General features: G+C 37.8%; 1 protein-coding gene and 1 pseudogene across 1 annotated transcript; one reads left to right on the forward strand and one right to left on the reverse strand.

Moving 5' to 3' along the window:
* Window positions 1-3,098: 3,098 nt before the first annotated feature.
* Window positions 3,099-5,276, reverse strand: LOC140679437 (uncharacterized). Its single transcript, XM_072914859.1, has 4 exons — window positions 5,212-5,276; window positions 4,828-5,021; window positions 4,672-4,781; window positions 3,099-3,674 (listed from the first exon to the last, which is right to left on the reverse strand). Exons 1-4 carry the CDS (start codon window positions 5,274-5,276, stop codon window positions 3,099-3,101), a joined length of 945 nt encoding a protein of 314 aa, XP_072770960.1.
* A 24,533-nt stretch (window positions 5,277-29,809) lies between these two features.
* Window positions 29,810-59,386, forward strand: LOC133615757 (mortality factor 4-like protein 1; annotated as a pseudogene).
* The last annotated feature ends 1,562 nt before the right edge of the window (window positions 59,387-60,948 follow it).

A 60,948-nucleotide genomic window follows, 5' to 3' on the forward strand; every position in this document is an offset into this window, starting at 1 on the left:
ATAGAGAAGTTTCATCAGCGCAAAAATGAAGACTAAAGTGGTGAACTTGTCATTTGCACTTTAATTTTTTGACAGTTTATTTTAAAATATATTTATTATTAATTTATTGTGTTTATTTTAGCACAGAATAATTGTGTGTAAATAACATTTTTGTCAGTTTTTTCTGAGTGCCTTTTTTTGCAGTATATTTGGCTAGTACTTCTTTTTCTAATCAGCATGACCTAAGCCTACGGTTTTTGTGTTAAATAAACAATAATCTTTGTGATTAAAACATAGTTTTATACCATTTTAAAAAGGTTGTAAACTGTAAGTAGCTTATGTATAATCATTGAATATGATTCAATGAAGAGTAAGATTACTAAATCACTGTTAATATTTGAGTGGGCCCCACAGTAGTGGAAAAGTTTGGCCCCGAGGTCTATAACAGTGATTCTCAAACTTTATTCATCAAGTACCACCTCAGAAAACAATTGGCTCTCCAAGTCTAAGTCTAATAATGACCAACATTAAAACACAGTGTACAAACCCCGTTTCCATATGAGTTGGGAAATTGTGTTGGATGTAAATACAAACGGAATACAATGTTTTGCAAATCATTTTCAACCCATATTCAATTGAATGCACTACAAAGACAAGATATTTGATGTTCAAACTCATAAACTTTATTTTCTTTTTGCAAATAATAATTAACTTAGAATTTCATGGCTGCAACACGTGCCAGAGTAGTTGGGAAAGGGCATGTTCACCACTGTGTTACATCACCTTTTCTTTTAACAACACTCAATAAACGATTGGGAACTGAGGAAACTAATTGTTGAAGCTTTGAAAGTGGAATTCTTTCCCATTCTTGTTTTATGTAGAGCTTCAGTCCATCAACAGTCCGGGGTCTCCGCTGTCGTATTTTACGCTTCATAATGCGCCACACATTTTTGATGGGAGACAGGTCTGGACTGCAGGCGGGCCAGGAAAGTACCCGCACTCTTTTTTTTACGAAGCCACGCTGTTGTAACACGTGCTGAATGTGGCTTGGCATTGTCTTGCTGAAATAAGCAGGGGCGTCCATGAAAAAGACGGCGCTTAGATGGCAGCATATGTTGTTCCAAAACCTGTATGTACCTTTCAGCATTAATGGTGCCTTCACAGATGTGTAAGTTACCCATGCCTTGGGCACTAATGCACCCCCATACCATCACAGATGCTGGCTTTTCAATTTTGCGTCAATAACAGTCTGGATGGTTCGCGTCCCCTTTGGTCCGGATGACACGATATCGACTATTTCCAAAAACAATTTGAAATGTGGACTCGTCAGACCACAGAACACTTTTCCACTTTGCATGAATCCATCTTAGATGATCTCGGGCCCAGAGAAGCTGGCAGGGTTTCTGTATGTTGTTGATAAATGGCTTTCGCTTTGCATAGTAGAGCTTTAACTTGCACTTACAGATGTAGCGACCAACTGTATTTAGTGACAGTGGTTTTCTGAAGTGTTCCTGAGCCCATGTGGTGATATCCTTTAGAGATTGATGTCGGTTATTGATACAGTGCCGTCAGAGGGATTGAAGGTCACGGTCATTCATTGTTGGTTTCCGGCCATGCCGCTTACGTGGAGTGATTTCTCCAGATTCTCTGAACCTTTTGATGATATTATGGACCGTAGATGTTGAAATCAATAAATTTCTTGCAATTGCACTTTGAGAAACGTTGTTCTTAAACTGTTTGACTATTTGCTCACGCAGTTGTGGACAAAAGGGTGTACCTCGCCCCATCCTTTCTTGTGAAAGACTGAGCATTTTTTAGGAAGCTGTTTTTATACCCAATCATGTCTTTGTAGCATATTCAACTGAATATGGGTTGAAAATGATTTGCAAATCATTGTATTCCGTTTATATTTACATCTAACACAATTTCCCAACTCATATGGAAACAGGGTTTGTAGTAGGTCTAAGTATTCATTAAAAACATGGCAGATATTTTATCTATCAATTATATTTAATAATGTTGGTCCCTGTAACATTACACATAGATTAAACATCTGTATGGGCTGAAATCAAATCAGAATCGTTAAGCCGGTACTGGTAGGGATGGTATATACTGTAGACCCCCCAATCAGAGTGATTTCTATGATGCTCTTGAGGAGTGCTTAGCTGGGGGTGGACAACATGGAAAAAATTTGAACCGGAGACTTGAACACAGATATGCAACGTGGCAGCAAATGCTGTAACCTCACCCAACATGACCAACAAGGGTGTGAGATTCCACTCAATAAACCATAGGTGTCATTCTCAGTTCAGACCGGCCTAACATAAAAATAGTGGGGTCACGGTCTGCCGTCTTAGCGACCACTATCTAACCTTCTGCACCCGGAAAATAGGTAAGCCCAAAGCCAACGGACACACAACAACTCAATCCAGATCCCTAAAAACATACTCAGGTGAAAATTTCAACCTCAAACTGGGTGAGTGGGCCTGGTCCACTGTGACGATGCATGGGGTTGCTTTAAAACAGGCAGGGTGAAAGCCCGCTCCGAACCATGGATGAATCCGGACCTATTAGCTGCCATCAAAGACGGAGACAAAAAAATACTCTGAATCAATCAATCAATCAATCTTTATTTATATAGCCCTAAATCACAAGTGTCTCAAAGGGCTGCACAAGCCACAACGACATCCTCGGTACAAAGCCCACATACGGGCAAGGAAAAACTCACCCCAGTGGGACGTCGATGTGAATGACTATGAGAAACCTTGGAGAGGACCGCATATGTGGGTAACCCCCCCCCCCTCTAGGGGAGACCGAAAGCAATGGATGTCGAGTGGGTCTGACATAATATTGTGAGAGTCCAGTCCATAGTGGATCCAACATAATAGTAAGAGTCCAGTCCATAGTGGGGCCAGCAGGACACCATCCCGAGCGGAGACGGGTCAGCAGCGCAGAGATGTTCCCAGCCGATGCACAGGCGAGCGGTCCACCCCGGGTCCCGACTCTGGACAGCCAGCACTTCATCCATGGCCACCGGACCTGTGCCCCCCCCCCTCAAGGAAAAGGGGAGCAGAGGAGAAAAGAAAAGAAACGGCAGATCAACTGGTCTAACAGGGGGGCTATTTAAAGGCTAGAGTATACAAATGAGTTTTAAGCTGGGACTTAAATGCTTCTACTGAGGTAGCATCTCTAATTGTTACCGGGAGGGCATTCCATAGTACTGGAGCCCGAATAGAAAACGCTCTATAGCCCGCAGACTTTTTTTGGGCTCTGGGAATCACTAATAAGCCGGAGTTCTTTGAACGCAGATTTCTTGCCGGGACATATGGTACAATACAATCGACAAGATAGGACGGAGCTAGACCGTGTAGTATTTTATACGTAAGTAGTAAAACCTTAAAGTCACATCTTAAGTGCACAGGAAGCCAGTGCAGCTGAGCCAGTATAGGCGTAATATGATCAAACTTTCTTGTTCTTGTCAAAAGTCTAGCAGCCGCATTTTGTACCAACTGTAATTTTTTAATGCTAGACATAGGGAGACCCGAAAATAATACGTTACAGTAGTCGAGACGAGACGTAACGAACGCATGAATAATGATCTCAGCGTCGCTAGTGGATAAAATAGAACGAATTTTAGCGATATTACGGAGATGAAAGAAGGCCGTAAGTGCAGAACTGAGCCCAATAATAATAACCTAACATCACATCTTGCAACACTCAAAAGGGAATACAAAAAAGAAGAAATCATTCTAAAAACCTGACTGAATCCTTAAAACGACATTAACGACCAAATTGAGGAAAACATGTGGAAAATTCTCAACAACCAGCTTCCTGGCTGCAGCCAGAAACTCAAAACCAGACTCCCGAACCTCAGCCTCAAGGCTCAAGCCTACTACCTAAAACGAGGCGTACGCAATAATGATTTCAAATTAGAAATGGTCTCAACTGACGAGGGTGCCTAATAAATTGAGCGCGCTCCACCAAAACGAGGCCACTGGCCTTGACGAGATCCCATCAAGATTTCTCAGGGACGTCACCATTGTCCCGATCATCGCCCACATAATAAACCTCTCCATTGATCAAGGCCAAGGACCAAAAGATTTTACCAGCAACCCCCCTTTTCAAAAAGGAAATTAGAACCTGGCGACTATTGGCCTGTTTCTATTCTCAGTTCCATTTCTAAAGTAATGGAAACAATTGTTTATGAACAGGTGGATAGTTCTTTTCTACAAATAAACTCATGTACCAATTCCAATCCGGCTTCAGAACCAACCAGTCCACAGACACATGCCTATCAAACATCAGGTGGAGGCGGTATGGTCATGCTGGACCTTCAGAAGGACCTTTGACACCGTAAAGCAGTCAGTAAGATGGATACGCTTAAAGCAGGGGTGTCAAACCTACGGCCCGAGGGCCGGGTCAGGCCCGCGAACAGGTTTTATCCGGCCCACAAGATGAGTTTGCTAAGTATAAAAATTAACCTGAAATTTTTTAATGAAAGAAACTGCTGTTCTAAACATGTCCACTGGATGTCGCAATAGCAATTTTTTGTATCTTTGTAGATGATGCTACATATGTACAAAATAAACCACATGATGTTAGTACACCATCGAGGAAAATGATCAAACTACATAAATAACATCCTGTAATTTGATTTTGATATATTTTTTTAATCTTGATAGTGTTATGTACATGAGGGGTGGAAGGAGACGACACCTCGAAGAAGCTCAGGTTACCAGGTTTATTGCAACCTTTGATGATTGTGTGGGAGGTGTATGCTACTCTATGTGTTGGTTGCAGGACTAAGTGTGACATTAACCATGTAAATAATACAAGAGGATGTTGTACGTGCGTGATGGATGAAATCTTTGTCAGTCCAAGAGGGCGAGGCACAAAGGAAGTCCGGGGACAGGCAGGAGGTCGAGGGCAGGAGAGAAGTGACAACGTCCGTGTCCAGGCAAGGGTCGAAGATCGAGGGAGGCAGTCCAAAATCCGGATGGAGGTCGAGGTACAGAGCTCGAGCACACGGAACAAGGCGGGTACTGCGAGGAAGACAAGGGACATGAGTCAACAAGACAAAAGGACACGGAGAACAAGGACGAGGACAACAAGAAGGAAGCCAGAGACGTAATGTTTACTACAGAGAGTTAGCGACGTTCCGGCGTATGTTCCAAAGAGTGATTGGTCTTTATGCTGTCCTCCTGATTGCTGCCAGGTGCGCGGATTGCTGACAGTCTGCAGCTGCGGCGAAGCGTGGGCTCGAAGCGCTCGGCGCGTGCGGGGGCGTGTCCTGGCATGCTGCCAGACAGAGTGTTGGATCTTGCTGCGGGAGGATTGTGGGTTCGAGGCCGCGCCGTGACAGATAGATTGAAAATTAACACCAATGAGTTGACTGATATATAATGACAAATAAAGATAGAATACTATTAACATTATGATACAAGGTTGAGAACTTGTTGAATTAGGTCCTGACGTTGAGCAACTCAAACCTAACGTTGGAACAACATGCTTTTTCACGACATTTAATCAATGTTGGGTTCAGACGTTGATTTGACCGTTGAATTTTGGTCATTTTCCAACCAATATTTTCCAACACAAATACAACGTTGAAACAACATGCTTTTAGACAATGTTGATTCAATGTCAGGCTGTGACGTCGATTTAGTTATGTTTCAATAACTGTCATACTGAGTGATACAGTTATACTATCATAGTGAGTAAAACCTAATTTTTGTATTAGCAAACCTTACAAAAACACCTGATTCTAGTAAATCTCACAAAGATATATTATTTCAGGCAAGAATTGGTAGCATTGAGTACCAGTATTGATCCCTCGATCTGAGTATGGGATTTTACTGCCATCTCTTGTTTACTTTTAATACTGTGTGGCGTAAAAAGAGTAAAACATCAACACAGTATTTGTTTTTGTTGAAATCCTGTGCTTTTAGAGGTTAAGGTGACAAAGAACATTTAAAACATTGGTAACAAATTCCGAAAATTACAGGTTGATTCAATGTCATTGAAAAAAAATAAGCCTCAAAAGATTGCAACTTTTTCCGCAACTTTCTCAAAAAGCTCATGTGAAGTCAGCCATTTTAGATTGCTACAATCACAAAAGAAGCCCGCCAAAGCCTTTCCTCTGTCGACCTTCCTCCTGAAGAACTGGAACTGAAAAATTGATTAATACCAGTGTTGAGAGTGCATCTCATTAATCATTTGTGTAATATGAACATTAATATGCATGGAAGAACAGATTGTGTTAGTCGTCCAATGACGATGACGATCCGACGGCTGTTTTTTTCTTTCATGTTTTCCAGGTGGAAGACCTCCAAACTGATGCAGAAATGAAGCGATAACGACATTTAATCAATGTTGGGTTCTGACGTTGATTTGACCATTGAATTTTGGTCATTTTCCAACCAATATTTTACTACACAAATACAACATTGAAACAACATGCTTTTTGACAACGTTAATTCGATGTCAGGTTCTGACTTTGATTTGACCATTGAATTTTGGTCATTTTCCAACCAACATTTTCCAACACAAATACAACGTTGAAACAACATACTTTTTGACAATGTTATTTCAATGTCAGGCTGTGACGTCGATTTGACCATTGAAATTTGGTAATTTTCCAACCAATATTTTACAACTCAAATACAACATTGAAACAACATACTTTTTAACGACGTTAATTCAATGTCAAGCTGTGAAATCGATTTGACCATTGAAATTTGGTCATTTTCCAACCAATATTTTCCAACACAAATATAACGTTGAAACAACATACTTTTTGACAATGTTATTTCAATGTCAGGCTGTGACGTCGATTTGACCATTGAAATTTGGTAATTTTCTAACCAATATTTTACAACACAAATACAACATTGAAACAACATACTTTTTGACAACGTCAATTCAATGTCAGGTTCTGACGTTGATTTGACCATTGAAATTTGGTTATTTTCCAACCAATATTTTACAACACAAATACAACGTTGAAACAACATGCTTTTTGACCAGATTTAATCAATGTTGGGTTCTGACATTGATTCGACCATTGAATTTTGGTTATTTTCCAACCAATATTTTCCAACACAATTACAACGTTGGAACAACATACTTTTTGACAACGTTAATTCGATGTCAGGCTGTGAAATCGATTGGACCATTGAAATGTGGTAATTTTCTAACCAACATTTTACAACTCAAATACAACATTGAAACAACATACTTTTTGACAATGTCAATTCAATGTTGGGTTCTGACGTTGATTTGACCATTGAATTTTGGTTATTTTCCAACCAATATTTTACAACTCAAATACAACGTTTAAACAACATGCTTTTTGACAACATTTAATCAATGTTGGGTTCTGACATTGATTTGACCATTGAATTTTGTTTATTTCCCAACCAATATTTTACAACTCAAATACAACGTTGAAACAACATGCTTTTTGATGACATTTAATCAATGTTGGGTTCTGACATTGATTTGACCATTGAATTTTGGTTATTTTCCAACCAATATTTTCCAACACAAATACAACGTTGAAACAACATACTTTTTGACGACGTTAATTCAATGTCAGGCTGTGAAATCGATTTGACCATTGAAATGTGGTCATTTTCTAACCAATATTTTACAACTCAAATACAACATTGAAACAACATACTTTTTGACAATGTCAATTCAATGTTGGGTTCTAACGTTGATTTGACCATTGAATTTTGGTTATTTTCCAACCAATATTTTCCAACACAAATACAACGTTGAAACAACATACTTTTTGACAATGTTAACTCGATGTCAAGCTGTGAAATCGATTTGACCATTGAAATTTGATAATTTTCCAACCAATATTTTCCAACTGAAATACAAAATTGAAACAATATACTTTTTGACAACGTCAATTCAATGTCGGGTTCTGACGTTGATTTGACCATTGAATTTTGGTTATTTTCCAACCAATATTTTACAACTCAAATACAACGTTGAAACAACATGCTTTTTGACCACATTTAATCAATGTTGGGTTCTGACATTGATTCGACCATTGAATTTTGGTTATTTTCCAACCAATATTTTCCAACACAATTACAACGTTGGAACAACATACTTTTTGACAACGTTAATTCGATGTCAGGCTGTGAAATCGATTGGACCATTGAAATGTGGTAATTTTCTAACCAACATTTTACAACTCAAATACAACATTGAAACAACATACTTTTTGACAATGTCAATTCAATGTTGGGTTCTGACGTTGATTTGACCATTGAATTTTGGTTATTTTCCAACCAATATTTTACAACTCAAATACAACGTTTAAACAACATGCTTTTTGACAACATTTAATCAATGTTGGGTTCTGACATTGATTTGACCATTGAATTTTGGTTATTTTCCAACCAATATTTTCCAACACAAATACAACGTTGAAACATGCTTTTTGACGACATTTAATCAATGTCAGGTTCTGACGTTGATTTGACCATTGAATTTTGGTTATTTTCCAACCAATATTTTACAACTCAAATACAACGTTGAAACAACATGCTTTTTGACCACTTTTAATCAATGTTGGGTTCTGACATTGATTTGACCATTGAATTTTGGTTATTTTCCAACCAATATTTTCCAACACAAATACACTGTTGAAACAACATACTTTTTGACGACGTTAATTCAATGTCAGGCTGTGAAATCGATTTGACCATTGAAATTTGGTCATTTTCTAACCAATATTTTCCAACACAAATACACTATTGAAACAATATACTTTTTGACAACGTCAATTCAATGTCAGGTTCTGACGTTGATTTGACCATTGAATTTTGGTTATTTCCCTACCAATATTTTACAACTCAAATACAACGTTGAAACAACATGCTTTTTGACATTTAATGAATGTTGGGTTCTGATGTTGATTTGACCATTTAATTTTGGTTATTTTCCAACCAATATTTTCCAACACAAATACAACGTTGAAACAACATGCTTTTTGATGACATTTAATCAATGTTGGGTTCTGACATTGATTTGACCATTGAATTTTGGTTATTTTCCAACCAATATTTTCCAACACAAATACAACGTTGAAACAACATACTTTTTGACAACGTTAATTTGATGTCATGCTGTGAAATCGAGTTGACCATTGAAATTTGGTCATTTTCCAACCAATATTTTCCAACAGGAAATACAAAATTGAAACAATACACTTTTTGACAACGTCAATTCAATGTTGGGTTCTGACGTTGATTTGACCATTGAATTTTGGTTATTTTCCAACCAATATTTTCCAACACAAATACAACGTTGAAACAACATGCTTTTTGACGACATTTAGTGAATGTCAGGTTCTGACGTTGATTTGACCATTGAATTTTGGTTATTTCCCAACCAATATTTTACAACTCAAATACAACGTTGAAACAACATGCTTTTTGACAACATTTAATCAATGTTGGGTTCTGACGTTGATTTGACCATTTAATTTTGATTATTTTCCAACCAATATTTTCCAACTCAAATACAACGTTGAAACAACATGCTTTTTGACGACATTTAATCAATGTCAGGTTTTGACGTTGCTTTGACCATTGAATTTTGGTTATTTTCGAACCAATATTTTCCAACACAAATACAACTCTGAAACAACATACTTTTTGACAACGTTAATTCAATGTCAGGCTGTGAAATTGATTGGACCATTGAAATGTGGTCATTTTCTAACCAATATTTTACAACTCAAATACAACATTGAAACAACATACTTTTTGACAATGTCAATTCAATGTTGGGTTCTGACGTCGATTTGACCATTGAAATTTGGTAATTTTCCAACCAATATTTTACAACTCAAATACAACATTGAAACAACATACTTTTTAACGACGTTAATTCAATGTCAGGCTGTGAAATCGATTTGACCATTGAAATTTGGTCATTTTCTAAGCAATATTTTACAACACAAATACACTATTGAAACAATATACTTTTTGACAACGTCAATTCAATGTTGGGTTCTGCCGTTGATTTGACCATTGAATTTTGGTTATTTTCCAACCAATATTTTACAACTCAAATACAACGTTGAAACAACATGCTTTTTGACCACTTTTAATCAATGTTGGGTTCTGACATTGATTTGACCATTGAATTTTGGTTATTTTCCAACCAATATTTTCCAACACAAATACAATGTTGAAACAACATACTTTTTGACGACGTTAATTCAATGTCAGGCTGTGAAATCGATTTGACCATTGAAATTTGGTCATTTTCTAACCAATATTTTCCAACACAAATACACTATTGAAACAATATACTTTTTGACAACGTCAATTCAATGTCAGGTTCTGACGTTGATTTGACCATTGAATTTTGGTTATTTCCCTACCAATATTTTACAACTCAAATACAACGTTGAAACAACATGCTTTTTGACATTTAATGAATGTTGGGTTCTGATGTTGATTTGACCATTTAATTTTGGTTATTTTCCAACCAATATTTTCCAACACAAATACAACGTTGAAACAACATACTTTTTGACAATGTTAACTCGATGTCAAGCTGTGAAATCGATTTGACCATTGAAATTTGATAATTTTCCAACCAATATTTTCCAACTGAAATACAAAATTGAAACAATATACTTTTTGACAACGTCAATTCAATGTCGGGTTCTGACGTTGATTTGACCATTGAATTTTGGTTATTTTCCAACCAATATTTTACAACTCAAATACAACGTTGAAACAACATGCTTTTTGACCACATTTAATCAATGTTGGGTTCTGACATTGATTCGACCATTGAATTTTGGTTATTTTCCAACCAAAATTTTCCAACACAATTACAACGTTGGAACAACATACTTTTTGACAACGTTAATTCGATGTCAGGCTGTGAAATCGATTGGACCATTGAAATGTGGTAATTTTCTAACCAACATTTTACAACTCAAATACAACATTGAAACAACATACTTTTTGACAATGTCAATTCAATGTTGGGTTCTGACGTTGATTTGACCATTGAATTTTGGTTATTTTCCAACCAATATTTTACAACTCAAATACAACGTTTAAACAACATGCTTTTTGACAACATTTAATCAATGTTGGGTTCTGACATTGATTTGACCATTGAATTTTGGTTATTTTCCAACCAATATTTTCCAACACAAATACAACGTTGAAACATGCTTTTTGACGACATTTAATCAATGTCAGGTTCTGACGTTGATTTGACCATTGAATTTTGGTTATTTTCCAACCAATATTTTACAACTCAAATACAACGTTGAAACAACATGCTTTTTGACCACTTTTAATCAATGTTGGGTTCTGACATTGATTTGACCATTGAATTTTGGTTATTTTCCAACCAATATTTTCCAACACAAATACAATGTTGAAACAACATACTTTTTGACGACGTTAATTCAATGTCAGGCTGTGAAATCGATTTGACCATTGAAATTTGGTCATTTTCTAACCAATATTTTCCAACACAAATACACTATTGAAACAATATACTTTTTGACAACGTCAATTCAATGTCAGGTTCTGACGTTGATTTGACCATTGAATTTTGGTTATTTCCCTACCAATATTTTACAACTCAAATACAACGTTGAAACAACATGCTTTTTGACATTTAATGAATGTTGGGTTCTGATGTTGATTTGACCATTTAATTTTGGTTATTTTCCAACCAATATTTTCCAACACAAATACAACGTTGAAACAACATGCTTTTTGATGACATTTAATCAATGTTGGGTTCTGACATTGATTTGACCATTGAATTTTGGTTATTTTCCAACCAATATTTTCCAACACAAATACAACGTTGAAACAACATACTTTTTGACAACGTTAATTTGATGTCATGCTGTGAAATCGATTTGACCATTGAAATTTGGTAATTTTCCAACCAATATTTTCCAACAGGAAATACAAAATTGAAACAATACACTTTTTGACAACGTCAATTCAATGTTGGGTTTTGACGTTGATTTGACCATTGAATTTTGGTTATTTTCAAACCAATATTTTCCAACACAAATACAACGTTGAAACAACATGCTTTTTGACGACATTTAGTGAATGTCAGGTTCTGACGTTGATTTGACCATTGAATTTTGGTTATTTCCCAACCAATATTTTACAACTCAAATACAACGTTGAAACAACATGCTTTTTGACAACATTTAATCAATGTTGGGTTCTGACGTTGATTTGACCATTTAATTTTGATTATTTTCCAACCAATATTTTCCAACTCAAATACAACGTTGAAACAACATACTTTTTGACAATGTTAACTCGATGTCAAGCTGTGAAATCGATTTGACCATTGAAATTTGATAATTTTCTAACCAATATTTTACAACTCAAATACAACATTGAAACAACATACTTTTTGACAATGTCAATTCAATGTTGGGTTCTGACGTCGATTTGACCATTGAAATTTGGTAATTTTCCAACCAATATTTTACAACTCAAATACAACATTGAAACAACATACTTTTTAACGACGTTAATTCAATGTCAGGCTGTGAAATCGATTTTACCATTGAAATTTGGTCATTTTCTAAGCAATATTTTACAACACAAATACACTATTGAAACAATATACTTTTTGACAACGTCAATTCAATGTTGGGTTCTGCCGTTGATTTGACCATTGAATTTTGGTTATTTTCCAACCAATATTTTACAACTCAAATACAACGTTGAAACAACATGCTTTTTGACCACTTTTAATCAATGTTGGGTTCTGACATTGATTTGACCATTGAATTTTGGTTATTTTCCAACCAATATTTTCCAACACAAATACAATGTTGAAACAACATACTTTTTGACGACGTTAATTCAATGTCAGGCTGTGAAATCGATTTGACCATTGAAATTTGGTCATTTTCTAACCAATATTTTCCAACACAAATACACTATTGAAACAATATACTTTTTGACAACGTCAATTCAATGTCAGGTTCTGACGTTGATTTGACCATTGAATTTTGGTTATTTCCCTACCAATATTTTACAACTCAAATACAACGTTGAAACAACATGCTTTTTGACATTTAATGAATGTTGGGTTCTGATGTTGATTTGACCATTTAATTTTGGTTATTTTCCAACCAATATTTTCCAACACAAATACAACGTTGAAACAACATACTTTTTGACAATGTTAACTCGATGTCAAGCTGTGAAATCGATTTGACCATTGAAATTTGATAATTTTCCAACCAATATTTTCCAACTGAAATACAAAATTGAAACAATATACTTTTTGACAACGTCAATTCAATGTCGGGTTCTGACGTTGATTTGACCATTGAATTTTGGTTATTTTCCAACCAATATTTTACAACTCAAATACAACGTTGAAACAACATGCTTTTTGACCACATTTAATCAATGTTGGGTTCTGACATTGATTCGACCATTGAATTTTGGTTATTTTCCAACCAAAATTTTCCAACACAATTACAACGTTGGAACAACATACTTTTTGACAACGTTAATTCGATGTCAGGCTGTGAAATCGATTGGACCATTGAAATGTGGTAATTTTCTAACCAACATTTTACAACTCAAATACAACATTGAAACAACATACTTTTTGACAATGTCAATTCAATGTTGGGTTCTGACGTTGATTTGACCATTGAATTTTGGTTATTTTCCAACCAATATTTTACAACTCAAATACAACGTTTAAACAACATGCTTTTTGACAACATTTAATCAATGTTGGGTTCTGACATTGATTTGACCATTGAATTTTGGTTATTTTCCAACCAATATTTTCCAACACAAATACAACGTTGAAACATGCTTTTTGACGACATTTAATCAATGTCAGGTTCTGACGTTGATTTGACCATTGAATTTTGGTTATTTTCCAACCAATATTTTACAACTCAAATACAACGTTGAAACAACATGCTTTTTGACCACTTTTAATCAATGTTGGGTTCTGACATTGATTTGACCATTGAATTTTGGTTATTTTCCAACCAATATTTTCCAACACAAATACAATGTTGAAACAACATACTTTTTGACGACGTTAATTCAATGTCAGGCTGTGAAATCGATTTGACCATTGAAATTTGGTCATTTTCTAACCAATATTTTCCAACACAAATACACTATTGAAACAATATACTTTTTGACAACGTCAATTCAATGTCAGGTTCTGACGTTGATTTGACCATTGAATTTTGGTTATTTCCCTACCAATATTTTACAACTCAAATACAACGTTGAAACAACATGCTTTTTGACATTTAATGAATGTTGGGTTCTGATGTTGATTTGACCATTTAATTTTGGTTATTTTCCAACCAATATTTTCCAACACAAATACAACGTTGAAACAACATGCTTTTTGATGACATTTAATCAATGTTGGGTTCTGACATTGATTTGACCATTGAATTTTGGTTATTTTCCAACCAATATTTTCCAACACAAATACAACGTTGAAACAACATACTTTTTGACAACGTTAATTTGATGTCATGCTGTGAAATCGATTTGACCATTGAAATTTGGTAATTTTCCAACCAATATTTTCCAACAGGAAATACAAAATTGAAACAATACACTTTTTGACAACGTCAATTCAATGTTGGGTTCTGACGTTGATTTGACCATTGAATTTTGGTTATTTTCCAACCAATATTTTCCAACACAAATACAACGTTGAAACAACATGCTTTTTGACGACATTTAGTGAATGTCAGGTTCTGACGTTGATTTGACCATTGAATTTTGGTTATTTCCCAACCAATATTTTACAACTCAAATACAACGTTGAAACAACATGCTTTTTGACAACATTTAATCAATGTTGGGTTCTGACGTTGATTTGACCATTTAATTTTGATTATTTTCCAACCAATATTTTCCAACTCAAATACAACGTTGAAACAACATGCTTTTTGACGACATTTAATCAATGTCAGGTTTTGACGTTGCTTTGACCATTGAATTTTGGTTATTTTCGAACCAATATTTTCCAACACAAATACAACTCTGAAACAACATACTTTTTGACAATGTCAATTCAATGTTGGGTTCTGACGTCGATTTGACCATTGAAATTTGGTAATTTTCCAACCAATATTTTACAACTCAAATACAACATTGAAACAACATACTTTTTAACGACGTTAATTCAATGTCAGGCTGTGAAATCGATTTGACCATTGAAATTTGGTCATTTTCTAAGCAATATTTTACAACACAAATACACTATTGAAACAATATACTTTTTGACAACGTCAATTCAATGTTGGGTTCTGCCGTTGATTTGACCATTGAATTTTGGTTATTTTCCAACCAATATTTTACAACTCAAATACAACGTTGAAACAACATGCTTTTTGACCACTTTTAATCAATGTTGGGTTCTGACATTGATTTGACCATTGAATTTTGGTTATTTTCCAACCAATATTTTCCAACACAAATACAATGTTGAAACAACATACTTTTTGACGACGTTAATTCAATGTCAGGCTGTGAAATCGATTTGACCATTGAAATTTGGTCATTTTCTAACCAATATTTTCCAACACAAATACACTATTGAAACAATATACTTTTTGACAACGTCAATTCAATGTCAGGTTCTGACGTTGATTTGACCATTGAATTTTGGTTATTTCCCTACCAATATTTTACAACTCAAATACAACGTTGAAACAACATGCTTTTTGACATTTAATGAATGTTGGGTTCTGATGTTGATTTGACCATTTAATTTTGGTTATTTTCCAACCAATATTTTCCAACACAAATACAACGTTGAAACAACATGCTTTTTGATGACATTTAATCAATGTCGGGTTCTGACATTGATTTGACCATTGAATTTTGGTTATTTTCCAACCAATATTTTCCAACACAAATACAACGTTGAAACAACATACTTTTTGACAACGTTAATTTGATGTCATGCTGTGAAATCGATTTGACCATTGAAATTTGGTAATTTTCCAACCAATATTTTCCAACAGGTAATACAAAATTGAAACAATATACTTTTTGACAACGTCAATTCAATGTTGGGTTCTGACGTTGATTTGACCATTGAATTTTGGTTATTTTCCAACCAATATTTTCTAACACAAATACAACGTTGAAACAACATGCTTTTTGACGACATTTAGTGAATGTCAGGTTCTGACGTTGATTTGACCAATGAATTTTGGTTATTTCCCAACCAATATTTTACAACTCAAATACAACGTTGAAACAACATGCTTTTTGACAACATTTAATCAATGTTGGGTTCTGACGTTGATTTGACCATTTAATTTTGATTATTTTCCAACCAATATTTTCCAACTCAAATACAACGTTGAAACAACATGCTTTTTGATGACATTTAATCAATGTCAGGTTTTGACGTTGCTTTGACCATTGAATTTTGGTTATTTTCGAACCAATATTTTCCAACACAAATACAACTCTGAAACAACATGCTTTTTGACGACCTTTAATCAATGTTGGGTTCTGACGTTGATTTGACCATTTAAAATTTGGTCATCTTCCAACCAATATTTTCCAACACAAATACAACATTGAAACAACATACCTTTTGACAACGTTGATTCAATGTCAGGCTGTGACGTCGCTTTGACCATGGAAATTTGGTCATTTCCCAACCAACAACTTGAATCCAACGTCAGCGTTGTCTCCATTTACAAATACAACTATTTTGTAACGTTTTTTCAAAAGTCAGTTTTAAAGGACATGTATGTATAATCAACGTTGTATCAATGTCTCGTGCCTGATGGGTATGTACTGTACTGTGTAAACTGTACCGATTCATATACTGTATTTACTTCTCTCAAAATCTGCTAATAAAAGCTTCAATCAATCAAAAACACAAAAAAACACCGTGTTTGAATCAAGAAAATAAAACACTAGTTTATTCAAGTGATTCTTTGACGTACCGCGAGATGGAGCCTATGTACCACAGTTTGAGAATATCTGGTTTATACTAAGCATTCATTTTCTTTGTGTCGTATCAGTAACAGCTATTTCCACAAATGACTAATATATTTTGTTTAGATAAGTCAGTATATTTCTGACCTACATTGGACTGCTTTCTATGGGTGTTGTAAACGTGTGAATGCGGCTCCAGCATAATTTCATCTTCTCATGAACAGCACAATCAATTTAACGAGGATGACGCACACCTTGACAATGGGCCAATCAATCACACACACCACCCCTGTGCAAGCAAGTCGTGTTGTGTATTGTTGCCTACACCATTTTTTTTGTTGGGGAAGGGGGGAAACATTCTCAAAACCTGTAGGTTAATATTGTTCATGAATAGAATCGGTTGTTCCAGCCATATGTCTTATAGTAGTGTAATAAATATGTAGTAGATCCTGATCACTGGTGTGATATCCTTCCTTCCTAAGACCTAATTTAATGCACATTTTTTGGACAGCTGACATTAAATACTGGAAAGGATGACAACATGAAATGTATTTGCGGCCCAGTCCATCCGGGGTCGGGTCGTAGTGGCAGCAGGCTACGAGTAGACAAACCTAGACCAACGTGTCCATGTCTTCTGTTCTGGCAAAATGAATATTTGAGTAAAAACAACAATTGTAGTCTATGTGCCTTATGTTGTATAGCTTCGCCTTAACGGCCCGAGCCCGTTCTGTGTCTAGATGAGATAAGACACTCTTTTAGCTCCCTGCTAAATTCCTCGGCCCCTTTGCACAGCATAGAACAAAGACCGTTGTGATGCTGAATATCACTAGGTTATATTGTTACTCTCCAAATGGGTTTATTTTGGGATTGATGCTGTATTACTGCCTTTCCTAATACAAAACCCAAAACCAGTGAAGTTTGTCATGTCTGTGTTGATCATGTTTTTGTTTGGCCATGTGCTGTTTGTTTTTTGGATGCTTTTTAGTTCCTGATTGTTCACTCCCTTGTTTTGTTTCCATGGTTACCCATTAGTTTCACCTGTTCCACGTTTGGACTCACACACCTGTCACCAATCATGTCACTGTTATTTAAGCCTATCTTTTTCTGTTGGTCGGCCTGGCGACATTATCTGCTGTTACCCTTGTCACTCATGCGTTAATTCCATAATTTCCATGCTTGTTCCAAGTAAGTTTTTGTTTATTCATGTCACGTTTAGCAGTTCTTTAGTTTCATGTCCTTAGTCTACGTTAAGTGTAAGTTTTTGTTTCATAGTCAAGTTTGTACCTCCGCCTTGTGCGCACCTTTAGTTTGTTCTTTTTGTTATAGTAAAAATAAATATGTCCTCACCTTCACGCCATGTCCGCTCCAACTTTTATTGCATCTCGGGAAAACAAAACCTCCATAGTCCACGTCATGACAAAGTTGGCACGTTGTGTAATTTGCAAATAAAAACAGAATACAATGATTTGCAAATCCTTTTCAACTTATATTCAATTGAATAGACTGCAAAGACAAGATATTTAATGTTCAAACTAAGAAACGTAATATTTTTTTGCAAATAATCATTAACTTAGAATTTAATGGCAGCAACACATTGCAAAAAAGTTGGCACAGGGGCATTTTTCCCACTGTGTTACATGGCCTTTCCTTTTAACAACACTCAGTAAACGTTTGGGAACTGAGGAGACCAATTTTTGAAGCTTTTCAGGTGGAAATCTTTCCCATTCTTGCTTGATGTACAGCTTAAGTTGTTCAACAGTCCGGGGTCTCCGTTGTGGTATCTTAGGCTTCATATTGCGCCACACATTTTTGATGGGAGACAAGTCTGGACTACAGGCAGGCCAGTCTACTACCCGCACTCTTTTACTATGAAGCTATGCTGTTGTAACGCGTTGCTTGGCATTGTCTTGCTGAAATAAGCAGGGGCGTCATGATACTGTTGCTTGGATGGCAACATATGTTGCTCCAAAACCTGTATGTACCTTTCAGCATTAATGGTGCCTTCACAGATGTGTAAGTTACCCATGCCTTGGGCACTAATACACCCCCATACCATCACAGATGCTGGCTTTTCAACTTTGCACCTGTAACAATCCGGATGGTTTTTTCCTCTTTGTTAAGGAGGACACGACGTCCACAGTTTCCAAAAACAATTTGAAATGTGGACTCGTCGGACCACACAACACTTTTCCACTTTGCATCAGTCCATCTTAGATGAGCTCGGGCCCAGCGAAGCTGGCAGCATTTCTGGGTGTTGTTGATAAATGGCTTTAGCTTTGCATAGTAGAGTTTTAACTTGCACTTACAGATGTAGCGACCAACTGTAGTTACTGACAGTGGTTTTATGAATTGTTCCTGAGCCCATGTGGTGATATCCTTTACCCACCGATGATGCTTTTTGATGCAGTACCGCCTGAGGGATCGAAGGTCTCTAATATCATCGCTTACGTGCAGTGATTTCTCCAGATTCTCTGAACCTTTTTATGATATTACGGACCGTAAAAGGTGAAATTCCTAAATTCCTTGCAATAGCTCGTTGAGAAATGTTGTTCTTAAACTGTTCGACAATTTTCTCAGGCATTTGTTCACAATCCAGGAGTTCCCTTTTTTTCGAACCCTTTTTTGACCCTTTTTCTGTAGACTACTCCTTCCACATTTTTCAACCCACTTTAACCGTTCCACCGTCAAAAAACTCTTCTTAATCAGGACAAAAAAATTAAGTTGTTTTTTGAACTGTAAAAATTCCCGGTTTTCCCGAAATTCCTGTAATTAATTAATACCAATTCTCAATTAAAAATGTTAATACTTTTATTTCTCAACCGATTTGAAATATTCCACCACCAACCATTTCAATTCATTCAGAACATTCAAGTCTTTTAATATTTTCCCAGAAAAATTCCCGCATTTCCCGAAATGTCAGAATTTCCATGAAATTCCCATTAAAATAAATCAAAGTTTCATCCGATTCAAACGGTTCCAACTTCAAAATATTCAACCTGTTCAAAATTGTGTGCTCTCCTTCAACAATTTAAAACAATTCCTGGATTTCCAAGAATTCCCAGTTTTCAGGGACATTTTCCCCATTCAAAATGAACTGTCCATTTTTTTAAATTTTCACATTTCCCACATTTTTCAACCAATTCAAACCATTCCAACATCAACACATTACACTCATCCTGGACATTCAAACTAACACTTTCCCAAGTTCCAAACCAAATTCCGTTTTTCCTGGAAATTCGAACTCTTCAACATTCAAACCATTCCAACATTCAAACTATTCTTACATTCATACCACATTCTGTCAGCATTTCAGTTCAACTTCAGCATTGGAGCATTCACACGCAATTCCTTCAGGAATTGCCTCATCTAGTTGCAACTTAATGTCCTACTTGCAAATGAGAAAATATGATGATAACAAAACAATATAAGAACTGGACAGCCTTTACAGTATTGTACTCAGCTCCTTTTTAAATGTTGCAATAAAAAAGAGATTCGATCATCAAAAACAATTAATATTTATTAACATACACAAAAGTACCAACAATTGGTACCATTGAGTACCAGTATTGATTCTCAGGTACCCATCCTTCGATCTGAGTATGGGATTTTACTGCCATCTTGTGTTTACTTTTTAAAACTGTGTGGCGTAAAAAGAGTAAAACATCAACACAGTATTTGTTTTTGTTGAAATCCTCTGCTTTTAGAGGTTAAGGTGACAAAGAACATTTAAAACATTGGTTACAAACTCCAAAAATTATAGGTTGATTAAATGTCATTGGAAAAAAAAATAAGCCTCAAAAGATTGCAACTTTTGCTACATTTTTCTCAAAAAGCTCATGTGAAGTCAGCCATTTTAGATTGCTACAATCACAAAAGAAGCCCGCCAAAGCCTTTCCTCTGTCGACCTTCCTCCTAAAGAAATGGAACTGAAAAATGTATTAATGCCAGTGTTAAGAGTGCATCTCATTAATCATGTGTGTAATATGAACATTAATATGCGTGGAAGAACAGATTGTGTTAGTCATCCAATGACGATGATGATCCGACGGCTGTTTTTTCCTGCATAATCTTTCATGTTTTCCAGGTGTAAGACCTCCAAACTGATGCAGAAACGAAGCGTGGACCGCCCACAACAGTGTTGTAAAGTAACAAAACACAAATATTTCTTTAATGTACTCGAGTATCATTTTTACATATCCGTAATTAACTACATTATTCATATTTCTGACAACTTCCACTTTTACTCCACGACACGTCTTACATTAAACGCATACTTTTACATTTCCCTCGGCCACCTTTGTTGCTCGTTACTCTAAAACAGGGGTGTCAAATTCATTTCAGATGGGGGGCCACATGGAGAAAAATCTACTCCCAAGTGGGCCGGACTGGTAAAATCACGGCACGATAACTTAAAAATAAAGACAACTTCAAATTGTTTTCTTTGTGTCATGAGTTGGTCCTGGGTGTTTGCTTTTCCGGAATGCAACGGAAAGTTGGCTCGGGCGAGACGGGAATGTAAATACATGATTTATTTAAACACTATAACTACAAAAAAAAAGGATCAAACAAAAGGCGCGCACAGGGGCGGAGGTACAAAACGAGACTATAAACACTGAACTTGCACATTGGCAGAAACTATGAACAATTAAACAAAACTTGCAAACTATGGCATGAATAAAGAAAACTTACTTGGATGAAAAAACGGCATGAAAAAGAGCAGCAAGGGTCATAAGGGTGTGTGGAGAGTATAAATGTGGGATGTCACCAGAAAGACAAACTGAAAACAATGAACTTAAATACTACAGACATGATTAACGAAAACAGGTGCGTGACTCAAAACGTGAAACAGGTGCGTGACGTGACAGGTGAAAACTAATGGTTGCTATGGTGACAAAACAAAAGTACACAAAAAGTCCAAAAACAAAACCGAACATGACCAAAACAAAAACATGGTCACACAGACATGACACTTTGTTTAAAAATAGAACAAGCACATTGGGAAAATGTACAAATCATAATGTTGTTGTTTTTTTTTTTTACACTTACATGTTGCGGTTAATAGTATTCTATCTGTATTTGTCGTTATTTATACTTTCTGAATAAATTATGTGATAATGATCGTCATTGGTGTTAATTTTCAATCTATCAAGATAAAAAAATAATATAAAAATCAAATTACAGGATGTTATTTATGTAGTTTGCTCATTTTCCTCGACTGGTGCACGAACATCATGTGGTTTATAATTTTTTACATATGTAGCATCATCTACAAAGATACAAAGAATTGCTATTGTGACATCTAGTGGACACATTTAGAACAGCACTTTCTTCCATTCAAACATTTCGGCTCATTTTTATACTTGGCAAACTCATCCCGCGGGCCGGATAAAACCTGTTCGCGAGCCGCACGTTTGACACCCCTGCTCTAAAATAAAAGTTGAGTTGGTGACGTAATGCCTGCCTGTAGTCATAGCAACGCTAAGAAGAAGAAGCCCCGCGTATAACACAGTTATGGTATCTGAATAGTGTTGGCATTGGCCGATGTCCAAATTTGATCCAAAGTCGTAACAACAAATGACTGTATATTTTACAGTAAAAAAAAAAAAGGCAGCTCTGTCACCAAAATTTAACCGTGAAAATTACAGTTGACTGGTTTTCTGTTCAGAGTAATTCGGTGTAAAAAATACCATAAAATTACAGGAAAAATTCTACTTTTTTTGTGTAGTGTATTTATATATCTTGTGTAACATTGTGTCCTAAATGTACCTTTTTACAGTTTTTTCCATTTGCTTACACACTAAATTTTACATTTTCACACAGTTAACAAAAGTCTACACACAGTTGTCCCGGCGAGGGTCGGCTTACAGCGGTTCGTTCTCCCGGAATGCAAAAACTGACGGCTCCGGACGAAGGCGTGAAGGTAGGATTTGATTTATTTAACATAAATCACCTATCTACCAAAATACAGGCAAACAAAAAAAAAGGCAAGCGTGCCTATCACACTGGAAACTAAGACTTAGCATAGGCTATGGCAGTGTTTTTCAACCGTTTTTGAGCCAAGGCACATTTTTTGCGTTGAAAAAATCCGGAGGCAGACCACCAGCAGAAATCATAAACTCAGTTGACAGTAAAAAGTCGTTGTCGCAATTGTTGGATATGAATTTAAACCATAACCAAGCATTCATCACTATAGCTCTTGTCTCAAAGTACTGTCACCACCTGTCACATCACCCCCTGACTTATTTGGAGTTTTTTGCTGTTTTCCTGTGTGTAGTGTTTTAGTTCTTGTCTTGCGCTCCTATTTTGGTGGCTTTTTCTCTTTTTTTGGTATTTTCCTGTAGCAGTTTCATGTCTTATATTTCCCGCATCTACTTTGTTTTAGCAATCAAGAATATTTCAGTTGTTTTTATCCTTCTTTGTGGGGACATTGTTGATTGTCATATCATGTTCGGCTGTACATTGTGGACGCCGTCTTTGCTCCACAGTAAGTCTTTGCTGTCGTCCAGCATTCGGTTTTTGTTTACTTTGTAGCAGTGACGTGCGGTGAGGTTGATGGCTGGTGAGGCACTGACTTCATCACAGTCAGATTTACAAACATATGAACCCTAAAGAGTATCTTATTCACCATTTGATTGGCAGCAGTTAACGGGTTATGTTTAAAAGCTCATACCAGCATTCTTCCCTACTTGGCACTCAGCATCAAGGGTTGGAATTGGGGGTTAAATCACCAAAAAATATTCCCAGGCGCGGCGCCGCTGCTCCCCACTGCTCCCCACTGCTCCCCTGAACTCCCAGGGGGTGATCAAGGGATGGGTCAAATGCAGAGGACAAATTTCACCACACCTAGTGTGTGTGTGACAATCATTGCTACTTTAACTTAACTTTAACTTTACACATACAAACTGTAGCACACAAAAAAAAAATCACATTTAATTAAAGAAAACGTTATTATGGTCTTACCTTTACTTATAAGTGCTGGAACAGTGGTGTTCGTGTTGGAGGAGTTGTGAATGAATGAAATATGAAATCCGTGCTGCAGTCTGCAGGTGTACCTAATGTTGTGTCCCTGCAGTCGTTCACGCTCCTCCGGCGCGGGTATTGTTGTTTTTGCACTTTTTGGCTTCTTGTTAAGTGACTTTTTTTGGGTGGATTCGGTCTTGCACGTGGAGGGTTTGGGTGTGGGCTTTGGTTGGTGTGGCGCTCCCGTCGGGTGGTGCATTAACCGGCACCAGGAGGCGGGATTACGCGAGCCTCAGCCAGTGCGTCTTCGCAGCAGTTTTATGATTGCATAAGCGTGACGCAAACAATGAAGCCAGGGCGAGTGATCAACAAAGGCAGGCTTAAATAGTGTCTCTTGATTACAAACAGGTGTGTCCCGAACGCAAGAGGCAGGTGAAAATCGTAAGTCGCCATGGAAACTAAAACAAACAAGGGTGCACAAAAACAGGAACTTTGGAGTCTTAAATCAAACAGAAAATAACAAAAACATGATCGAGACCACAGATCACGACAACAGTAAGCAAAACCACTTTGAAGATTTGCCTAATTTTAGGCAAAGACTCTGCTTCACAGTTTTTGCAAAATATTACACACAATGCTTTACACACACCTTCCCATCTTGCACACATATAAGGGTTGTGATACACACATCTTCACATCTTGCACACACATAACTGTGATTGTGATGCACCCATTTTCACTCTTTACCAGTGTTGGGACTAACGCGTTACAAAGTAACGCCGTTAGTTTCGGCGGTAACAAGTAATCTAATGCGTTATTTTTTATATTCAGTAACTCAGTTACCGTTACTACATAATGCGTTACTGTGTTATTTTACGTTACTTTTGATGTAGTATCGGCTAGAAACAGGAGCGCTGCGGTGTCGTTCTTCTGAATCTTCCTCTGTCACAAGCCGGAGAGAAGAAAAGAGGCGCGGTCTATGTGTGTGTCTGGGTGTGGGTGTGGGGAGGGGAGGCACACACGTGATCCGTGGTTTGATATATGAAACAAAAAAAAAAAAGTTGTTGGCACGTTCAGTCCACACACAGCGTGGTCATGGCGAGCGGAGTAACGGAGGAGCTTGAACGCCCCGCGCCATTGAATCGGTGTGTTTAAAGGTGCAGACTCGGTTGTGCAAAACGAGGCTTTTAAACACATGCTGAGCGTGCTTGAGCCACGTTACGACATCCCGTCGCGCACCCACTTCAGGGATAAGATTGTGCCAGATCTTTATGAGCAGGAGAAGAAAAAAGTTGTGGATGAACTATCCCGAGCATCATCGGTTGCGCTCATGACAGACGGGTGGACGCCCAGGGGAACTATAAGCGCTCACTTCATCACAGCAGACTGGGAGATGAGAAGACACGCCCCCTCTACGAGAGTCACCTTGCGCAGGTACTGACACAAGCAGTGGAGGAATGGAAGATAAAGATATCCCAGTCACATGTGATAATGCCAAAAATCAAATAATTACAGTGAATGAGGCAGGACTGGGACCACAGATAGGTGCTTTGCACATGTAGTGAATTTGGCATCACAGAAGGGAATCTCAGTCAATAGGATGGAGCGCCTTCTTCGGGAGGATCAGGAAGGAGGTTTCCTACTTCCACCCAAGCACAACAGCTGCTCATGTGCTTAAGACAAAGCAAGAAATGCTAAAGCTGCCTACTCATAAGCTCATACATGATGTCCCAAAGAGGTGGAACTCCACTTATGATGTGTTGGAGCAGCAGGCAGCTATATACTCTGCATTGACCCACAACACCCTGAAGACAAATGTCACCCTGTCTGATGATGATGTGAGAGTGGCAGATGAGGTCCTCCAGGTGCTTAAACCCCTCAAAATCGTTACATCTCTACTGAGCACTGAAACTTCACCATCTGTGTCAATGATCCTGCCACTGAAAACAAGGATTCTACAATCCATGGCTCTAAGTGTGGAAGACAGCAGCATCACTCCAGATGTCAGGCTTTATTACCTATGTTTCAAGGAAGATGATGTGCCTTCTTATGTTGCACTTTTTACTTGTTTTTTATTCATGGTCATTGGTCCAAGTTTAAAGAAAGGAGGAATGCCTTTTTATGTTGCACTGTTGTTCATTAATTATGTTAAAAGGAAAATAAAAATGCATGTCAAGTTGATCAACAGATTGTATTATTCTCCAGTGCAATAACAGTACTGAAATGAAGGCTAAAAGGGCATTAATGGGAGTTAAAAAAAAAAGAAGAAGAAAAAAAGAAGTAACTAAATAGTTACTTTTCACAGTAACGCATTACTTTTTGGTGTAAGTAACTGAGTTAGTAACTGAGTTACTTTTGAATTAAAGTAACTAGTAACTGTGACTAGTTACCGGTTTTCAGTAACTAACCCAACACTGCTCTTTACACACACACTAGGATTGTGATACACACATCTTTATCTCCAGATTTTGTTTTCAAACCTTTTTATTTGTCTCAGATTGTAATTTGTACTGCATGTCATTGTTGACTACTGCGATATGTTACTTTACCTGACTGTGGTAAAAACACATATTTTCAGTTTGCGGCATCATTGTTGAGCAGTTCTTGAAAAGATTAAAGGATATTTTTACTTTCTCTTTTAGGTCCATACGTATAGGCCCACTTCAAAGTAAACAATGACGATTGATGTGGATTTGCCAATATATTTTTGTCAAGTTACAGTAATCATTCATCACATATGCTAAAAAGGTCGGGCAAAATGCCCCAAACATGTGATTTCATATAGTAGAATAGGTTTTTTTTACAAATGTGTTTTGTATTTATCAATGTTCTGGGTAACTCACTCCAATAGTGTCTTATCATTTAAAGTCTGTGTGAGTGAGATGACAATAAAACTGCATTTTTACAAATGCTCGCTTTATTTCGATGAATGGGCATATGTTTTGACCCAAGTGTGTCATTTTGCAAATAATCTAGGAATTAAGGAAATTGAATGTTGTGTTTAGAAAAGTGTGTAAATCATTTTGAAAAAAGACACACATAGTTAGTCAAATTGTGTGTAAGCAAATGGAAAAAACTGTAAGCAGGCGGGTATTCCAGAAAAGCCTGAAATGATGAACATTTTGTGTTTTCAGTTCCAAAAAAAGAGAGGTAAATCAGACTCAGAGTTAGTTGCTTACCTAACCAGCACGCTGGCAGGTTTTCCTGAACAAACATTACCGTATTTTCCGGACTATAAGGCGCGCTTAAAATCTTTTAATTTTCTCAAAAATCGACAGTGCGCCTTATAAGCCTAATGTACGGAATAATTCTGGTTGTGCTTACCGACCTCGAAGCTATTTTATTTGGTACATGGTAAAATTATAAGTGTGCGGCCGGTTTACCGCTAAAACGCTGCAATTATTTTGACACCGTAAAAAAAAAAGAAAGAAGCCAAACCAAAAAAAAAAGAAACAAAATCGTAAAAAAGAGAAGCGATCATAAAACCCTTTGAAATACACAAAAACAATAAAAGTGTACAAAAATCTGAATTTTGGCATCGAAAACAGCCACCAAAAATATTTTATTTTTTCAATTTTTGTATTTATTTGTTGCCAAAACTTGTTTCGGTGTCACTACAACTTTTTATACAATATATATATATATATATATATATATATATATATATATATATATATATATATATATATATATATATATATATATATATGGTTCTATCATAGGGATGTCACGGTATGAACATTTCTTACCACGGCTATTGTGACCAAAATTAGCACGGTTCTCATTATTATCGCGGTATTTTTAAATATACTCTAAATTTTTAAAAATTACTTCTACTGAAATATTTTAACCACGTTTTATTTAAAACACAAACAACACATTCAAAATGATTTACTTTGTAGAAGAAACATTATTGTAGATAAAAACACTGTTTCATAGACCTCAAGTAGAAATTGAATGTGCATATGAAAGCAACACAAGCATTGTAAACAAAGTAGTAAGGCAGAAAAAAAATAAAATGAATAAATAAGATAAATGTGAAAATTGTGCAAGATAGCACTTTATGGACGTAAGAGATACAAAAATATAAACAATTGCACGAATTTTGAAAGATGGCACCTGATGAAGATGTAACTGCACTTTTTGTCTATATAAATAAAAATAGTGTTCATGTATGATATCTAGTCTTACACATAGGGCTGCACGATTATGGCCAAAATATTAATTAGGATTATTTTTTTATCAGTATTAAAATCACGATTATTGAGTATGTTAGGTAAAACAGTGTTGGGGTGTGAATGTGACGCCATCATGTAATTTGTAATGTCTAATAAAAAGGCTATAGATAAAGGTTATCAATATATTTAAAGACAATTGTTTGTTTTTTTGTTCATTAATTGTATCAACGTGTCATCTTTTTTCACATTACGTGATGCCTTTATCTCTATTTTTACATGTGGATAGAGGGAGGTAATTTTTTAAAGTTATGCACATTTATATGTACTGTATATGTACATGCTGTATCGGGACAGATCCATTAAGAGTTTGAGCAAATATGTCGTATAGGAATTAACTATACACAATAAAACATGAACAAAATCCTATGTCAAATGAATGGTTTTTAAAGTAATAACTTTGAAGTAAAAAAGCACAAGTAATGTAAAAAAAAACTTTTTGATATTAATATAAAACACAAAGCAGTTTGGCTAATGAAGATAAAGTCTAATAAACAAGCTTTGCTCTTCTCTAGTGGTCAGTGTAACAATTTGGCCAACAAAAATAAGCAGGAGTGATACCTCTCACATCTTATACACAATCTTCTCAGCCTGCGTTCAATTCCATTAGATGACAAAACATTTTAGCTAGTATTTATGTTATCTGAACATTGATAAAAGTTGCAGTTAAAAAAAGAACGAGTGAGCATCCTAGTAAACAAACTAAAGACTTTATAAACAAGATGTGACCACGTTCCCGACACATCGACTACTGCATGTTTCCTCACATCATTAACTCTCAGTCACAGCAGCTGATGGACCTGTATTGAGAAAATAAAAGCAACATCAAATAATTTTCTACTTCGCTGTATACTTTCTAGTGTGGGACAAATGATTCTGTCTCCAATATTGTCCACACCTGTCGCCATCTAAAGACAGCAGTGCGCTCTGAAACGCACGCCGAGACTCCACGGAAATGAAGCGAGGGAACATGAAGTTAAACCAAGCGCTCGGCTCCGTTTACTCCGTGGGGAAATCTCCGTAGCAAAGTCCGTGTAGTTGTGTTCCGCCATGTTTCTTCAAGCCGAACGATGCATCTGCGCATGCGCCAGCGCTGCCCTCACTCTGTATCCAGGAAGTAGGCAGTGTTGCCTAAACGCATTAATAAATGACGTTTTTTCGGTAATTACAAATTTAAACGGTATTCCAAACCGTCAGGAATTGTACCGCGGTTTATCAATATACCGTTTATCGTTACATCCCTAAGATAAAAAATAACATTACATACAAAAAATAAAAACGTGAAAATAAATGAATTAAAAAACAAATTGAGACATTTTTTGTAAAAACATGGCATTTACGTGTCAATAAATAAATCTCTTTAGGTAGGAGTGTATCAACATGTAAATAGACAGATTTTGTTGGCAAGTAGCCCATGAAACCAAATATATTGTACCTAAAATTCCTTTAATTCCAAAGTGAAGGATGCTCTGTCTTTGCATAGCCCATTACATTCAAGTAAGTGTCAACAGTTCAATCATGTGTTGATTCCAAACCTTCTGTGGTGGTGTTTAGAGGCAACTGAGTGTGAATCACGGTAAGTCACCCATAACACCAGTTATTCATCTGTTACTTTTTCCCTGCAGGGACCATTATGTCGAGGGAAAGATGAGGGGTTCCGCGCCAAGCAAGAAGATTGCTGCAGTGCAGCAGAAACATTTTCAGCTGTAAGTTTTTAGTGTTTTGCACCTTTAATTGAAAAAATTGTCAGCTCACCCATTCGTTCATTAATAATTAATCTTTTTTTTTCAAATCTGATCTTTTTAGTGGCAGTTTACATTACCAAAAAAAATGTGATTTCTAATGTGAATGCAATCCGACTCGCATGTCGACATGACGTTGCACGCACTGCAATCTTGAGGGAAGTCAACATGGCTTCAACTCCAGTCGGTCTCAGTACTAGCGCATTTGTGGCAATTTGAAGTATTTTGTGCAATCAAACAACATTTTCTGAATCAAACTATTTTACGTAGAACATTAAGAAAGAAGAGGACAAGAATTCGGGAGTGCTCACATTGAGGACGCATCGCATATATATCCTGTTTATATCCACATACGAAAGAGGCCTGGGTCGAATATGAAAAATTTGGAACTGCACTGGTCACACTGTCATGAAAAAATCCGATACAGATCCGATTTCTGAACTGAATCGCAAGATGGATCACATCATGGAAAAGCTGGTTGAAAGGGAAAAATTGGATATGAGAGCCAGCATGGACGAATAGAACAGACAAGCCATTCGTCTGCTCGCGGAAAAACAAAAATCCTGATCTACGATTTGACTCCCTCGAATGGCCCTAACGCTGCAACAATAGGAGCAGGCTGTTCTGAAAACATCCCCCAAGGACTCCTCAATGATGGATGCTTTTGACCTCTATCCCTCCTCAACGGCACCTGGAGTCGAACTTTTGCTTGCATGCAGAACGGCCCCAGGCCTACGGACACTACATCAACACATCCAAGACAATGGGCATATATACATACCCCCTCCCTCCCCCACCTCACGCCTTCACCACCGCGTGATTCCCCTTCGGGGTGATGGGCGGCTGGCAGCGCTTCATAGCAGCAGTTGACCTCCAGGGCTCCAACCCCCCCCCCCCCCCGTTGCGAGTTGTCGTGATTAAATATAACATGTTTATGTGTGCATGGCATGGAGGTTTTTTCCCACTCCAGACTAGGAGCCCAGTCTAGATTGTATTTTTTTTACTCATCTTCTTCCCCAGCGTTTTACCTTTTTTCCACCTTTTACGGGGCGCCTCGTGGCGACCCATCAGCGTTCCTGTTCTGTTACCCTGTACACTGTTTGTTTGTCTAATCTTGAACGGGTTTGTGCTGAAAACATAGTTTCGTTGTACTTGTGCAATGACAATAAAGTCCTATCCTATCCTATCCTACAGGTCGCATATGGGCAAGAAAAATCTGAAATGAGCTGCATTGTGAACAAGCCCTAAGACAGGGGTTGCCAACCAGTCGATTGCGATCAACCAGTCGATTTTTGAGACTTTACTGGTCGATGCGAAACTATTACGAAAAATAAATGCATTGTGACATCAGCGCTTTCCCCTAGAACAGATTTGCCAACAGGCACTCACTCCTTGTAGATGAATGTAACCATATCTATGAATGTAACATCAATGTCATTCACAATAACACAAGCGGATAAGATGGGCAAATATTATTTTTCAAGAAAGCCAAAAGGGAAATATAACCTTACTTTCTCTGGTCTTATTGGAGACTTTTGGACACTGACATAAAAGCTCGTATCGCTCTTCTCAATGAGCAAAACATGCTGCTGTGGGCCCCTGCCCCCATCTCAAAGCACTCGCAGGGGCCTTAGTCTTGTTTGTAACATAAAAAAGTTAATGTGTATGTCTAAACATATTCGTTTTTATTTTCATATTTCGTATGCACTTTTCTGTCTCCCACACTATATCCCTAGCCTGACTCTCGCCAGATCCTTGTAGTTCGCTGAGCTCCACACAAGAGCTCAGCGAACTACAAGGATCTGCCGAGAGTCAGGTTACAATATCCCTCCTACAGTGTTCATTATAATTACATGTGTCATGTAGTCAATTATACAAATTAGAAAACCCCCCCTGCCCCTCAAAAACAATTATCACCTTAAATAGTACTGAATGTAGATTATATATATTCATACAGCTGCTTCAATATAGTAATTAACTTGAATGCTTGTCTTTGCACTCGAGGAAAGTGAAAAAGACAAGTCAAATGACTTCTGTCTATCTGTCTTGTGGTTTTTGCTTATTTACTGGTGTGTATGTATGTATATATATATATATATATATATATATATATATATATATATATATATATATATATATATATATATATATATATATATATATATATATACATACATACACACCAGTAAATAAGCAAAAACCACAAGACAGATAGACAGAAGTCATTTGACTTGTCTTTTTCACTTTATATATATATATATAGTATGTATGTATGTGTATATATATATATATATAGTATATATGTATGTATATAAATATAGTATATATCAGTGACGTGCGGTGAGGTTGATGGCTGGTGAGGCACTGACTTCAGCCAGATTTACAAACATATGAACCCTAAAGAGTATCTTATTCACCATTTGATTGGCAGCAGTTAACGGGTTATGTTTAAAAGCTCATACCAGCATTCTTCCCTGCTTGGCACTCAGCATCAAGGGTTGGAATTGGGGGTTAAATCACCAAAAATGATTCCCGGGCGCGGCGCCGCTGCTGCCCACTGCTCCCCTCACCTCCCAGGGGGTGAACAAGGGGATGGGTCAAATGCAGAGGACAAATTTCACCACACCTAGTGTGTGTGTGACAATCATTGGTACTTTAACTTAACTTTAACTTTACACATACAAACTGTAGCACACAAAAAAGCACATTTAATAAAAAAACGTTATTATGGTCTTACCTTTACTTAGAAATGCGCCGCTGTTGTGCTGGATTAATGAACCCCCTGATGGGAGTGTTATATCAACTAAAGCCCTCACTTCAACTTTGTGCAACGTGCAAGATTGAATCTATTTAAAAAATTGTAACCGAGGGTTTATAAATGTCGCCTATACTGTATGAAACTACAAAATAACAAACACGGAGGCTCCAGTTTACACGAGGACCACTTTATTTACCTTCTTTCAAAAACCTCCGCAACGTGACATCACTTCCGCTCTTAGCGCCTTCAAAATAAGAGCTCAAGGCATATACTGTATAACAGCGCATAACAGGAACTTAACATCACAAAGAGGAAAGCCCATAAAAATAGGTTACAAAAGCTATTTAATAAGAAGCCAAAAAGTGCAAAAACAATAATGTTTGTGTTGGAGGAGTTGTGAATTAGGTACACCTGCAGTCTGCAGGTGTACCTAATGTTGTGGCCCTGCAGTCATTCACAACTCCTCCAACACAAACATTATTGTTTTTGCACTTTTTGGCTTCTTATGAAATAACTTTTTAAAATAGATTCAATCTTGCACGTAGAAAGTTTAAGTGTGGGCTTTAGTTGATATAACACTCCCGTCAGGGGTTGCCGTGCATTCTACGGCGGGGGTGCAGGAGGCGAGCCTCAGCCAGTGCGTCTTTTGCAGCTATTTTGTGATCGTTCAGCACAAGAAATACATTACACACATACAGTTGTTGACAAAATACACTGTACATTATATACCTCAGCTAACTAAACTATGGAAATGTATAATATAATTCATATAGCAATACGGTCTCACTGCACAGCAGACCAGCAGTTAGCCGAGTCCGTCCATGTTGAGGCACTGAGTGACGTGCCTCGACTGGCTGCTGTTCACCGAACCGTCTCTTCTCAGTATTTGAACGGCGAATGTGAAAATTCAGCGATTTTGAATAAAAATAATCTAAAACTGGTGAAGTTAAATGGAAAATAACTTTATAGTATAATCACTGGATACATTTAACAATTTAATATATATTTTTTTCTTTTTACATTTTTTTTCTTTCCATGATGGCCTCACCTGTCTCCAGTGACCGCACGTCACTGCTTTGTAGCCAGTTCAGTTTTACTTTCGTTCTGCATAGCCTTCCCTAAGCTTCAATGCCTTTTCTTAGCAGCACTCACCTTTTGTTTATTTTTGGTTTTAGCATAAGACACCCTTTTACCTGCCTTTACAAAGCAATTAGCTACCGGCTGCCACCTACTGATATGGAAGAGTATTACACGGCTACTCTGCCTCTAGTGACTGCACGTCACTGGTATATATGTATGTGTATAATATATATATATATATATATATATATATATATATATATATATATATATATATATATATATATATATGTATATATATATCTGTGTTGGCCCTGCGACTTGTACAGGGTGTACCCCGCCTTCCGCCCGAGTGCAGCTGGGATAGGCTCCAGCACCCCCACGACCCCGAGAGGGACAAGCGGTAGAAAATGGATGGATGGATATAAATATTATATACACATATAATATATATACTTATACATCCATACATCCCTTTTCTACCACTTGTCCCGTTCGGGGTCACGGGGGGGGGGTGCTGGAGCCTATCTCAGCGGCTTCGGGCGGAAGGCGGGGTACACCCTGGACATAAATGTTATATATAATATATATATATATTTCTTGTTTATCCCCAGGACCAGGTAAAGGTACGAGCAGTGGAGAAATGCTCCAAGGACCGCGGTAGAAGCGTGCACGGGTGGATCCAACTGTGGAGAGTGTATGTATAATTAGTTTCTTTTATTTTTGTTTTGGTGCTCAAATATACATTTTTAAATCCATAAATAACGATACGGCCATCGTGCTATATGTGTTAATGTGAATTAAAATAAATAATCCTAACAAGAATGAAATAAATACCATAATAAAAATAATCATAATAATGCCAAAATATAATGTTTGTATAGAAATTAGTGACTTTTTTTCTTTTTTCTTTAACTCAAATTTGATGTGGTCTAATCATTGTTAATGCAGGTTGCACAAAATGCTCCAGCGTTAGTTTGTGTGACTGATAATCATTCCCTCTATGATGCTCTTCGATCAACAAAACAGGTCACAGAGAAAAGGCTTTGGTTAGATATAAGTGGCATCAAAGAACTAATTCACCCTTGATGCTTTTGAAAGCATTGAGTGAAGGAAAATGGGTTCTTACTTAAGTTGATTTTATTGTTTCTGTTCAAAAGACATGTATTTGTTCTCAAGAAACATGTGCTATGTAATTTTTTTTAAATAAAAGATAGGGAGATTGTTAACATGTTTATCCATGTACTGTTCACGCATGCGCATTGTTTATGGGTGGGAAGAGGGCAAGGCAAGGCAACTTTATTTGTATAGCGCTTTTCATACACAAGGCAGACTCAAAGTGCTTCACAGACAACAAAGTGATATGAAAGAAAATAAAATCAAAATTAAAATGCAGACAAAAATAAAAACAGTGCGGACGTTAAAAGTTAAAAGATTTAGCTGAAAGCTAAGGTGAACATAAAAGTTTTCAGTCTAGTTTTAAAAGTAGTCAGAGTTGGGGAAAGTCGGACATCTTCAGGAAGTTTATTCCAGCTATTTGTTGCATAGTGACTGAATGATTTGAGTTTACTCTGGGAACCGCTAACAGATTGGTCTCAGAAGATCTTAGTGATCTAGAGGGCTTATATAGTGGGAGCATATCAATGGTATACTTCGGCCCTAGACCATGTAGTGATTTATATGTGAGCAGGAGGATTTTGAAATCAATTATCTGATGTACAGGGAGCCAATGTAAGGATTTAAGAGTTGGTGTAATGTGCTCAGATTTTTGGTCTTTGTTAGAACTCTAGCAGCAGCGTTCTGAACAAGCTGTAGCTGCCTGACAGTTTTTTTTGGGAAGACCTGCAAGGAGACCATTACAATAGTCTAGCCTACTGGTAATAAAGGCATGTACACGTTTTTCTAAGTCTTGAGCTGACATGAACCCTCTAAGTCTTGTTACATTTTTTGAGGTGATAGTAGGCCGATTTTGTTACTGATTTGATGTGACTGTCAAAATGTAAATCACAATCTAAAATAACCCCAAGATTTCTGGCTTTATTTGAGGTTTTCAGGGACAGTGATTGAAGGAGTTGGATGACTTTAAACCTTTCTTTTTTAGCACCAAAAACAATTATCCCAGTTTTATCTGGGGTTGGGTGTTTCAGGTTTTTCCTCTGAAGAGACTAAAGGTTGTGAACGAGAATAAATGTTGTGTTTATTCACCTGCAATTCAACAGTTACCTCCTCAACTAATTCCATCACTGCCATGGAAGTGGACCTGTTTGATCGAAAACCGTATTGTTGTTCACTTAGCAAGTGATGCTTATCAATAAAATCATCTAATCTTGATACTGTCAGGGGGGGGGGGGGGGGTCAAAGAAGCTAACAATTAGCATGGACTTGATACAAGTAGTACTCACAAAAATTTGGCATGAAACAAAACTTCCGTAACAGGTTGCATGAAGCAAATAATGACACCAGGCCGACTGACTGTTAAAGGCAAACTTAAATAATGTCTCTGATTAGTGCTCGGGTAGCAGGTGAGCGGCCGAACACTAATCAGAGACAGGTGAACATAATTAGCAACAGGTGCGTAAGTCCAAGACGTGAAACAGGTGACACTAATGGTTGTCAAGGTAACAAACAAACAAGGAAGTGCAACCAGGAACTATGGAGTCTTTAAACAGAAAATAACATAAAACATGATCCAAACCACAGATCATGACAGATACAAATAATTTTTCAAGGACTTTTGAAAATTGTGAGAGAAAAGAAATAGGCCTATAGTTGGTAAACTGATGATCATCTCCACTCTTGAAGATCGGAATAACTTTTGCCATTTTCATTTTCATTGGAAAGACATCTTTTATCAAATAAATATTACATATATAAGTGAAGAGAACAGCTAAATAATTAACATTTTTCAAAGAATTTACAATTTCTGTGATTTCACTTTCCTGAACAGGAGAAATGAAAAATGAGTCTGAGTTGTTTTGAATGATTTGTTCATTAAATTTGACACTGTTTTCTGGTTGTATAATTTAATTTGCTAAATTGGGTTCAACATTCACAAAGAAGGTGTTATATGCATTCATTATTCCCTATATGGTTATTCATAGTTTAATTATTTTCTATGAAATAGTTTGGATGTTCCTTATTTGTTATATTTTTATTAATGATACCATTTAAAAACTTTCCACCTACCTGAGATGCGATTTTATGTTGTTCTAATAGGTTACAGAAATGTGTTCTTTTGCTGTGTTTTATTATTTTTATTAATTTATTTTTGTACGTTTTATATTTGTGTTCAGTTTCTTTGGTTCTGTGCCTTAAATCTAAGTCTAAATGTTTTCTCTACAGATATTTTTTCCTTTTTGCAGGACTTCAGTATTCCTCTTGTGATCCACGGTTTTTCCTTACCAGTGCTGTCCTTAATGTAATGTTTTTTAATTAAACAGTGCTTGTCATACAGTTTTAAGAAAAGCTTAAGAAAGGTCTCATATGCCTTATGTGGGTCTGTGGAGGTATAAACCTCCCCACAGTCTTGAGCACATAACTCAGACTTGAATGTTGCCATAGTTTCTGGTGTTTGGTGTCTGCTTGTTTGTTTCTTTCTTATTAAAGAAATTGTGAAAAATGCTCACTTATTTCCTTGAGTAGTAGTCCTGCTGTTATTTGATTCTCCGGCTGATTGGTGAAAATGTTATCTATTAGTGTGGCAAAGTCTGCTGTTATTCTGGTTGATTTTGTGACGAGGGGAAAAAAATGATTGCTGTACAATCCTTTTATAAAATATGTTGTTTTGGTACTATCCAATACAAGCTCATCAATGTATTGTATTATTTTTTTTAGTCAAGTTAGTTTATTTGAGCAGTTGGGTTATGACAGAGATATATGTATCTACATATATACATATTTAAGAGTTATTTCTTTCTATAGTCATATTTTAAATAGCTATTGGTTACCATTTGTACTCTTTCTATTTTTTCTCCATCTCAAGTTACCTTGAGCTTGGAATGTGAGGAGGAGAGATACTCCTTTTTCTTATCTCATCCTGTCTCAGGCTAAGTAAAACAAACAGACTTGTGTATTCGCTCGGAAGGGTGGGGGCTATTGGCATATTGAAGAAGACAGCGCTTCCGTAATGATTTCAGATCAACTTGGCTACGCAATTGAATGTGTTGTTCTAGGTTGGTCTCTTCAAAGCTTTGGAAATAAATTGCAAAATACCAATTCTGTTGGGGTCTTAACTTACACTCAGCAAATATGTCATTACAAAGAACTTGGGATTGACCAGTAACTTAAATTCCCTTGGAGGAACATCTGGTCCAGCGCAACAGTTGACATCAAATCTATAAGTCGAAAAATAAAAATCAAGTAGAAAAAAAAAGCAACACAATGCCCAAAAGAAGTAGACTGAATAATTTTGCTTATTTATGCTTACCCCTAACTTACATAGTCCAGTTCCCTGTGACTAGACTACAGTTAATTTACATTAATTGATTTTCATTGAGTCAATACACATTCAACAGATCACTATATATATATATATATATATATATATATATATATATATATATATATATATATATATATATATATATATATATATGTATGTTATGTATTGCTGAGTGGAGATGACGGCTCAGACATCAGGGGGAGGTAATGTACAATAATTTATTATATGTATAGTCAATATATAGATATATATATAATGATACTAAACAATACTAACAATAACTATAGAGTGGTGTGTGTGTGTGTAAGGCTATGTGTAAGGTTAACTGAAGTGTGTGTTACCAAGTGTTGTCGAGAGCGAAGGAACAAGGAAGTCCGTGGGGCAGGCAGGTGATCCAGGGCAGGAGAGAAGAGACAAGGTCCATGTCCAGGCGAGGGTCGAGGATCGAGGAAGGCAGTCCAAAACCACAGGGGAGACAACGGGTAAGACTCGGAAGGAACTACGGAGAACAAACAAGGACGTCAGACACGGAGGGAAAACGCAGAGAGAGAGCATTGGGCTTCGGCTTACGGTACACCATTGAGAACTAAGTTCCCGCGAGGATCCTTGAAACCACTGGTCCTTTATTAGGTTCCCTCTCATCAGGTCCAGGTGCGCTGATTGCTGATCGCCTCTGGCTGCGGCGGCGCGTGGGCACGGTCTGCTCAGCAAGCGCGATAGCGTGTCTTGCGGAGCTCATAGCGGAGCTTCTAGGTGCTCCCGCCGAGGAGTGAGAAGCAGACTGCGCGTGCGCCGTAACTATATATATATATATATATATATATATAATACACATATGTACAAACATACACATGACAACAGCATACCTAAATGTACAGTATATTCGTTATAACACACCCGTAAATACAAAACACAAGAGATAATATTTTCAGTACTTATGTAGAAGTTTAAGTTCACCTGAATCATTGCTACTCCACACCTTTTACTATACAATGCACTACCTATTTTTTGTTTTTTATTACCTTTATCTAAGTTTTTTGTAGTTTGCTATTATGTTGGCTTTATAGGGTTTTTTTTTCAATGTGGTAATTGTTTTAAAGCCTTTAAGTTGGTCATCCAGGCTGTTCCATAGGTGGATCCCTCAAACAGTTACGCACATGTATTTTATGTTAGTCCTGGCCTTGGTTTTTGAAAAAAATGCCAGTCCCCCTGAAGTTGTAGCACGATTCTCTGGGTTGGAACATCTCTTGGATATTGTAAGGAAGCATGTGGTTGTATGTCTTAAACATAACAACTGCTGTGTTCAAATCAATGAGGTCATGCAATTTTAATCTGTTCAATTTAATAAAAACTGGATTTGTTGGGGCACGATATTTGGCATGTTTGACTACTCTGATAGCTTTGTTTTGTAATAAGAACATTGGTTGTATATTTGTTTCATAGGTGTTCCCCCATATTTCACACAGTAAGTAAGGTATAATAGAATGAAGGAATTTATATAGCATATGGACAACATTGTGATTAGGAAAAGCTCTGATTTTACATAATATTGCAATTTGTTTTGAAATGTTTTGTTTTTTTTGTTTTTTTGTTTTTTTAAAAATTTTACCCATCACGCAATATCCCTAAAAAAAGCTTCAAAGTGCCTGATTTTAACCATCGTTATAAACACCCGTCCATTTTCCTGTGACGTCACATAGTGAAGCCAACACAAACAAACATGGCGGAAAGAACAGCAAGCTATAGCGACATTAGCTCGGATTCAGACTCGGATTTCAGCGGCTTAAGCGATTCAACAGATTACGAATGTATTGAAACGGATGGTTGTGGTGTGGAGGCAGGTATCGAAAACGAAATTGAAGAAGAAACTGAAGCTATTGAGCCATATCGGTTTGAACCGTATGCAAGCGAAACCGACGAAAACGACACGACAGCCAGCGACACGGGAGAAAGCGAGGACAAATTCGGCGATCGCCTTCTAACCAACGATTGGTATGTGTTTGTTTGGCATTAAAGGAAACTAACAACTATGAACTAGGTTTACAGCATATGAAATACATTTGGCAACAACATGCACTTTGAGAGTGCAGACAGCCCAATTTTCATCAATTAATATATTCTGTAGACATACCCTCATCCACGCTCTTTTCCTGAAAGCTGATCTGTCCCGTTTTGGAGTTGATGTCAGCAGGCCAGGGAAGCTAGGGTCGATATTCTTCTCTTGATCATCTTCGGTGGCATAAGGGACGGTGTGAGCCAAGACATCCAGGGGGTTTAGCTCCTCGTCTGCGAAACAAACTGCCGCCATTGCTTGCCGTGCTACCGAGGTCCTTTGTCCCTGAATTGCTCACACACTCTGGCAGATTCAATGGGGGTCTGGCGGCAGATTTCTTTGACTTTATCGTTGGAAATGCATCTGCTTTGAGTGTCGCAGGATATCCACACATTCTTGCCATCTCTGTCGTAGCATAGCTTTCGTCGGTAAAGTGTGCGGAACAAACGTCCAATTTCTTGCCACTTTCGCATCTTTGGGCCACTGGTGCAACTTGAATCCGTCCCTGTTCGTGTTGTTACACCCTCCGACAACACACCGACGAGGCATGATGTCTCCAAGGTACGGAAAACAGTTGAAAAAACGGAAAATAACAGAGCTGATTTGACTCGGTGTTTGAGAAAATGGCGGATTGCTTCCCGATGTGACGTCACGTTGTGACGTCATCGCTCCGAAAGCAAATATTAGAAAGGCGTTTAATTCGCCAAAATTCAGCCATTTAGAGTTCGGAAATCGGTTAAAAAAATATACGGTCTTTTTTCTGCAACATCAAGGTATATATTGACGCTTACATAGGTATATATTGACGCTTACATAGGTCTGGTGATAATATTCCCCTTTAATGCTTATGTTACGTACGGTGGGGGAAGGAGACGACACCAAAACCAGGATCGGTTCAACAGGTTTATTGAACCCTTTGATGAGTGTATGGGAGGGGTATGCTACTCTATGTTTTTGGTGTGAAACGATGTGTAGGATTAACAATGTAAATGTTACCAGTGTTTGTTTGTTGAAAGTGCGTGTTGGATGAATCTTTCGTTAGTTCAGAGGGGCAAGGCAAGAAGGCAGTCCGTGGGAAAGCAAGTAGTCGGGGGCTGGAGAGAAGCAATGAGGTCCGTGTCCAAGCAGGGATCGAGGGAGGCAGTCCAAAATCTAGAGAGGAGTCGAGGCACACAGCTCGATCACGATAAACAGGAAACACACTGCGGGTAACACAAAGGACATAAGACTCGGGAACAAGGAAGTCATAAGGAGAGAGCAAGTACGCAAGAGGGGGAACCCAGAGACGGGATGCTTACTACTAAGAGTGAACTACGTTCCGGCGCAGGATCCTCGGGTCCGCTGGTCTTTATACTGCTTGCCTTCATTAGTCCCAGGTGTGCAGATTGCTGATTGCTTGCAGCTTTGCGGCCAATGCGGCCATAGCGAGCAGGGCATGTCATTGAGATAACTGTTGAGCCAAACATGTGCAGTGCCTCTGACAACAAATCTTTCCATCTTCTTTAAAAGTAACGGCCTTGCTTAGGTCAACAAAAACTCTGACAGTGAACTTTTTTTATTGATTGATGTAGTATTTCTTCCATGAGTTCCATAACTACCATTGACGTTGAGCTATCAGATCGATTTTTGAAAATTGTGGTAGAATGGAACAACGAGAAACCTTGGAAGGGACCGCAGATGTGAGGATCCACCCTGGGTGACCGGTCCAATCGATGCTGAGTGGATACAGTTAATAATGTGAGAGTCCAGTCCATAGTGAGGCCAGCAGGGGATCCTCTTGCATGTAGACACGTCGGGGCAACGAGACGTCACCGACTGAGGCATAGGGAGTCGTCGTCCCGGGTCCCAACTTCATGTGAAAGTTCAGTCCATTGGGAGATCAGCAGTGCAGATACTGTATGTGACCAACTGATGCAAAGAGGAGTGGTCCATCCTGGGTCCCGACTTTGAACAGCTCGCGCCTCATCCGTGGAGGCTGATCCGTGGTCACCTGATAACCTCTCCACGCATAGGGATTGTGAATGATGGGCAAAATTACAAAACATATGCAGTTCCCCTTTAAGGACAGATGTGATGATGGTAGATTTGAGGCACTCAGGAACAACAGCCAGCTGCAGGGAGACGTTGTTCAGCTGGTCCGCACAGTCCCCGAGGATAGAGAGGGGTCACTGACACAGGTTTGTGGAGTAGCTTTGTATTCCTTGATGACCTGGATTCTCCGCCAGTCTTCAGTCTCGATGGTCAGTGAATTTGTTGTTGACCTTCTGCTTATGTTGTTGTTTTGCTCCCCTTAACCCAGGACACCAATTGTTTCTTGCAGTTTTCCGTTTCCTCATCCCCTGCCTGAGCACAGTGATGGTCTTTATTTCAATCACTTAATCTGTGCACAGTCTCTTTGTACTCCTGCAGGTCTATACATATTTAAGTTTCGGACAGTAGCAATATTGATTGACAAATATACAGAAGAGTGTATAATCAGACCTACTTTTGGACGGTCATAGTAAATGAATAATTAAGAACTCGGGGCTCTGAATAAACATGGCGCTGCAAAATGACAATTTCGACAGCTTTTGTTAGGAGCAGGCCTTGCATTGTTAAAGACCCACGCAGGCTACTGGGGGGTGTGTGAAAATGACAACTTTACTGGTGGAAACTTGCATGAACACAATGGTTGTACACAAAGCACAGCATACAGGCCTCCATCATGTGCGCAGTGTGTCACGCAAACACTTCTCAGAAAGTAAGAAAAGTAAAATTGCTGTGCCTTTCAGCCCACGGTGGAGGTAATGAGCCTGGCACAAAAGGTGACGTGGAAAATGACTGAACTGTAAAATTCTTCTCCCACCCACCTACCAAAATAGACTATTTCTTCATATGTATTGTGTTTGGTTAATTGTGCATGTGAAGACATGTTCACCAACCGTGTCGAGGTGAAAGTGAAGATCCCAGAGGAGCTGAAACACTTGCTGGTGGACAACTGGGATCTGATCACACGGCAGAAACAGTTCACACACGCTCAATCTGTGATTATCTTTTAAAAAGGATGTACACTAACGGACAGTTTTATGCAAATTGCGCTTTGAGGCATACTCCCACTTTCAGACTGTAAGCAATTACTGTCAGCTTTTTGCTAAGACAAAAAGGGTTCCAACGGTAATGTCTCCTGCATGTTTTAACAGCTGTGCTTTACCAATCTCAAACAGATCCAATTAACATTAAAGAGTTCTGTTAAAGTGCTCTTTTCAAATATCAAACTGCACTTTTTCTGACAACTGTTGTAAGACCGACTTCCGCGCTAATCTCTCCATGTTTGACAGTTATTCCACCTGCATGCTAAGAAGAACATTGAGGGCGTCTTGGAGGACTATGCCAACTATAAGAAGTCAAAAGGAAACTGACAATAAGTAAGGAAATATACACTCAGTCCTGTAGACCTTTCATCAAGTTCCACCTCATAAAACACTTTCCTCTCCAAGTACCACCATAATGACCAACACTAAAATACAGTAGTGTAGTAGACTTAAATATTCATTAAAAACAAGGCAGAGATTTTTTTTAACAATCATATTTAATATTGTTTGTCTACTGTAACGTTACACTCAGTGTGAACAGTAACACTGTGTTCGAATACTTAATTAAGTGAATCTTTGGCGTACCACTAAATGAAGCTCTTCTACCAGTAGTGGTTACGTGTTTGATATCCGTATCGGTTGATATCGGTTGATATCGGTATCGGTAAGAAAAGAGTTGGACAATATCGGAATATCGGATATCAGCAAAAAGCCATTATCGGACATCCCTAATTTTAAACATGGAAAAAAAAAATCATATGACCCCAATTAATACAGTAGTTGTCCTGTGTTATATTATTCAACAGCTAAAACAATATGTGTATGTTTTTTGATCTCAAGTTAGTGTAAAATGATGCAGTCATTCAGAGGAGGTCTACCTTTTGTAATACATTTCATTATTCAGATGCTTTGTAGGTAGCACAAATAATGATGCTTCAAAGGGAACTTTAAAAATGTCTTATCCTTTATACCTTTATATTTTAATCCATTAAAGTTACTGTAATTCTAAATTGATTAAAATGTTGTGAGATTTAGTCGACCAAAAACAAAAGGAATTCAGATGATTTAAGTAGGACTTAAACGGAAGTACATTCTAGTTAAAAGACTTTTCAAAATTGTTTTTTGATGTAACAGGCCACTTAAGAATGTAGTTAGGGCAAGGCACGTTTATTTAAAGAGCGCAATTTGTAAACAAGGCCGTTTAAAGTGCTTTACAGAAAATTATAAAAAAGCAAAACTAAAAACATAAAATAATAATACAAATAACCGTAATTCAAATTAAAATCAGAAAAAGTGTAATGTTATACTTTTCTACAATGATGTCTTTATTTAAAAGTCCTCCTCTCATGTAAATCCATTAGAATGATTTAATATCATGTTTTTTCCCATCATCCCCCCAAGCCCTCCTGTTTAATCATCCGTAAATTTCTTGTATTTTGTTGTAGCGCTTTGGCAGTGGGCAGCTAGGTCTTTGCACCCACCACTCATTATTTGTGTCTTTTATATTTGCCAGGTATGAATACACCATCAATGAAGTCATGGCTGGCGTTCCAGAGTATTTTAATGTGATGATAGGCACCCAGCTGCTCTACAAGTTGGAGAGGCCGCAGTACGCTGAGATGCAAGACGAGCATCCGGACAGGATGATGTCCCAGGTGTACGGAGCGCCACACCTGCTACACCTTTTTGGTAAGAACGGCACTCCCAGAAGACCGATGATGTTTTGTAAAATACTTGTGGTCATACTATTCATACATGAGACATCTTACCTATAAAGCGCTTTACAGATATCATGAAGGTAAAACCTATACGTTAAGTATGTTGTACTTTAAGTATTTTGGTAAAGCCTCCAAAAGTAGTAACATGGATTTAGTTTGATGTACTTTTCAGCAAGTGTTTGTTTGTGTCCGTCACGCTCGTGCTCTCACTCCAGCTTCCCTCCAGCTCCAACCCTGTCTCTCCTCCTGGCTGCTGCTTATAACAGAGCGACAGGTGATTAGATAACCAGGCCCAGGTGGGCCATCTACGCACCTGTCGCTGATTTCGAGGCCGGTCCTGGCACACCCCGCTTCGCTGCAGGCCCGCAGGCCACGCCCCCCTCCACAATAGCATAGGGTCCAGCTTCTTTTTTCCTATAAATTCTAACTGTGTCACACAGCACAATTGTAGTCTAAAAACCATTAAAAAAAAATTAAAAAAAAGTTAAATAAATCAGAAGTTACTCACAAGTTACACAATACTTGAGTAGTTTCTTTCAAGGAATACTTACTCTTAGTCAAGAAATTATATTAATGACTACTTTTTACTTTTACTTGAGTCATATTATCCTAAAGTAACAGTACTCAATTTTTGGCTACTCTACCAAAGTGACTCCATATGGAAGCGCTAAAAACTAAAACATACATGACGTGGAGAAGACGCAGTCGAAGTGGAGGCACGTCAATAACATCGCCCCAAAAAACTGTGCGTCCTAAAAAAAACTGTCAGAAAGCAGTTTGAAGATGGTCTGTGTCTATGCAACATTTTGACCAAAGAAACACCATTACACGTTATGTAGCCCACAAGAAAGGTTTTACATGTAGAAAACAATCATAATATGACCCTTTTAAAGTAGAGTTGTCAAAGTTAAAGCGTTAACGCATATGATTGTATAAACTAAATTTACAGTGCATTTGGAAAGTATTCACAGCGCTTCACTCTGTTCACATATTTTTATGTTACAGCCTTATTCCGAAAAGAAATTATTTAATTTTTGTCCTCAAAATTCTACACACAATACCCCATCATTAGAGATGTCCGATAATATCGGCCTGCCGATATAATCGGCCGTTAAATGCGTTAAAATGTAATATCGGAAATTATCAGTATCGTTTTTTTTATTATCGGTATCGTTTTTGTTTTTTTAAAATTATTTTTTAGTTTTTTTATTAAATCAACATAAAAAACACAAGATACACTTACAATTAGTGCACCAACCCAAAAAACCTTCCTCCCCCATTCACACTCATTCACACAAAAGGGTTGTTTCTTTCTGTTATTAATATTCTGGTTCCTACATTATATATCAATATATATCAATACAGTCTGCAAGGGATACAGTCCGTAAGCACACATGATTGTGCGTGCTGCTGGTCCACTAATAGTACTAACCTTTAACAGTTAATTTTACTAATTTTCATTAATTACTAGTTTCAATGTAGCTGTTTTTATATTGTTTTACTTTCTTTTTTATTCAAGAAAATGTTTTGAATTTATTTATCTTATTTTATTTTATAAATTTTTTTTAAAAGTACCTTATCTTCACCATACCTCGTTGTCCAAATTAGGCATAATAATGTGTTAATTCCACGACTGTATATATCGGTTGATATCAGTATCGGTTGATATCGGTATTGGTGATTAAAGAGTTGGACAATATCGGAATATCGGATATCGGCAAAAAGCCATTATCGGACATCCCTACCCATCATGACAATATGAAAAAAACATTTTTTTAGAGCTTTTTGCAAATGTATTAAAATTAAACAGGTTAGAAATCACATGTACGTATACTTTGTTGATGCGTGTTTGGCAGAAATTACAGCCTCAAGTCTTTTTAAATCTATCTTTGGGCAGTTTTGCTTATTCCTCTTTGCAGCACCTCTAAAGCTCCATCACGCTGGATGCGAAGCGTCAGTGGGCAGCCATTTTCAGATCTCTCCAGATATGTTCAATGGGATTCAAGTCTGGGCTGTAGCAGGGCCACTCAAGGAAATTTAGAGAGTTGTCCTAATGCGATTCCTTTGATATTTTAAGCTGTGTGCTTAGTGTCGTTTTCCTGCTGAAAGGTGAACCGTCGTCCCAGTCTGAGTTCAAGAGCGCTCTGGAGCAGGTTTTCATCTAGGTCTTCTCTGTTTACATTGCTGCATTCATCTTTCTCTCTATCCTGACTAGTCTCCCAGTTCTTGTTGCTGCCACCACCATGCTTCACTGTAGGGATGGTATTGGTCTGGTGATGAGCGGTGCCTGGTTTCCTCCAAACATGACGGCAGGCATTGATGCCAAAGAGTTCAATCTTTGTTTCATCAAACCAGCTAACTTTGTTTCTCATAGCCTGAGAGTCTTTCAGGTGCATTTTGGCAAACTTTTACAAAGAAATGTCCTCCGTCTGGCCACTGTCCTATACAGGCCTGATTGTAGGTTTGCTGCAGAGATGGTTGTCCTTCTGGAAGGTTCTCTCTCTGAAAGAAATGCTGTAGCTATGACAGAGTGACCATCGGGTTCTTGGTCACCTCCCTGATTAGGGCCCTTCTCCCCCAATCACTCAGTTTAGACGGCCAGCGAGCTCTAAGAAGAGTCCTGGTAGTTCCGAACTTCTTCCATTTATGGACGATGGACGCCACTCATTGGGACCTTCAAGGCAGCATATATTTTACTCTACCCCTCCTAGGTTTGTGCCTCGAGACAATTCTGTCTCGGAGGTCTACAGACCGTTCCTTCAGCTTCATGCTTGGTTTGTGCTCTGCCATGCACTGACATGTGTGGGACCTTATATATAGACAGGTGTGTGCCTTTCCAAATAATGTCTAACCAAATGAATTTACCACAGGTAGACTCCAATTAACTCCAATTTGAAACATCTCAAGGATGATTAGTTACAACAAGATGCACCTGAGTTCACTTTTGAGCTTCATGGCAAAGGCTGTGAATACTAATGACTACCGGTAATTGATTTTTTTCAAAATACATGTTTCACATTATCATTACTGCTTTTCCTTTCCAAAAGAAAGTGTAGTTGCCCTGTTCTTCTCTCAACTGGCCTTCTTCCGCTCTCCTGGTCTCTTGGAGAGCAACAATATCAAAATTGAACTTCTGAAGTTCTCTTGCCACAAAAGCTGTTCTTCTCTCTGGTCTGTCTGACTTTTCGTTGTCCATTAACGTTCGTATATTCCAAGTTCCAAGTTTCATATTTTTGTACATATCCTTATATTTTAGGGACCAGATTAATTTATTCCATTTTAACATAAATAAAATGTGGAAAAAGTGAAGCAATACTTTCCAAATGCAGTAATGTTTACTTAAAAGTTGGTGTGGGTTATGATACAGTCAAGGATCAGGTCGATGCATACTTCAATGAAAAGATGAGTGCCGAGTGTCGGACTGGTGTACATAATGAAACATTTCACTTCAAAATACAACAAGACTTTAGATAAAACTGTTGCCAAGTTTTAAGCAAATAAATGACATGCACCTGGGGATAAGTTGATTGGCAACACTAAATTGTCCCTAGTGTGTGAATGTTGTCTGTCTATCTGTGTTGGCCCTGCGATGAGGTGGCGACTTGTCCAGAGTGTACGCCGCCTTCCACCCGAATGCAGCTGAGATAGGCTCCAGCACCCCACGCGACCCTGAAAGGGACAATCGGTAGAAAATGGATAGATGGATGATGTCCATTCAAGTACAACTAGGGCTGCAGCTATCGATTATTTTAGTAATCGATGAGATGGCGACTTGTCCAGGCTGTACCCTGCCTTCCGCCTGAATGCAGCTGGGATAGGTTCCAGCCACCCCAGCGACACCGACACGAACAAGCGGTAGAAACTGGATGGATGGATGGATGGAGTAATCTATGGATACATTTCTTGGATTAATGAAGTAATCAAATAAAACACACTCCATACCCTCATAGCATATTTTTGAGAAAATAGTTGAAATAAATTATTATTCTACTTGCCGTAACCTTCATTCTTTCATCATCCACATTGAAATTGCACTGTTAACATTTGCGCATTCATAAAAAAATTATTTAAAAAATTCTGTTTGCCACGCAGATCACAGCACCGACACACCACCGTTCTCATGTGTGCTCTATTGCAGTAGCTGCGCGAAAACTATGTCCGCGTATTTAGATTTCCGGGCACTCCATGCGGCTCCGATTTGATCAACTTTTATTGATCAAATCATCATCATTTCATTGTGATTGACTGATTGTTTTCAGCTGCTCACGTTCCTACTGGTGAGCCACTTCCTCACTCGATGGGGTTGGAGAGTTACTTTATGAAAATGTTCTTGATTTTTGGAAACCGATGCAGAATCTGAAGTTCACAGGCCGACCTTAGGTAGTCCATGACTTAATTTTCTGCAGAGTATGTCTCCTCTGGCTCTGCCTCAAAAGTGAAAAAGTCCATCTCGCCTTGGTTTGCAGAGGTGGTGGGCACACTGGCAAGGCTCTGTGCTGGGGGACCAGTTGTGCGGCACTCTGCTGTCAGAGCCCTTTTACTCGCTTTCTTCTATCTGGATCTCTCAGCCATCGGAGTTTGAACTTTGGACAATTGACAGCTGCGAGAAGGGCATCTTTGTCGTCCAGCACACCGGCAAAACCAGTCTGGATAGCCTAGTAAATTTGTTTATGCTTACAAGGGTTACTTGTGCAAACCATGCCTAATGTGGGATCGATATTGTGGATTTAATTTTGCAATGATAATGAATATTCTATTCCGTGTTTATGAATTGTGTGATGAGAGAACATTTTAACTAGCTTAAAGATGTAACATACCTGCACTATAGCCAGAGGTGGGTAGAGTAGCCAGAAATTGTACTCAAGTAAGAGTACTGTTACTTTAGAGATTTATTACTCAAGTAAAAGTAAGGAGTAGTCACCCAAATATTTACTTGAGTAAAAGTAAAATGTATGTTGTAAAAAAACTACTCAAGTACTGAGTAACTGATGAGTAACATACACACACATATCATATATATATATATATATATATATATATATATATATATATATATATATATATATACACACACACACATATATACATATATATATATATATATATATATATATATATATATATATATATATATATATATATATATATATACACACACACACACATATATACATATATATATATATATATATATATATATATATATATATATATATATATATATATATATACATACATTGATATATACAGTATATAATTTATATATTTTTTTTTTGCCGTTTTTGTTTACATGTTAATAGTGTTTTAATGAATATACATGCATGTTTAACACATATAGATTCCTTTCTTTCATGAAGACAAGAATATAAGTTGGTGTATTACCTGATTCTGATGACTTGCGTTGATTGTAATCAGACAGTAGTGATGACAAACGTCCACGTTTTCAAATGGAGGAGAAAAAAAGTTCCTCCTTTCTGTCTAATACCACATGAAAGTGGTTGGTTTTTGGCATCTTATTTGTCCAGCTTCCATATTCGTTTTTATACACTTTACAAGAAATACATTGGCGGCAAACTCCGTAGCTTGCTAGCTTGTTTGCGCAGGCTTTCGGAAACTCTTATTTTGAAAGCGCAGGCGCGATGGAGCGGCACTTTTATTGTGAAGACAGGAACTGTGCAGTCAGTCTTTAGGCTTTTGACGGGATGTACGGTCGAAATAAAAAATGGTCTTTTTTCCTTCACACTTTTGATTGATTGATTGGAACTTTTATTAGTAGATTGCACAGTACAGTACATATTCCGTACAATTGACCACTAAATGGTAACACCCCAATAAGTTTTTCAACTTGTTTAAGTCAGGTCATGTGACCCCTGGCTCTGTTTGATTGGTCCAACGTCACCAGTGACTGCATCTGATTGGTGGAACGGAGTGAACGTCACCAGTGACTGCATTTGTTGAAACGCAGGCACTATGAAGGTCTGTCTGACAGACCAAAACAAACAAAGCGTGCATTAACAGATCGATAAAAATTAGTAGCGAGTAGCGAGCTGAATGTAGATAAAAGTAGCGGAGTAAAAGTAGCGTTTCTTCTCTATAAATATACTCAAGTAAAAGTAAAAGTATGTTGCATTAAAACTACTCTTAGAAGTACAATTTATCCCAAAAGTTACTCAAGTAGATGTAACGGAGTAAATGTAGCGCGTTACTACCCACCTCTGACTATAGCATCCGGAAGGCCTGCAGTCATCCTGGAGAGCCCGTCTTTCACTGCCAGGGTCTTTGCATTCGAAATTCATGAATTCGGAGGTCTCAAGGTTACTAAGTAACGCGCTACCGGCATCAGTGCATACGAGAGAGGCTTGGGTCGGATTTGGAAAATTCGTAATTGCACTTTTTACATTGATTTGAAAAAAATCAGATACAGGTCACATTTGGGAAAAAAAAAAAAATCAGAATTCCATTCAAATCAAACTTTATTTATAAAGCGCTTTTCATACATAAAAGAAAATGCAACACAAAGTGCTTTACAGACTTAAAAACAATGCCCCGATGACCCATCTCCCCCACCATCAATCGCACACACACACACACACACACACACACACACACACACACACACACACACACACACACACACACACACACGCACACACACACACACACACACACACACACACACACACACACACACACACACACACACACACACACACACACACACACACACACACACACAGCGAAGCACACATATGAATGCATGACTGACTTGCAATGTGAACAAAATACTTTTAACTCACATATTGAATATACTGAACAAGCACATTTGTCCATCAATTGATTTTTTTTCTTTCCCTAATGGGACAGACCATCGATTGGGCTCAAATAGTAAAAGCGTGAGAGTCAGATCATTTTAACACATGTAGCCAGTCCATAGCTAAAAACGTTGTTCCTTTTAAGTGTTCACTAAAACCCCAACCATTCTCATGCACTGCAATTGTCTTTGTTTTGTATAATTCCATCTAGCTGTCAAGATAAAAGTGTTTGCACGTGGCAATCCTAAAATGTGATGCTAAAATGTCTTCTTGTGTTTGCTAGTTCGAATCGGAGCCACGCTGGCTTATACGCCGCTGGATGACAAAAGCCTGGCTTTGCTGCTCGGTTACCTCCAAGACTTCCTCAAGTAAGCTTTGACTTGACTTTGGACATTCATGTCCTGTCGGGGGTAACTTTTCATAAACAATTTTCATATCCTCATGGATGCAGTCAGGCCCGAAGTACAATATTCAGTTTGTATTTTACTTTTCTTTTTTTAATGCTAAAATGTTTACAAAGTTAAGCTCCAGGACCTGAACACATTTATATTTCCATTCTTTATGTCATGACTAGAACTATGGCGTGATTTGTTCTCCCTTGGTGCAAATGATTTGGACCATACGTGGCGTGAAGGGGAGTACATGATTTATTTTTAACACTCAAAAAAAAGAAACAAACAAAAGGCGCTCACAGTGGAGGTAGAAAACTTGGCTATAAACACAAAACTTGCACAAAGGCAGAAACTATGAACAATGAAACAAAAACACTAACTGTGGCAATAATAAACAAAAACTTACTTGGCATGGACTATGAAGAAAGCAGCGTGAACTGAGCATGAAGTATGACAGGTCGTAACATTTGGATGATTACAATCCGAAGACTGTTACTTCTGAACCCGTTGTAGTTCTAGAGTATTTATTAGTAGCCAGTTAGAAGGTACATTTTTGACATGACATGACGGATTGTAAACAGAGGTCACGAGTAGGGCTGGACGATGTGGACCAAAACTGATACCCCTGTATTTTTAGGGCGAATGGCAATATACGATATATACTGGTATCTTAAACAAAGGTTGCCTAAGTGTTTTATGGCTAGATAACCAGTGTTGAGAGTAACGTGTTGCTTATTCTTATAAAGCAGGGGTGTCAAACTCATTTTAGATTGGGGGCCACATAGAGAAAAATCTACGTGAAGACCACTGACTGTTCAGTTTGAAACTACTCTCCAGGCACCAAGCCGCTACACTACCGTAGCTTAGTCCGCACGGGCTATGGGGAGAGTCACTTTCAAGCCGAGGAGTAGCTAAACATTTGACACATGGAGCGAGCAGTAGAAAGGTGCTAAGTCGCCAACAGAACAGAACAACATAAACAGATAAGATTAGTGTTTAAGCCGCTACAGGGAGAGAAATAGGTTTCTCAAGCAAATTGATGTGTGTAAATAAAGCTGGAGTCACTCACCAATAGCCAAATGCAGTTGCTGGCCAAAGCATTGCATCACTCGGGAGTCGAGAAATCGGCACCGCAGCCGCCATATACTTTTGAAAATGTTGTCGTGCTTCGTCTTGTGCGTAAGAAAAGCTCACGTTAACAGGTAAGGGGCAGGGTTGAGCCAAAGGGAACACTCTGCGCAGAGAAGAGTAAACGGCCGTAACAAAGGCACATCAAATAATACTAAAATACATACTAAGGTTGTACGGTATACCGGTATTAGTATAGTACCGCAATACTAATGAATCATATTCCGTACTATACCGCCTCTGAAATGAAGGCTACCGGTCCGCCACCCCCCAAGCCCACGTCGTCAAAAGAGAAACGTGTGTTCTTGTCCCACATAAAGACTGTAAGTGATAAGAAAAATATATAAAACAGTGAAGTTCCTATTTACCATTGAATGCTGTTTTTTAATTACCGTAAGTCTTCTTGAACTATCGAAATGATTCCAAAGTTTCAAAAGTAAAAGATTTGGCTCATTCTTGTGCTATGGATAATTATGGTGATCCTACAGACTTGTCACATCAGTTCCACGAAGAAAACGGTGTGGTCTAACAGCAGGCGATATCGTACGTGACAGTGAGAGACACGGAAGCCACGGTTTCTACAACAAAGTTCTTCAGAAAAGTGCTACCATAGTGATAAAAAAAAACAACATTCACTATAAATAAATGCAAACTGAAATACAAACCCCGTTTCCATATGAGTTGGGAAATTGTGTTAGATATAAAAAATAAAAGGGAATACAATGATTTGCAAATCCTTTTCAACCCATATTCAGTTGAGTATGCTACAAAGACAACATATTTGATGTTCAAACTGATAAACTTTTTTTTTTTTGCAAATAATCATTAACTTTAGAATTTGATGCCAGCAACACGTGACAAAGAAGTTGGGAAAGGTGGCAATAAATACTGATAAAGTTGAGGAATGCTCATCAAACACTTATTTGGAACATCCCACAGGTGAACAGGCAAATTGGGAACAGGTGGGTGCCACAATTGGGTATAAAAGTAGATTCCATGAAATGCTCAGTCATTCACAAACAAGGATGGGGCGAGGGTCACCACTTTGTCAATTTGCGTGAGCAAATTGTTGAACAGTTTAAGAAAAACCTTTCTCAACCAGCTATTGCAAGGAATTTAGGGATTTCACCATCTACGGTCCGTAATATCATCAAAGGGTTCAGAGAATCTGGAGAAATCACTGCACGTAAGCAGCTAAGCCCGTGACCTTCGATCCCTCAGGCTGTACTGCATCAACAAGCGACATCAGTGTGTAAAGGATATCACCACATGGGCTCAGGAACACTTCAGAAACCCACTGTCAGTAACTACAGTTGGTCGTTACATCTGTAAGTGCAAGTTAAAACTCTCCTATGCAAGGCGAGAACCGTTTCTCAACAACACCCAGAAACGCCGTCGGCTTCGCTGGGCCTGAGCTCATCTAAGATGGACTGATACAAAGTGGAAAAGTGTTCTGTGGTCTGTCGAGTCCACATTTCAAATTGTTTTTGGAAACTGTGGACGTCGTGTCCTCCGGACCATAGAGGAAAAGAACCATCCGGATTGTTATAGGCGCAAAGTTGAAAAGCCAGCATCTGTGATGGATGGGGGTGTATTAGTGCCCAAGACATGGGTAACTTACACATCTGTGAAGGCACCATTAATGCTGAAAGGTACATACAGGTTTTGGAGCAACATATGTTGCCATCCAAGCAACGTTACCATGGACGCCCCTGCTTATTTCAGCAAGACAATGCCAAGCCACGTGTTACATCAACGTGGCTTCATAGTAAAAGAGTGCGGGTACTAGACTGGCCTGCCTGTAGTCCAGACCTGTCTCCCATTGAAAATGTGTGGCGCATTATGAAGCCTAAAATACCACAATGGAGACCCCCGGACTGTTGAACAACTTAAGCTGTACATCAAGCAAGAATGGGAAAGAATTACACCTGAGAAGCTTAAAAAATGTGTCTTCTCAGTTCCCAAACGTTTACTGAGTGTTGTTAAAAGGAAAGGCCATGTCACACAGTGGTGAACATGCCCTTTCCCAACTTCTTTGGCACGTGTTGCAGCCATGAAATTCTAAGTTAATTATTATTTACAAAAAAAAAAAAAGTTTATGAGTTTGAACATCAAATATCTTGTCTTTGTAGTGCATTCAACTGAATATGGGTTGAAAGGAATTTGCAAATCATTGTATTCCGTTTATATTTACATCTAACACAATTTCCCAACTCATATGGAAACGGGGTTTGTCGAAGATGCAGATAAACAAACATTTTTAAAAACAAAATTTGAGTTGTGGATACCAACATGTTGTTAATGATCTGGCAAAACAGGCTTATTCCCTTTGAAATAGCTATGAAAATAAACACTATGACATTTTTATTTTATAAAAGCAGCTGTCAGAAGAAAAAAGGTTGGAGACCCCTCATCTAAACTGGGATGTTTTGTAAAAGTCGTATATAGCCATTAGCCACAATATTTGTAGTTCATGCGACTGTAAGGGACTTGTAGGACCTGTACACTGTTGGATTTTAGAGGCTACACTGTACAACACTATGTACACATCTTTTTATTGTATTTCATTCACTCAATATTAGATAAAAACGTTTGATACAACATTAGGATAAATCACAAATGAACAGGAGCAGAACTTTCTTCACACAAACACATTAGTTATCCAACTCTAAAAACTACTAAAGCCATATTTCTCTTTCATAAGATAAAACAAAACGAAACAAAAAAACAGCTTACTCAAAGATTATGTTTATACTACAGGCCAAAGTTGCCCAAATCAGATTTTTTTTTAATTAGATTTTTTCCATCTGACTGTTTTATACTGCAAGTAAAATGTGATTTTTATCAGACTCCGGTGTAAACACACACGTGGCCCCATTGTGGCCCCAATGTGGCCTCGACGTCACTTACATGTGCAGTTTGCTTAAGTGAAGACAAAGGAAGTTGAAAATAAAATAAAAGTTGCCACGCCTTTAAAATTTGGTGTTTTTTATGTGAAAGTAAATGAAAGTAATATAATGTATGAATGGATGTATATAGTGTCATATATTTGGGAGGGTTGTAATCTTTAAATGGCTCTTAAGTAAAGGAGACTGGGACATTAGTGTAGATCTACAGGAGCTTTATTTTTCAACTCACATGCAAGCAAATGCGCCATAGCGTCAATTCCGATCCTTCAACAATCACTATTTCTTTGGAATCAAGATATATATTCATAGATTACATATAGCCTATTATTTGCGCACTACTGACAAGTCATGCACCAAAAATTCGGTCGTCTTAAATAGACTTTGCTCACCGAAACCGGGTGTTGTGATGAAATATTCACTTTCGCTGGCGACTGACTGCGTCTTTCCTGCGCACACGAGTGTTGTAGCTTTGCAAAAGCTGACGAAAAAAGTCACACCCGGGTCACATTCAGGTCGCATTGCGTATAGACTGAAGTCACATTTGAAAAGATCAGATTCCAATCGGATTCAGGACGACCTCCTGATGTGGCCTGGATCTGATGCCAAAAGATCAGATTTGAAGCACTTTGGAGCGTTTAGAACTGGAGAAAAAAAATCTGATCTGTGTCACTTGAGGGTAAAAAAAACCTGATTTGGTGTGCAGTGTATTGTTGTTAATTGTTTATTGAATGGGTCCCCATTAGCTGACGCTAAGGCGGCCGCTAGTCTTCCTGGGGTCCATATAGGCGCATACAAAATAAAAATACAAAGAATACATACATTACCAAACATTATACAAAAGAAAAGTACAATATAAGATAAAAAAAAGCTGGTTAAACCCAGTATTAAAAATTCACGTCATGTGGGCAGCTGCAATAGGTGTATCTTCAAAGCTGTCTTGTATGACAATTTACTTTGTGAGAGATTAATGTGAGATGGCAAGTGTAAACGGGGTCAAAGTCATATATTTTCATCATCGTGGTTTTCACTCTTTTTTTCAATACATAAAGAGATTTACATTTTATTGTTCCATTGTCAGGTTAGTTCCATAAACGAACACTCTAATTGAAATGCACCTTTCCTTTCTCACTGGTCTAAATATATATTAATTTAAAAAAAAATCACAGTTACTTTTAGGTAATAATTACGTTATTTAATTACTATAATTACTATGTGTTTTTGTACACATTATTTAGAATACTCTACCAGTTCATGGAATACACAGTGTCGGCGCTAGGAATTTTCAAAATGGGGTCCCAGGAACCCCATCAAGTCATAAAAATGGGGTCCCACAGTACATTTTTAGCGTCCTACTTTTTTGTAACCGTTTTAAAAGCAAATGATAAATGTATGCAATATCCTGTTATGTCTCACTTTCTATATAGTGTTTTGGAAAAAGGTTGTCATAAACGTTACTCAATTCATTAAAAAAAATTATACAAAAGAAAACACATTTTTATGCATATGTAAATGTATTCAGTTATAAACATTCATTCACTTTCTTCTTTCCTTCATGTTACGGCGGGGTTTACGCAGCTTGCTGCGCGGTTCGTTCTCCCGGGATACAAACGGACGACTCCGGACAGGACTTGCAGGTGAGAACATGATTTCATCTTGAAAAAAGAATCAAAGAGGTACAAAACAGAAAACAACCGACGGAACAAGGTGCCGATAGTACTTCAAGCTAGACTTAGCATGAGCTAGGAGGCAAGCAAAACTTTCGTAACAGTTGCGGGAAGCAAACAAAGAAGCCAGGACGAGTGACCGGCAAAGGCAGGCTTAAATAGTGTCTCTGATGAGCAACAGGTGAGCGTCCCGAACACAAGAGGAAGGTCAAAATAGTAAGCAGCTATGGTAACAACTCAAAGGTGCACAAACAGGAACTAAAGGAGTCCAAAACTAACAGAAAACACAAAACATGATCCGGACCACGGATCATGACACTTCATGGATCTAAACTTTACTGCTGCTGGTAGTTTTTTCTATATTTGTATTTAATAAGTTGTAGGTGTATTTATTTCAGTATAAACGCGTAAAAAGTTTTTTGCTTCGGTCATGAAATGATGATAATGGTGTGCCAGGGCATGCATATATTATTTATTCAACGCTTAAATCTCTAGAGTCTACATCAACTTCAGATGTATCCGTCAATTCTAAGTATTTATTTTTTTTAAATGTTTTTTTGTTTGTTTGTTTTCTGCCCCTTTTGTCAAAGAAAACTATGTTTTTTTTATGGCAAACACACAAAATATGATAGATATTTTACCCGTTTGTTGACCTGCAAAGTATGTTTTTGGGGTGGAGGAGTTTGGTCAGGTGCTGGTTAGCTGTCAATCCAGCGGGAGATAAAAGTGAAGTTTCCATGGACTCACAAAGACTAAAACAATTCATTTACTGGAGACATGGCACAGGATGAAGTTAAAAAGGTTGACTTTACACTCACCTTAGTGTTTACCATGAAGTCTTTCTTTTGAAAGCCCCTCGCGGTAAACTTGTTCTAATGCAAACTGAGGCAATATTTGTGATTGATAAAACTTTCAGCGAATCAAAATTTAAGAAATTGTACCGGAAAGTTAATTACTTTGAAGACGACCAAAAAAACCCGCAATAAACAGGGGCGGAAATTTGACCCAGCAAATATAAACAAAACAAAACACCGGCAGAAGCGATAATCAAAAAAAAAAAAAAAAAGTGCGTTCTTTCTGATTTCAATGCGTAAAAAGACACAAAAAGTGCGTTAACACCAAAACCGAATACACATCCAGTCCAGAATGATGGGAACGTGGGATTTCAATCATTTGTAGGACTGTATAGAAATATGTCGTATCTAAATTCACCAGAGCATCTTAACTAGACACATTAACTAAAAGCACTTCTCTTGGTCTCTCTTTTTAGTTTTTGATTGTATTAATCAGTGTTTGCCACCTCATTTTGGCAACTGTTTGTCACAAAAAGTTGACACATAATCTCTGTTTCCACAGGTATCTGGTAAAGAATTTATCCACGCTGTTTAATGCCGGCGGCTACGATGTCGCGACCGCAGAGTACCACCGTAAGGCTGTGTGAGTGCAAATTGCACCCTCAAAGGTGCAATTTAATCGTTGCACACTTAAGTGATCATTTCTCCTGAACAAGTCCCTTGAGAGGTCAAAACAGTGAAGAGCCTGAAATTTAAAGGTACACTTCGAAGCTAAAAAGGTTCTTCTAAAAATACATGAAAAGGGTCTGTCTACTGCAGTCAAGTGTGGTAATTGTTGTTGGATGTATTTATTATCTGCGGTGTTACTTTCACACAAGGTGCAATTATTATTTTTCCATAATAATCTTTATCTTGTGTATTTGTACAAAGAAAAATGCTTCCAGAATGATTACGTTGTTTGTCTAATGCTTATTTATATTCATTCTATTTCAGCATGTAATGCTGCAATTTGCCAGCCTTGTCTTGTATGTATGTCTTATTCATATGTGAGATATGTGATTTGTGGACACCGAAGATATGAAACACCCTGAGTGTATGATTTACAGTCCCAACAAGAATTGGGCAGGTCAGCGTGATTCTGCATCTCAAGTATTATGCCGCTAGCTTCGTCTCCATGGCAACAGTGTTACCATGGAGTCACTGACAAAAGTGACACGTTTCATTGCTGGCAGAGCGTAGACAGGCCTCTTTACCCCCAATCATACATACAGATGTTCACTAATGACCACTAATTTTTTTTTTTTTTTTTTTAAACTTGCATTATTGCTTGTGAAGGGTTTTCAATTGGTTGCCCTAGTGTGTGAATGTGAGTGTGAATGTTGTCTGTCTATCTGTGTTGGCCCTGCGATAAGGTGGCGACTTGTCCAGGGTGTACCCCGCCTTCCGCCCGATTGTAGTTGAGATAGGCTCCAAAGCCCCCCGCAACCCCGAAGGGAATAAGCGGTAGGAAATGGATGGATGGATGACGTGCGCCCACATATTTGCACACAATGACCAATTGATTGTGAAGTGAACAACAACATACCAGCTGCAAGGAAAATGTACAAGTCTACAAAATTAGCTGGCTAAATCCATCCGTAATTACCTTGACGTTTTAAATAAAACTTGTTTTTGTTTGTTAAAGAGTGCAGGGAAGCCAGCCGACAGCTGTGGACAGTGCTTCCTACTGGGCCTCCGTGGCTGCCATCGTGACTCAATAAATAGAGGAACTGCATCATCTGGCGTGGCGCAATGGAAGAATGGCCGTGCGCGACCCGAGGGTCCCTGGTTCAATCCCCACCTAGTACCAACCTCGTCATGTCCGTTGTGTCCTGAGCAAGACACTTCACCCTTGCTCCTGATGGGTGCTGGTTAGCGCCTTGCATGGCAGCTCCCTCCATCAGTGTATGAATGTGTGTGTGAATGGGTAAATGTGGAAGTAGTGTCAAAGCGCTTTGAGTACCTTGAAGGTAGAAAAGCGCTATACAAGTACAACTCATTTATCATTTATCATTTAAAAGAGACCGATATAATTAGATTTTTTACTAAAATAAAATCAATGCTTCAAGTGTTTGTTTGGAAGCAACTTTTGAAGTAACCCAGTAAATCCCTTAAAAAATCCAGTACTATTACAGTGATTTGTTTAGTTTTTATTTCTATACCTTTGTAT

This window comes from Nerophis lumbriciformis, linkage group LG15, assembly GCF_033978685.3.
Source record: "Nerophis lumbriciformis linkage group LG15, RoL_Nlum_v2.1, whole genome shotgun sequence".
Classification (NCBI taxonomy): domain Eukaryota; kingdom Metazoa; phylum Chordata; class Actinopteri; order Syngnathiformes; family Syngnathidae; genus Nerophis; species Nerophis lumbriciformis.

What these genes read in the sequence shown, in the direction of transcription:
- LOC140679437 (XM_072914859.1), bottom strand. Translation starts at nt 5,276, where the DNA reads ATGCCAGGACACGCCCCCGCACGCGCCGAGCGCTTCGAGCCCACGCTT. An exon ending in CTTCGCCGCAGCTGCAGACT is followed by an intron (nt 5,022 to 5,211) that starts GTCAGCAATCCG and finishes TCTTCCTCGCAG; the next exon opens with TACCCGCCTTGTTCCGTGTG. An exon ending in CGTCTCCTTCCACCCCTCAT is followed by an intron (nt 3,675 to 4,671) that starts GTACATAACACT and finishes ATGTGATGTTAG; the next exon opens with GTTATTATTATTGGGCTCAG.